Source organism: Diaporthe batatas, assembly GCF_019321695.1.
Source record: "Diaporthe batatas strain CRI 302-4 chromosome Unknown Contig00002, whole genome shotgun sequence".
Classification (NCBI taxonomy): domain Eukaryota; kingdom Fungi; phylum Ascomycota; class Sordariomycetes; order Diaporthales; family Diaporthaceae; genus Diaporthe; species Diaporthe batatas.
In genome coordinates, this window is record NW_025408549.1 from 3,473,159 (window position 1) to 3,545,247 (window position 72,089).

General features: G+C 39.9%; 5 protein-coding genes across 5 annotated transcripts; 3 read left to right on the forward strand and 2 right to left on the reverse strand.

Annotated features, from left to right (window-relative positions):
• Positions 1 to 12,811: 12,811 nt before the first annotated feature.
• KVR01_001363 (uncharacterized protein) lies at positions 12,812 to 13,932 on the forward strand (the record flags this gene model as incomplete). Its single annotated transcript, XM_044792364.1, has 2 exons — positions 12,812 to 13,825; positions 13,876 to 13,932. The coding sequence occupies 2 exons, from the start codon at positions 12,812 to 12,814 to the stop codon at positions 13,930 to 13,932; spliced, it is 1,071 nt and encodes a 356-aa protein (XP_044649318.1).
• A 3,723-nt stretch (positions 13,933 to 17,655) lies between these two features.
• On the forward strand, positions 17,656 to 18,348 carry KVR01_001247 (uncharacterized protein; the record flags this gene model as incomplete). Its single annotated transcript, XM_044793792.1, has 2 exons — positions 17,656 to 18,171; positions 18,310 to 18,348. The coding sequence occupies 2 exons, from the start codon at positions 17,656 to 17,658 to the stop codon at positions 18,346 to 18,348; spliced, it is 555 nt and encodes a 184-aa protein (XP_044649202.1).
• Positions 18,349 to 22,171: 3,823 nt separating this feature from the next.
• Positions 22,172 to 24,966, reverse strand: KVR01_001307 (uncharacterized protein). The gene is made up of 2 exons (XM_044784838.1): positions 23,164 to 24,966; positions 22,172 to 23,072 (listed from the first exon to the last, which is right to left on the reverse strand). The coding sequence occupies exons 1-2, from the start codon at positions 23,891 to 23,893 to the stop codon at positions 22,267 to 22,269; spliced, it is 1,536 nt and encodes a 511-aa protein (XP_044649262.1). The 5' UTR covers positions 23,894 to 24,966; the 3' UTR covers positions 22,172 to 22,266.
• A 16,618-nt stretch (positions 24,967 to 41,584) lies between these two features.
• KVR01_001446 (uncharacterized protein) lies at positions 41,585 to 43,624 on the reverse strand (the record flags this gene model as incomplete). The annotated part of the gene is made up of 1 exon (XM_044781869.1): positions 41,585 to 43,624. The coding sequence occupies one exon, from the start codon at positions 43,622 to 43,624 to the stop codon at positions 41,585 to 41,587; it is 2,040 nt and encodes a 679-aa protein (XP_044649401.1).
• Positions 43,625 to 48,182: 4,558 nt separating this feature from the next.
• On the forward strand, positions 48,183 to 48,860 carry KVR01_001128 (uncharacterized protein; the record flags this gene model as incomplete). The annotated part of the gene is given in 2 exon segments (XM_044785887.1): positions 48,183 to 48,356; positions 48,372 to 48,860. 2 exon segments carry the CDS (start codon positions 48,183 to 48,185, stop codon positions 48,858 to 48,860), a joined length of 663 nt encoding a protein of 220 aa, XP_044649083.1.
• Positions 48,861 to 72,089: the final 23,229 nt, after the last annotated feature.

Below are 72,089 nucleotides of genomic sequence, written 5' to 3' on the forward strand. Positions count from 1 at the left end.
TTTAATAATCATTTACTTTAATAATATAATCTTTAGTAAAGCGGGGTATAATTCCTATGATCTTTAGTAATATAAGGTGCTATATTTATAATGCCTAGTAATAAGGGTTCCTAGATCTACCTGCCTCCGGTGCTATACTATTTAATAACCCGGGATACAGTTGCTATAGTCTCCTGTAAGGCGAGGTGTATTCTTTATAGTTACTAGTAATGTAGGGTGCCATATTTATAATGTATAGTAAGGGTTCCAGATCTGGTCCGGTGTTTTTAGTAACCCGGTTTGTAATTTTTATAATCTCTAGTAACCCGGTGTGGCGGTGCCATAGTTTCTAGTAGGCGTTCGAGATTTGCTCCGGTGTCTTTAGTAACCCGGGTTGCAGTTTCTATAGTCTCTAGTAACCCGGTGCGGCGGTGTTATAGTTTCTAGTAAGGGTTCCAAATATGGTCTAGTGTCTTTAGTAACCCGGGTTGCGGTTCCTATAGTCTCCAGTAACCCGGTGTGGCGGTGCCATAGTTTCTAGTAGGCGTTCCAGATCTGCTCCGGTGTCTTTAGTAACCCGGGTTGCGGTTTCTATAGTCTTTAGTAACCCGGTGCGGCGGTGCTATAGTTTCTAGTAAGGGTTCCAAATATGGTCTGGTGTCTTTAGTAACCCGGGTTGCGGTTCCTATAATCTCCAGTAACCCGGTACAGCAGTGCCATGGTTTCTAATTAACGCAGGGTGCCGGTGCTATAGGTTCCAGTAATTCACGGGGCCGCCCATGCTTTATGAGAGGAATAGTTGAGATTGTAATAGTTAATTAGACCGCGCTCGTAGGAAAGAGGCATTAGTTCCTGGTTTTAGGATGTGCTAGTCAGAATTTATGGACACTTGTAGCGTCCCTAAATTAGGATCTTAGGATCCGATAGGTACTATATTTAAGTTGTAGTTATTAATTAAATAGTTAACCCGGTCCTGAGAATGTAATCCCAGCCGCATATTTTCTTTTAGATATTAAAGTAGCGTTTAATAGGCCAAGACTAGCTTAGGCAGTGCTTATATAAGGTTATGAATAACTGCGAGTATGTTATAATAGGCTTATGTTTTAGTAAAGGGCCGTTGTATATGTACATGTTTGTGTTGATATTTAGCTTTATTATGGAGACCCTTATAAATAATAAAGACTCCATGTTCGCCGCATAAATATAGACAGCTTAATTATTAAAAAAGTTAAAGGCTAAAAAATTTAAATTCTCTTTCCTTTAATATAATTTTAAGCTATTATTATTTATAAAGGTTTGCCAGCTTTGCTCCTTTTAAATATTTTTTAAGTTATATAGTTTTTTATTCCTAAATAAACTTTTTACTTATTATAAATTTCTTTTTGAGGATACTATTAAAATAATTAAACTAGTAGGTAAAGATATAGGACTATACAAGGCATTTTTAAAATTTTAAATAAGAAAACCTAATCTTTTTAAGAGTTGCTTATTACTATAAGCCAAATATTTATTTTTTTTCGTCCAAACTATAATTACTTAATTCTCCTTAATTATATTAAGTTTTTAAATTTTCCCTTAAAGGGTGCTTAGCCTATTATTGAATTTTCAACGGACTTTTTAAGCTTAGCTTTTAGAGCACTTTTAGTAAGTTATTTCTAAAAGAAATTCTAGTTTTAATAATATAGATATATATTAACATTCAAAGGCTTAAATTTTATAGAGCGTTAATTACTTTAATTAATAGATCTGGGCCGCGCAAGGGCTGGGATAAGGCGGGCTGATAATATTTAATCTAGCTTACTATAAGGCTAGCAAGGCCACGGGAAGAGACCCGGCAAGAACAAACCTAATGCTATTAAAAGATCGGCTAGGATCCGGATATTAGGAACGACCGCGCCCATGACCTTAATCGTCCAGCTTTCTAGTTGCAGTTCCGGGATTTGCGGAGCTCACCACAGTTACATATTTACCGTTTTCCGGTTTCATGCAAGCTTTACATATGTTTAAATTTAGCTTATAGTCGAGATTAAGTAATTAAAAAATTAATAGAAAGACGTTATTTAGGGGTTTAAACAGTCTCAAGTAAGTAGACAGCTTGTTTTTAAAAACTGCAAATTTTCTTCTAGAACAACCAGCCACCGGACTTAGTTTAGACGAGACCGCTTAGCGCAGTTCCGTCAAAGTAGACCTTACACACAGCACAGGACCTTGCATTTAAGTTATTAAATAAATATTATAGTTATATATAAAGATTATATTTTATAATTGGCTATAAACCCGTATAATATCGCTTAGAGCGTCTCTAACTATACTACTTTTCCTCCTATTGCCGTTAGGGCTATTTCTATAGTTACTTAACTATAATTGCGCCTTTTAAAAGTCTTGAATTGCAATAATAATGCTATTTGTAAACTTTATAATGTTATTTTTTTGGTCTAGCTCCTATTTATATTATATATTTTGCTATTTTAAAATAGTTATAGTTTAGTTTTTTCTTATATTAATTCTCTTTTAGGCAATAATTTTTTAATATAGGTTTTTATTATTTTGCTAAAGCTTATTAATTTAGTCTTTTAACTAGCTTAGCGCTTAAATTAAGGTCTTTTTTGGTGCTTATTTTGTTTTTAAGTAATAGCGCCTTTTTGCAATTAGTAATAAGGGTACTAGGTTTTTAGTAAGTAATGTAAAAAGGACTTTTAAGTGGGCTAGGGGATATATATCTTAGTAGGGTAGGGTAGAACTATAACAATTTCTTAGCTATGTTTTACTCTTTTATAATTCTCCCCACGCCCATAAACAAGTTGTAAAAAGATATCTTATTAGCGCTAAAAGGCACCCGCTATATGTTAGTATATTTTGGGCGCTAGAAATGGAGCTAAAATTAATAACTTCTTTGGTTATAAACGGCAGCCCCGGCATTAAAAGCGTAATATATAAATGGAAAGCAATATTTATAATAGGTTAAATGGTGAAGCTCAAATTAATAGTATTAGCAAGGACTATGGCTTATTATATAACATGCAATGGACCCCTTAATAACCTAAAATCCTGATTCCTCGGTATTACTGCCCTTTAATCCCGGTTCTGGTGATCGGATATCAAAAGATGATCAGTATTGGCACTAATGTTGAGCATCAATATCGGCCTGAGGGGCTTAATGGTTCGGTTTCTTTATAGTCTGTTCAATATAATTGCATAAGAACCTCCGAGTCTATGGTCATGGACGCCGTGGGACCACCAAAGCCGGGTTTCCAACTATAGTTGCAACTGCAACCCGTTTCTTAATCTCCTATCAGCTAAAATTAATTTGAATATTATATGTGCCCAAAATAGAATAGTACACCCTTATCCCCAATTTCTAAGCTCTTATTCTAATATTAAATATTAAACGTTTCTATTAAACTTATCCTATTATTTATATCCTTTTTTAAATATATTTCTATATAGAAGATCCTAATTGCACCTTAACTATTTATTTACTTCCATTGCCTAAAATATAGTATAACTTTATTTAATTTTACTATTAGTAGTAATATTAATAATATTCTTATATTTAGTAGATATTACTAAATAATCCTAGCTATAAAACTAGGAAGTATTAATAATATAAAGCCTTTAAGCCCTAAAAATATAGTATATATTAATAGGATTGTGGCTTATAATAACTTAATTGTAGTTATAATTTATAAGTAGAGGCTGGACTTTAAGGTGGATTATTACTATATAATTAAGTAATAAATAATGTTACTTTTTAGAATATAAGATGTTATTTTAAATAAGAAATACTATTATAATATAGTTAGGTAGTTGGATAAAAGTTGTATATTTATAAATTCCTTCTAACTTTATTTATACCTTATTTTATAGTAGGTTAATATTAGCTTTTTTAGGTTAAGTATAATTATTTTATAATTTAAATTAAATAATATTCTTTTAGAATTAAGCCCCTAGCTTTTATATTATTTTATAATATTAATAATTATTAATATATTTATAGATTAAGCTAAATATAAGAACTCTATATATAATTTTAGGTATGAAAAGTGAAGGTTTTCTAAGAATAATAAATATTTAGAGAATCTTGTACTTTTACTAATTGTTTTCTATAATACTTTTAAAAATGAGGACTTTTAAGATAAGGGGCTTAAAGCCTTTATAGTTTCTAGTAACAACAATGCTAATAATAGTAAATATAGCTACTATAATAGTAATAGTAATAATAGTAATTAAAGTAAGACCGCTCATTCTCCTCTTAGAATTAATAGTAAAAGTAAAATGAAGGCTAGTTTGAGAAAACGTGGTTTATATTAGTTGGATAAGTTAAAGGATTTAGTATGAAAAACGTTTTTAAGTAGTCTTACTAAAGGGAAGGGGCTATGCTAGGTAATAATCCAGTATAATTAGAATTTTAAGAAATGGCTACCTATTTTAAATAAGAAAAAGGCTCGTAGCCTAGATTTAAAAGAATTAAAATTAAAAAAGAAGTAGGTACTAGCAGGGCATGGTAGTAGCAGCTACAAATCTAGAAATGGAAACAATAATGACAGCAAGCGTCCACGAGCACGTCCTAGGCCTTGCACCATCTAAGATATGAGAGACAAAAGAGAATGCAAAATTTTGCCAAAATATTCATTATTTTATTTCTTTCTCTTCTCTCTATCTCTTATTTTACTTTACCGTGGAATGGTTCTTCTGCTACTTTTTGGTTTCCGTTTAGTTTTCCTACTTATATACTCATTCATTCCTTTTAGTATCCTTAAGAATAGCTTATGTAAACAAATTTCGGGCCTCTATTAATTTATAATTAAATTATATTAATTCTAGTTTAATTTAAAATCTGCCTTTTAAATTATATAAAGTAGCTTTTATATTTATAAAGTATTTTATTAATAAAAGAAATGTTAATTTATATTTATAATTATTAATTATTTAATTATAAAATAATTACTTTATTTAAAAGCTTTTATATATATATTAGTTTTTTATATATATTTATTAAATATTATTATATTATATATTATTTATATTAGTATATTACTTTTAATATTTTATATTAAACGTTTTTATTATTATTTTAAATTTTAAAATATTATGTTAATAGTATATTTATTTAATAGATTTGGTTTTCATATTTAAATATAATATTAAGTTTTATAAATTAATATAGTTTGTAAATTTATTATATAACTTTAAAATTTAAAACTTATTATAAAATTATAAATAAAAATAGTTTATATTAATTATTTTAAGTTTTATAAATTTTATTTTATATTATATTATATGTTTACAAGTTTTAATTATAAACGTTTTATATAATTATATTAATATATTAATATTTATAAGAAAAATGTTTTTAATTATTATATTAATAATTCTATATTTAGGAATTCTTAATATTACTTTTAATATAGAAATAACTAATAATATTTAAAAATGTTCGGTATATAAATATAGAATAGAATTTTATGTTCGCAATAAGCAGTAGAAAATAAAACCATTACTACTAATTACAATTCTTCCTTATCATTTATAAAATCCCCTAATAACAAATATTATGCTTTAAACTTAAAAAAGGACTAAAATTTTATCAGCCCCTCTAGATGGGTTTTCTAGGGCTCATTAGGGAACTCAGCCTTTTTAGAGTTTCCTATTCTAGGACTAGGATAACCGCTAGTACTTAATAAGAGTAGAAACTTAGGATGTTTAACTAAAGGTAACCTTTTATCCCTAAAGGTTTCTATAAATAATATTTTAGGAGCCATTAATTTGGTCCTAGTAGGCCGGATAGGAGATTATCTTTGGCTATAACGGCTTTTTATTAAGGATGTACTAGGTATATAAAATATTCTTTTCTTATAAATATTTTTCTAGGAAGATAAACTAGAAACCTTAAATCTAGTTATAGAAGGGCGGATTAAAAATCATCCTTGGCCATAAAGGCTATTTGTTAAGGACACACTAAATATATAAAATATTCTTTTTTTATAAATGCTTTCCTAGAAGGAGAGACTAGAAACCCTAAATCCAGTCACTAGAGGTTAAATTAGAGATCTTCCCCGGCCCTAAAGGCTTACTATCGAAGATGCACTAGGCACATGATATATGCTTTTCTCCTAAATAATTTCCTGGGAGACACTGGGAGCCCTAAACCCAGTTCCTGCAAGGCGGATTGGGGACTTGTTTGGCTGTTCTCGTGGGTATTAGGAGCTAAATGCTTTCTCATAAGTTAGACTAGCCAAGACTAGTCTTATAGGGACTTCTTGTTGCTTGATTTCTATTTCTATAAGCATTTATTCTACATTTCGCTTACGCTTTATATCTCTCATTTTATATAATAAGGTAAGTGGACGTGCCCCATTTAATGATTTATCCTTGGTGCTTACTAGCTGGTTATTCTCTTAAACTACCCCCATAACATGATTGTTTTTTGCATGGTGTTTTGGGCTTTGGGTTCTAGTAAGTGAAGGTTGGGGACGCCGTGCGACCACTTTTAGTTTACGGGATTGGCGCCTTGACTTTTTGAGCCTTATCCTTGCATTGTAGTTTATAGTTTCCTCTTGCAGAGGTTGCAAAATTAAAGGGGCTGGAGGAGGTAGACTAGAAGGCTCTTAGCTAAGCAGACAAATTTTCTTGCTGCGCCAAGGTATTTGATTATTTGGGGGTTCTATGTTCTACGAATTTTATGCTCTAAGTAGTCTAGTTTAAATTATTATCTTTCTTCTACCTTTTCTTTTGGCCACATTTTGGGAAGGTTTAGAAGTGGAGGGCGTTAGGCGAGATGGACTAGAAGGCTCTTAGCTAAATAGATGAATTTTCTTGCTGCGCCGAGATGTTTAATTATCTGGGGTATTTATGCAAGTTTGCCTAGAAGAATATCCAGCTCTGCAAGCTCTAGCTCCGCTTCGCCTGATAGAAGTGTTGTTTTATATGCTTTTCAAATTGCGTAAAATATAGGGAGGCAGGATTAGGGGTCTCTTTGATGATCCCGCTCTTGGCTGGCTATCCGTGTCGACATTTTCTATTTCTTCTGTTTGCCAGACGGGATCTTTATGAGTTTCGTGACGGACTGGGCGCTCCGCTGTCAGGTTGCCTGAGACTCCGGGCGGGGTGGACAAATATATTGGGGACTGTCTTAACGGCTTGTCAATGGTTGGTCTGCTGACGGGGGTGGTAGCCGAGCCAGTACCCTGAGGTGGTTAGATTGGGGATCGCTTCAATGGTCCTGTCTTTGACCGACCTGTCTGCGTGGAGGCCTCGAAGGCCTCGGCCGGTCCGGCGCGCAACATCCCTGCCGTCGCGGCTTTGGGAGGATTAATAGGGGTAGCAGACTTTAAAGGTTGGATTGGGGATCGTTTTAATAACTTTCCTTTGGTCCAACCTGGCCTGCTTGTAGGATCAAACTGGAACAGCCATGTGGCCTGCTGTTAAGCTGCCTTGCAACTGTTATACTTGTTTTGGGCCGGAGCTGCTCTCTGCTACTTCGTAGTGTAAGACGCGACCAGCTCTTGACTTGCTGGACCCTCGTATACGGACAGGTTTTAGTTCTCTAGCTCAAAGGGTGGAGATGCTTGTATGGAATTCTGTGAAGTTTAAACTAGATGTTGCCTTACTAGCTCTTTAATGGCTATCTTAGAATCAGCTAGTGGAGTGGTACAAGTAGGAGGCCGAATTGGGGAGCGCGACGGGCTTGGAGGAGATTGGTTTTGGTAATATTAGGAGGCGGGAATTTGGGACTTAGGGGATTTGCTATACTGGTTTGTATTATGCCGTTTTGGTGGTTTATAGTGACTTTTTTAAGTATTATTGCCTATATTGAGCGGGTTTTTAAATATTTTTGTTAAAACTAGTTGTAGTTAATTTATTTGTATGGCTGGATTAAGGATTTGCGCTTATATTTTAGGTGAATTAATATAATCTATAGCTTCTAGCACTTGGTATGGAAAAGCCTACTTTGAAGGCAATTTGTAAAAGATTTCTTATAATTTGTGCTATTTTAGCTTGTTCTATGTTTATTGGACGGACTAATGTTGGGGCTGTAAATGCGATGGGTCCCTGCTAACTAGTATTGCGCTCCAGTTTAGTGGCCGTGGACCACTATTATTATTAATCTCCATAGCTTCTCCTCTAGATGGGGGACCTAAATTGCTTGTAACCTATAGCCCATCAATTATATATGACCAGGGGCTAAAAAAAGCCTTTAAGAAGTCCTTTTATACCATAATTGCTATTATTTTTATTTAACTATTAGCCTATTTAAGGATGGGTAAAAAGGTATTGCGCTATAGGTTAAGGAAATTATAAATAATGGGCTTGTCGCCTTGCCAATTTTTTGCCTTTGCATTTTAATTAAGATTTTAGTCTAGTTAATGTGGTAAAGGAGGCTTTGCTGTAAGCCTATAGCTAATTTTAGCTATATAAAAGCCGTATTATTATGCTTGGGCTTATAGCTAACAAATATACTAAAAGTTTATAGCAGCTATTAGGGTGGGTTTATTATGCTTGTCCTGCAAAATTGGCTTTTTTAATAAATATAAATAGTCCTTTAGTCCATTAAGAAAGAGCAGCATATAGGCTAATTCCATATTTAATAATATTAAGGGCTGGAAATTCCTATTAGAAACCTTTATATAAGGTCTTTCTAGCTAGGTCTAGTATATTTAGAGGGATTGGAAAAGCTTGACATTTTTATTTTCCTTATTTCTCTTTTAAGACTTATCCAAGTCATTAATGATATAACTTTATAAGATTTTAGCCCTAATAAAAAAGTATATTATATTTTAATAAAATGTTTTAAAGCTTAGAAAAATGGCGTTAAGAGATAGTAGCTTTTATTTAATAGTTTGTTGAATAGACGCGCTTTTTACGCCTTTGAAGGCTTCTCGTATATTTATTATAAGTCGGATATAATCTTCATTAAAACTATTTAAAGGAAGATGGTATTAAAAATAGCTAATAGTCTTAAAGTTTATATGTGGCACTATAAAAGCATTGCCTGCCACCCTTTAATAAATGTGCAATATGTGCTAAAGGTATTATATGGGAAATTTAAGGCATTTTAATGGGGTATATTTATACATATTACTAAGCTTAAATCCTCTCCTTGTACCCGGGAATTTAAAGACCTTGTATAGGGTGCCCATGAAATCTTTATACTTTAATACTCTATTCTTTTGCTAAAGTAGGAGGTTAAGGATTTTCCTTTTGCTCTTTGTTAGCTTTAACGCCCAATTTTTGCCTAGGTCCGGCTTTCTAAGCATGAGATGGAATATATACTAGCAAATTTTACTATTTAAATATTTTATTTAATAAAAAAACCTAGATATGTGGAAGTTGTGAAATAGCTTTATAAGCTATTAAAAACCTTTACCAAACTTTTGCTAAGTTGTTGCAATTTTTTGCCGCCTATTAATATAAATAATATGTTTTTAAAGCCGCATTTAAGGGTAATTGCCTATTTATACTATATTTTAGAATTTGTTTTTAGAAAGCCCCAAAGCTATTAAAAGACTGCTATATGTTGTGGCATTTATTTTCCTCTTGATATGGTATTTTTAAAGATTTGGCTAACATCCCTTCTTGCTAAAGATATTGGAGAGGTGCTTAATAATTGCTAGGTTTTTGTTTTTCCCCTTTTTGGGCGGGAATATAAAGGCATTTAATGGAACTTGGATGATCCCAATTATATTTTTATCTGCTATTATAGATTTTGTGAAAGATAAAGGTAGAGGAACTTTATGTGCTGTACTTGTATTTGCAATACTCTTGATTAAGTCTCGTCCTGGGTTTAGCCGTCACTATTTCCACGCGAGTCGGGCGGTGTGCGACCGCAAGAAGTACTGGCGGGGGCGCATCGACCAAACACTCCCCCTTCTCATCTGCTTACATCCCGGTTCCCCAGTCCTCGGTTTTGCTAGAGAACATGACGCGTGGCGCCTGGCACTGCTCCCTCAATGAGTCCCTCTTCGAGGATCCATTGTTACGCTAATCTGTTTCCATACCGTGCCAAGGTCTAAGTACCAGAATAGCAACCGACGCCGCCACAAAACCGGCCTGAGCTTGCTATATATAGTATCTGAATCCTAGGGCTCCTAAGCGAGATTTATTGCGTGCTGTCAAGTGGGTTTGAGACGTAAGCACAAGAACTAATTAATGCAATAACGATAGAGATCCGGCTGGACGTGGGGAGGTTTCGTCACTCAGGTTTACACGTAGTGATACTTGTCTAACTTGCGAGTTGCGCCGTTCCACTCTAATTCAGTGTAAAACTATGGCTTTGCATTACTGTATACCTTAATAAGCTGCGTACTATAAATATACTTGCTAGTCTGTGATCCTAAATCACGTTACGCCTACCTAGGTATGTACAACCCGAAAGCAGTATTCTATGCAAATCGCAAATAATGACCATAGGACTGCGATTAAACCCTATGTCTTAACTATAGTAACCATCCTAATAGCAGCAATATCGTCCTTCATTCAATGTTCTCATACAGTCCCCCCTAAAAAGTGTCTGCTAGGGAATAGCAGGACTAGCTGTAACACTGTATTTCTTCTAGTGTGGCCTCTTCTTCCACGTCTTTCGCGGGCTTCCACTTATAGGCGTGCCTGCTTCAGAACAGAGTGTGATCTCATCCCAATCTTTGGCCTCCCCCGAGGACACCCCATCTAAGTTATTTTTTCCCTTGTCCAAAACATCATCAGTTATGTTAAATTTGTTCATTCCTTTCTCGGAATCCTTGTTATTGGCAGCATGCAATAGCCTAGCACTCGGTCGGTATTGCATTTCAACGAATTCCACAGGCCGGTCCACTCTACGGCTGATAACAGCGTTGCGGACATAGGTGGAGAACTCGGGTTCGCCGCAGGCTATGATGTTTGTCAGCCGGGGCCAGCTCCTAGGAGAGGGAGACCTGCCTACAACCATACTCTTCCCTGACGTCGCATCCATCATACACTCCAGCAATGGGTGGTGGTCATCCTCTTCAAAACATATCCAATGGCTTGTTTCCCTAAATACCGGCGTCGCCTTCTGTGTGGGCGGGTATACGCACCATACCACGAATAGTTCCTTATTGTATCAGCACGGCCACCGTGGGTAGAGGAATCATGGTACTCACATTACCGGAGTCAAGCTTTTGCAATCGTTTCAGGTACTCAGACGCCCACTCTCCTTGTGAATTTCTGTCCAGGCTCCAGAAGATGTTTACCCTGCAGAGTACACTATCGTGTCGACATTCCCAGAGGGTCCGGGCGATAGAGAGGACACCCACGATCCCAGACCCATGTGCTACGAGCATCACGCTTTCGAATAATTTCAGATCCATATCTCGCCCGTATAGGCCGTCCATAAGCAGCCTCTCACCCTTTCTGAACCGCAGCGATCTGAGAGGGCCGCTGTGTAGGACTAGAAAGGTGACAGTACTTTTCGTTTTCTCGCTTTCCTTTTTTTCACTTTGCGTTTTCTCGAGGTCAGGCTCATACCATAGCGCCGCCATCGGATAGCTTGCTAGTGGGCTGTAGTGGAAGATCGAACCTGGCAGGAAGATATAGAAGTAGCTCCCGGGGAAATGGCGGAAGGAACGATGGCAAGAGACAGTAATGCGCGAGATTTCGGAATCGCCAGTCTCGTCAATTATGGTTGCAGCAGTTGCACAAAATAAAAGCCTGAGATATACGTAGCCAGTGCTCAGAACCCATAGACCTCCAGAAACTAGAACAATAACCCTAGGCTGCCAGCCTCTCTGGTTGAGGACGTGCCAGATAGTCGCACCAAGCATGGCGAGCGCGAGAACGAGGTGTATCATCGCGAAGGTTCGGACTAGGTACCGGCGTATGCAGTAAAAAGAGGTAAATAAAAGGGCAATAAGCAGCCCAACAGCCTGTAGTGGTCAGCTTCATCTTGAAAAGACGGCTGTCGACTTACACTATAGCCGGATATAGTAGTCTGATCCGGCCGCGACCGTCTAAAAGCCAGGGTGGCGTGTATAATGCCTTCAATAATGACCACTCTGCCGATAAAATGGTGAAAGGTATAATATGTTGATAGCGGAACCCCAATTAAGTCCGCGAAAGGGTTGGTGCGGGCCCCAAGGAACAGCAGTGTCGCGTTTATAATAGCCAGCATTGCTGCCACGGATTCAACGTTGGCTCTTTTCAGAACGAGGACTGCCGCATTGGCTCCAAGATACAACAAGAGGAACACGAATTCTAACCGAGTGATGCTCATCCAGTACCTCCTCGGTAGGACAAGGGGATACTGTACATTGCGGGCGAAGCGGTCAGTCCCGGGAATCAGCGAGAGCACAAAAGACGACAGTTTGTTGAGTATAGTATGGAAAAAAGAGTTGAGAAGGTAGAAGGCATGACGCAAACGAAGGCAGCTATGAGTGAAGCGCCGCTTGAGGTACCGCAAGAAGTATAAAACTGGGTAGAACAGTACGAAAGCGACAAAGACTGTTATAGTGTATACTTTAATAATAAGGTCCATTTCAAACACGGAGTAGACTAACGCTGGAGCCTGGAAAGTAATAGCGGCTCTCATTCACTCTTATTTGATAACTGTGTTCCCGAATAAATCTTTGTTGCTCGTCCCGAAACACCGGCCACACCGTGGGACTCCTGGTTCCGAGCCCCAGTTGCCCGTCTTCAAAGAGCGGTGTCCAGAAACAGGCTCCCGGTTCAGGGCAGCCCTAGCTCAGGATCCCGGGATATATGAGATGGCACTTGCATCGTCCAAGGTATATAAAGAAGCCCCATTTCAGCAGATGCACAAGGCTCTCTGAGCATCTCCAACAAGCTTTAGTATCTATTTACTCAGTTCACCGGCAACAAAATGTCGAATGATAACGGCACCCTTCTAGCCCGCCAGGTGCGGCGATTTATCGAAAAAGATCCAGCGTCTAAGTCTCTAGAGAACGTAGAAGAAGATGCAAAAAAGATTATTCTTAAGCTAGGAAACCCGAAGTATTTTGCCGACGAATCAGAGGAGTTTGAACCGTATCCTCTACAGTGGGCAGTGAAGAGATCATTTGAGTCAAAATACAAGATGCTCCAAAAGGAATACCCAAACCTGCCAGATCTTAAAACGAAGAAAGCCGCGGCCGATGAGGAAGCCAGAAAGAACGCCGCGGCTGATGAGGAAGCCAGAAAGAACGCCGAGGCCGCTGAGGAAGCCAGAAAGAACGCGGCTGAGGAAGCTAGGAAGAAAGCCGCGGCCGACGAGGAAGCCAGAAAGAACGCCGAGGCCGCTGAGGAAGCCAGAAAGAACGCGGCTGAGGAAGCTAGGAAGAAAGCCGCGGCCGACGAGGAAGCCAGAAAGAACGCCGAGGCCGCTGAGGAAGCCAGAAAGAACGCGGCTGAGGAAGCTAGGAAGAAAGCCGCGGCCGACGAGGAAGCCAGAAAGAACGCCGAGGCCGCTGAGGAAGCCAGAAAGAACGCGGCCGCCGACGAGGAAGCCAAGACAAGAGCCGCCCTCCTGGATCAGCTTAAATCTCTGGATTCTAAGCAGCTCGAAGGTCTTCTCAAGGATTTGGGAGTCCCCAGTGGCAGAGGCTCTAGGGAGACAACGGTTGACACCACTAGCAGCTGGAACACAAGAGAGTCTAGCGTTGTTACTACAAGTTCTGGGCCCGAATATTGGCCGAAGGTCAGAGACAAGTTCGGCGAAGATACAGACTACTGGTTAAACAAACTATCAGAGACCTCTCAGGAGAACGACTGCGACTTCGTAATTGTCAAGTTTTACCTCGAATACCTTTTAAGGAAAGACGCCGACCGTAGCGTTGACGACTTGGGGGACGATGCCTTCCTATTTATCGACAGCGGCCCTGAAACGCTAACGGGATGGGTGAAAGACCTACGTGAAGAGGACCCACAACTCTATCAGGACTACAATAGATATCACGCATCTTCGCGGATCTCGGGCGAGAGAAAAGAGAGGCGGCCGTGGGCTAGGAATCCACAAGCATACCGAGACCGCGCCCTTGCACATTTACCGCCAGAAACCGACAAGAACTGGGACAAAATAACTATTGCAATTGATCCTGATACGAAAAAAAGGGATGTCAAGGGAAGAATCACGGCCTCTATTAAACAACAATATTTGGATGTCTGCCTCCCTAGTCTTCGTGACAACGATGAGGAACGACACATCCTGGTAAAAAGAAAGGAGTATCTAAAGGATGCTCAACGTTTTGAGGGGACTTTAAGCGGCCGAGTCTTGACAATATCGACATCAGACAGGAGTCTTCTCAAAGGGCGCCCCAAGTCTGACATCAAAATTCTGAACTACACTGTTGCCGAGCAACCCTACATGAGTTCATATCTTAGAGTGTTCTTTGTTGGGATAGACAAGAAGCAGAAAAGTGTTATCCGTGCATGGACCAAGACCGAGTTTTGTTGCTACGCGAAATTCCAATCAGGGATTTTCGACGTCAATGAACAAAGGAAAGCTTGCGGGCAAAAAGAGCTGTTCAGAGTACCTAAAGTAGATGTGCCATGGCCTCAAGAGGCCTCTGATTTAAATTCTGGGCCGGAATCCCCCTTTGCTTCCAACGTTGAATTATAAAGGCTGGGGTTGGAGTTAAAGTTGATACCCCTGTAGGTGCAGGGGCTGCTCGAGGCATCGGGGCACATAGGCAGGACCTGGTGGTCTGAACACAATTTTTACCTAAATAACGTCTATCCTTGCATGGCGGAAAACCCTTTATGCTAGAAAATATGGCAGGTACTTTAATTTTAGATATATTAAAAACTCTATACTTATTAATGTCTCCTAAATTTTTATATTAATTGTATTTTCTAGCTAATATTAAGCATTCTAAGCCCCTTCTACTAAAATCCTACCTTAATGCTACCATTTTTATGCCTAATTTATATAATGTCTTTATTTAAAGCAATAAAAAATTCTTTTAATATGCTTTTACTATTAAGCTTTTATTATTCCTAATACTTATAAAAGGATTATATTTAAGCTATAAAACCTTGCTATTATGCCAGTAATTAATATAAACCTTATAGCTATTATGGTGTTTAAATTTTTAAATTAATGCCATGTAGCTTAGTATTTTGGATTAAAGCGAGTACCAATTTTGGTTAATGTAAATTGAATTTATAAATGGCTTTTCGTAGCTGATTTGGAGTGTGGCTGGTGGCAAGATTTATGGTTATATGACTTTTGCTGCTGGCTGCTGCCTTAGGTATTAAGATGGCCCTGGCGGTTGGACTGGCGCTTGACCAGTGGCTTGTGCGCAGCTCGCGCCGGCTAGCGGGACGCCAGCAAACCCTCTAACCAGCGCTTCGCCGAAGGAGACCGATAAAATGCCTTGCAGCAAGCCTAGCCATCTGATAGGTCATGAACCAGAGCTGCAGGCCGTCTGCGTACCTCCTCATGGACGCTTTTGGGGCTGTGCGAGTCTGCCGCCCCGCCTTGCGGCCTCGTCAGACTCCAGATTCTTGACGGGCGTCTTGATCTCGCTATTCACCCTCATCGGCGACTGCTGACGTTAACCTTTCTCTTCGTATACAATACCGCCGCAATGGAGGTGTTGGGAGGAGTGGCGAGCGCTATCGCAGTAATCGAGCTCGCCGCAAAAGTGGGCGCCCTCTGCGTTCAGTACTCTCTCGCCGTCAAGGGGGCCAAGGACGACATCGAACGCTTGCGGCAGCAAATAGACGCCTTGAAGACGATCGCCGAAGATGCACAGCAGCTTCTGCAAGGCCCAGGTGGACGTGCCCGCCCGCAGGCTCAGCCACACCAGGCTAAAGGCAAGTATAATAACAGTGCCCCAGCGCGCCCGATTTTCTGCATTCTTTTCTTCCTCTTTAAATAACACAGTGCGACCAAGTTGCTGATTTACCTAGGCTGATTTGATAAGGTACATGTTCACAATTTCGGACCAATGCTAGTGTCTGGCCACTTTAATAACACCGTGCATAAAAGATTTGTGTAATAAATTTGTTAATGGGGCTCTAACAATTCAATTTATTAACAAAATCTTGCACGCGCTATTATTAAATTTTGTTGAAGGTCGGCCATTCGATTGACTGGGCCACTTGATTATAAACCACGTTATGTAGAATTTGGCGGATATGCTAACAATCCCCAGATTAGATTGTTCCCCTTACTATGATATATTTTTTTGTTTTTATGTCTTTGTCCTTTTACTGGTCCTAGTGGGTGCAGTAAATTTATGTTTTATGGATTGAGCTGGGTGAATGTTCTAGAATCTTTAAAGTTGGTACTGACATTGGTGTTGCGTATCTCCTCCGTTGGGATCTGTTAACCCGCCAGCGGAATTTTGGTGGTGGGGCTAACGAAATGAGGCTGGCCTGTTTTCGCTTCTTGGAGTATCACGGAACGGCTACGAATCAGCTGGCAAAATCGTCAGGCCCACCTCAAAGATCTTTGATCTCACAGAGCCGCACTGCAAGGCACATTCCAGGGGTAGCGTTCTATGACTCGGCCGCCGGAAGGAGCCGAGAGGGAAAGGCGCCCGTCAGCGATGGCGTACTTCCTTCAGGCGTGTAGACAGTGCCACTGTTCTGGAACAGAGTCGGCAGGATTCTATGCAGCTGTATTTAATATGCGCTTAAATAAACAATAGCTAAAATCCCAGCGACACCCATTTCGCCTCGTACGGTCTTCAATATTTGTGAACATCATCCAGCCATTCTTTGATCATGCTCATGAACGGGGAGGCAATGCCCTCGAAGAACCCATTTGCCACCAATATCTCAGCACCAGCTCTCTGCTCAGTGTAAGGCATTGGTCTATCTATCCCAGGGGTTAAGACAGAAATAAAGTTTAGGCTATATAAATAGGTAATTTATTGCTAGGCTAAGGGTCCTTTAACCTGCCTAAGGCGGTTATGTGAGCAGTATCGATGGTCTGTATGGGGCGTCTTTTTATATTAATAAAAATGAATGGCATCACTTTTAAGCCGATTACAGTAACATTTTTTTGTATTTTTATTACATTTTATATTTTCTTTTTTTTAAAAAAAAAAGGAGCTATAGACTGTTCCTTTACATAGTCCTGAACGCTTAAAGACCTTGTATTTGAAAATAAATACAATATTAATAGCAATAAAATTCAGAGTGTAATAAAGTTGATAAAATAGCGATAACCTTGTGATCAGGCTATTTGAGATCGGCTTAAGCTACGCATGGACAGAAACCGGCAAACAGTCAAAACGGCGAGAAGCAAGCTGGTCTCTCGTTTGTAAAGATACTATCAACGAAGCCCTCCCCGGGCTTCCATAGAAATTGCTAGAAGGATGTATAAGATGGGGATGTGTGGTTTAAACGTGACGGTACGAAGGAATTAAAGTTCGTGACCCCAGGGTAGCTGGAGTGAGTTGATTGGCAGTCTCTGTCCTTCCTTCTGGACACATGGCCTGCGACGACGCCCATGATGACGTCTTCAGTTACTCAGGTAAAGACATCCTTAGGTACCTAAGTTACCTTTCACAAACCAAATGGATCATAGACGACGAGTATATATATTCTGTGTCTTCCCCGCGAACCCCACACTGCGCGTCCTGCAACCCCCTCAACTCGTTTTCTTCTCAACAAGTATCTCCCATAACCTGGAAATTCATTTCTCAAATCTGTGTATTGACTCATCTCGTCCTCACGAGTCGACTAGAAAAGTCACCAACATTGGCTTTGGCAGCAATGGATAAGGCGGCCAAGCTTGAGTTTGCCCAGGAGATTCTGGGATATGAATTTAAGGATCCCAGCCTGCTATGGGAAGCTCTCCAGGCCCCTGGTTCTGGGGTTGTGTCCCATGCGGGCCATATGTATACAAACGAGGGCCACAAGCCTCTAGCCGGAATCGAGGATACCCTATTATCCCTATACATCAAGAACCAGGCCCGCATCCGGGGTCAAACTATCGGCAAGTATCACCTGGGCTTCGCACACATGCGCTTAATGTACGCGGCGGCTAAACACATTACAGGAGTCGCTACCAACAACCTCAAGGCTATGGCCAACAACCATCATCTGGCGGAAATCTGTGATGTTAATAAGCTCACAAGATGCATCAACGGCAACCCCGCACAACAGGGTACCATCTCCCCAAAAACCAAGAGCGACACGGTTAAAGCTGTTCTGGGTGCCATTTACAAGGACGCGAACAACGATATGGCGCCCATCAAGGCCGTCATGCTTAGATTGGGCATCACCATGGTAACTTTATACACCTCCCCTGTCCACCCCGGTGTCGAAATGAGTGTACACTGACTACCTGTGTGGATAACATACGATAGTTCTCGAGCAGCCGGCGTGGGGCATCCCAGGGACCCTCCCGCGAGGGCCCCCTCGTAGCCCCATGGGTCCCGCGTCTCTCCGAGCGTTGGCATATGATCTTGAAACAAACCGCAATCAGGGCCTGCGTCTGAAAGTGGCTGTTCACACCTTAGCCTGCTTTTTGAGAGGATTGCCCGCTGTCCGCAGGGTACGCGGGACGCATGGAAGCTGCGGAGGGGCCCTGGTGGGGGGGACCTTGGGATGCCTGAGGCCGGCTGTCATTCCCGAAGATGGCGGATCCATCACGCAGCCACTGGACGCCATCGTGTCGGGTCTGGTGAAAAGTCATGCGCTTTTGGTGGCGACGCTTCAGACTCGCAATCCTGAGCACACGATCTGATTCGTGTTGAATAGGACGCTGGCTGCCCGGCTGGTGGCATTTGAGCCGGCTTCGCGGGGGAGACGTGTAGACGGGCTGAAGGACGGCTGAGATTCCTTTGCGGGCAAACCTGTGAGGAGGAAATGGGTGGAAATTGGTTTTTGTCGTTGCATTTGAGTTTCAACCCTCGCCTTGTTCATATTCATCCATCCAACATGGGGTAAGGTTTTTGCAAAGAGATGGGAATCTGTTTTGGTTATTGCACTTGAGGCTCAACCCTCACGTTGTTCACATTCACCCATTCAACATGGATGCCGAGACGGGATGCCATGGAGGATTTAATACCAGAAGTGCGTCACGAGTCCCACCTTGTTCCGAGACCTGCCACACACGACCGGCAATACTCATCGTCTTGCATCACATGTTTGGCAGACTAAGAATGAATTTTGAGGTATCGAGTGCGTCCTACAAGGGTCTCTCTCATCTTCCAATAACACATTACATTAATCTTCTCAGCCCTGTTATTTCTTCAAAACCAATCAGACTCCCCGTTTGACACCCTTCCCCTTGGGAACCCTAAAGACCCAATACAACGCGCAGGCCAAGTCAATTTTGGCCGCGACATATACCCAGAGCAGGCCAAAGTTCCTCCAGCGGTCGGCATAGTAGATGCCAAAGCGCGCCAGGAAGTCGTCGGTGGTAGCCAGGGGGCAAAAGGTACAGCTGCCCGTGGCACCCGGGTCCAAGACGGTACCACCGTCGGCGGCTTTTTAGGTGCTTTTTATAAAAGAAGGCTTTAACTTACGTTAAAATTTAGCTAGCCACATAAGCTAGCAGATATATATAAAAGTTCTAGAACCTTCCATGGAGAATAAATATAATAAAAGAAATAATATAAATTACACTTCTCCCCGTCGACCCATTAAGAGAAAGCTAAAGAACTAATAAAAGAACTTCATAAAAGCTAGAATAAGGAAATAGGATATTTGGTTGATGAAAACTGGATACTCCAGACCCGACCCGATTGACACCCAATACAAACTGTTTCCTGAAAGATATTATAGGACTTTGCCCGGAATACTTAAGGTAGCCAGAGTACGTTTTCGCCTTTCCACGTAATCTATAGACCATTAGAACTAAGGCCGTAACCAAGTTCGTTGTAATGCAAGAGAGGAGCTGCGTTTACAGACGGGGTTATAGCTGCAATATCTAATAAGTCTTTGAACAAAATTACTCCCAGGTCTATATAAAGTTGTAAACTAAGAGGTTCAAAGTTCAATCTAAAGATTGTTCTGCTAACTTTAAGCGTAGTTATATAATTGCCGCCCTTAGCATTTTAAACCTTAATAGTTTTATTATATAAGCTGGAAGTAATATATTAGCTATTTGCTAAAAAGGCTATAAACTTAACCAAATAGCTATAGCCTTTAAGTATAACTAAATAATTACCGCCCTTAATATTTTAAACCTTAATAGTTTTATTATTTAAATTAAAGATAATATACTAGCCATTTATTAAAAAGGCCATAAAATTAATTTAGCTGTTATAACCTTTAAATATAATTAAATAATTACTACTTTTAGTATTTTAAATTTTACTAGTTTTATTATTTAAGCTAAAAGCAATATACTAGCTATTTATTAAAAAGGCTATAAATTTAATTAAATAGCTATAACCTTTAAATATAATTAAATAATTACTACCTTTAGTATTTTAAATTTTAATAGTTTTATTATTTAAGTTAAAGGTAATATATTAGCTATTTATTAAAAAGGTTATAAATCTAACTTAAATACTATAACCTTTAAGTATAACTAAATAGTTGCCCTTTTTAGCATTTTAAATTTTAATAGTTTTATTAATTAAATTAAAAGTAATATACTAGCTATTTATTAAAAAGGCTATAAAATTAATCTAGCTACTATAGCCTTTAAGTATAACCAAATAGTTATTGCCCTTAATATTTTAAACCTTGCTAGTCTTATTATTTAAGCTAAAAATAATATATTAGCTATTTATTAAAAAAACTATAAAATTAATTTAACTATTATAGCCTTTAAGTATAATTAAATAATTGCTGCCCTTAATATTCTAGATTTTAATTATTTTATTATTTAAGCTAAAAATAATATGCCAGCCATTTATTAAAAAGGCTATAAAATTAACCTAGCTATTATAGCCTTTAAGTATAATTAAATAATTACTGCCTTTAATATTTTAAACCTTAATAGTTTTATTATTTAAGTTAAAGGTAATATATTAGCTATTTATTAAAAAGGTTATAAACTTAACCTAGCTATTATAGCCTTTAAATATAATTAAATAATTGCCCCCCTTAGTATTTTAAACCTTAATTATTTTATTATTTAAACTAAAAATAATATACTAGCCATTTATTAAAAAGGCTATAAATTTAATTTAACTATTATAGCCTTTAAGCATAACTAAATAGTTACTATCTTTAATATTCTAAACCTTAATAGTTTTATTAATTAAGTTAGAAGTAATATGCTAGCTATTTACTAAAAAGGCTATGGAATTAACTAGCCTGCTATAGCCTTAACCTTTGAGTGTAACTAAATAATTGCCACCCTTAGCATTCCAAACCTTAATGGTCTTATTAACTAAACTAGAGGCAATATACTGGCCGTCTGCTAAGAAAGCTACGGAATTAACCCAATTGCTATGGCCTTTAAGTATTGTTAGGCAGGCATTCCAATCCTCTTCTACCTGAGGCTTGCAAACAATCCAGCCTAGGTCTTCGCCTTAAAAAATATTTCTAGTTAAGCTGTTACTCGGGCTAAATATAAGTGCTAATAAATATATCTAAAAAGGAGCCTTTTTAATTATAGCTTTATAAGAGCAAGCAAATCAATATATATTATAAGCTATAATAATAAGTTTAAACTATAGTACTAATTTCTTAATTAATTAATATATAGCTTTTCTTTTATAAAATATATAAATTTACTTATAGCAAAAATAAGATCCTAAATAGCGCAAATATACATTAAAAAGTATTTTCAAAAATACTCAAAGCTTTAAACTAGTAAAGAAAATACTTCCTTAAAAAGATTTCAATTATAGCATTTACAGGCACTATTTAGGTTTTATAAAAATATTAATACCAGTAAATACAAGCATATTAAATTAATACAAATAAATCAAGAATTAGGCATTAGCATTTAACTTTTTTAATTAAAATACTAAAATATTACAAGCCATATATATCTTTATAAAAAATTTTTAATATAGCTATAATAAACCTTATTAAAATAGTCTAATATTCAACTTCTTACCCATTAAGAAAGATAGCCTATAGTTCTTCCTTAATAAGGAAATCCTTTACAAATTAATACATAAAAAAAACTATTTAATCCCATAATAATAAAAAGAAGCTACAAATCCCTATAATTTTTAATAGTACTTTATTCTTACTAATAGCCCTAAAAGGAATTTCAACTAAAGAAGGCAACTTATTAAAAATAATAAATTAATATATAACTAAAAGAGTTACTAGGATTAACTTACAAAGCTAATAATACCTTAAAATATTAATTTGGCCCATCATTTTCCTATAAAGACTATCCAATCTAGGGGGAAATATGGCCAGAGTCTCCTTATTTACCTCCCAAGCTGACATTATTGCAAGTTCCTAGCAGACCAAAGCCACCCACAGGAACGTACCACCCGCGTTACTTATCAAGTAGCTTTGAATAATGTCCTGCATATCGAAGTCGAAAGCATTATCCTTCGCCAAGGTCTCCATTTTGAATTGAATATAGGTAGCCACAGCCGTAGAAACAAACTCTCCATTTAATTCAAGGGAGAGACCAAAGTTTTGCGTTTTGCTGAAGGCTTTTTCGATATCCGGCCAGTTGCGACTAGACACAACCCATTTGACTTGGAAATCAGTAGTTGATGTCTGGATGATAAAACGAACAAGATCATCCAGGCCCGTAATACATTCATCTAGCGCATCAACGACCAAGTATGTCGTCCTGAGACCTGGATCCTGGAGAATGTCTTTAAAGATGGCTGACAAAGCAAACCAGGCATTTGCATCCTCAAAGAGCGGCCTGCCAGCTTGGTCGTATTTGTCCCGGATGTAGCGTATAAGCGATGGCTGCTGGTCGATAAGTAGAAAGACCAGACCACGCAGTACCGCTATCGCATTGTTGATGCGTGTATCCGTAGCTTGGCAAAAGAAGTAGGTGATGTTTGTGGCCGGCGGTTTCTCCAGTTCGTTGATAACCCCACATAGCAACATTGTCTTCCCTTTTCCGGGATCGCCTCTCACCCAAAGCAGCTGATCCTGGCCATTTTGCCAATGCTGGAAGTCGTTATTCTCCAGGATCCACTTGTAACAATCTTGTAGCAGACCTCCCTTTGTCTGCTCGATGCGCTGCTTATCGTCGCGGGGATCAGTTGCTCGCAAGTCTCCAAGGCATTGCTGGTTTCCTAGCAGGATTATATTTTTATTAGTCTTTTCCTCCCTCCTTTTTTTCCCAAAAAGGGAAAATTATAACTAAGAAAGAAATACTTAACATACTTCTGATTTCTTCCTTGAGCCGGAAAATTGCCTGTGCCTTGCCCTCGCCGTAGGTAACTGGCATCGAAACGCCAAATATACCTTGGAGACAGTATGCCCAGTCTTCTTCGCGCTTGGTCTCCCGTGTGTTTGCCCATTCAAAGCGGTCCTTGATACTAAAATGAGCAAGGCTGCTTCCCTGAAGGGCGGGAACGGCGATCCCCGTGATCCTGTGTATTTGTTTCTCGAGGGATCTTTTATCACCGAGTCGCTGGCCCTCCTCTGAGAAGAACTCCACAGATGCAGGTGCTAACAGCTCTTGGAGTGTCCACCCTCGAGTGAACCATCGGCTTGCCCGGAAATTCGCCTCTAATATGTGCTCACGCTGTTGGTTGTACTCTTCGCAGCCAGACATTGGGACATCTGACAGGTATACGTAGCATCGAGTCGAATTTTGGTACCAGCGGAACATAGAGTTGATGGCCTTAGATAGCTCGGCGTTGTCTGACTTATCGATGCAGCAAGTATCCACCCAGAAGTATTGCAGGCCATCACGCTTTGATTGGGTTGCACAGAACTCGATCTTGCCGAAGCCAGGTTTGTCCCTCCCAGTACCATCAAGTAAGTCTTGAAAAGTGACCTCCTCATTATCAGAGCCCCATGTATGTGATAGTATGGCATATCTGGGTATATCCGGGCCCGGGTATTCCTTCAGCTTAAATTCCTCTCTATATTTGTATAAGAGTCGCATTGTTTCAGGCAGGGTCTGTGGTCGTATCAGGTGCGTTGTTAGGTCGGTTCGGGTGTGTAGACAGACCTGGTGGGGTTAGGATCAGAAGCAGGAATCTATACTGATGGAACTCGTCAGCAGTACTATACTAACACGAGGACATCAATGTAAGTATTGATAGATTCAGCGATGCGATGAAGAAGTTGAAAGAATAATTTGGAGGCTGGAAACGTTGCAACGTGATAATGACGTATAGCCAAGGAGCGGGGGCTTATGTAACACGCAGTATGCAGTCAGTAGCACAGCCCGCAGCCCTCTGGTCGTAGTAGGCGGCCCTCGCATCAACACCATAGGCAAGACGGCCTAGGTTGAGATTGATCAGCTCGCGTCGGCGTCAAGCGACAACACCGTCAAGCTCTGGGACACGGCCATGGGGCAGTGCGTGGCGACGGCCGCCAGCTTGCGTCGGCGTCCGATGACAATACCGTTAAGCTCTGGGACGCGGCCACGGGGCAGTGCGTGGCGACGCTCGAGGGGCATAGCGGCCCTGTCAACTCGGTCGCGTTCTCGGGCGACGGCCGCCAGCTTGCGTCAGCATTCGACGATAATACTGTCAAGCTCTGGGACGCGGCTACGGGGCAGTGCCTACAGACCTTTGACGTCGGTAGAGCACTCGCTACTATCTCATTCGATGCGACGGGCTCATACCTCTACACAGATGCTGGCAGGATCTTGCTTGGCAAACCATCAGCTACGAGTCCCACGTCGATCCAGGCCTCTTCACAGCAGCCTCCTGTGCAAGGCTACGGCGTCAGTGCTGATAATGCATGGATCACCTGGAGCGGGCAGAATCTGCTGTGGCTACCGTCGGAGTACCGACCATATGCGTCGGCAGTAGCCGGGTCTACAGTTGCTCTCGGCTGTGCTTCAGGCCGAGTGCTAATACTTCGGTTCTTGGGAGAGGACAATGTCTTCGGGGATAGAGGAGGGATTTAGACAGATTTTTTTGCATTTCTTTCCATATCTCCGCCCTTATACGGGCCATAGGGGACTGTAGATATTTATACCGTAGAATGCACTTAATAAAAGTTCCAGAACTGTCTTGCTTATTACTGTAGTATCCCTTTTACCGACGCTAACTTCGCGGGCGGTAAGTACGGCGGCCGCTGCAGCGGCGTGCTGCAGTAACAGCTCGATATGGAGAATCCACCAGTCCGCGTCGCTCATATGCCGCTTACTAAGGCTTCTCGCCTCATCGCAAACCCTGCCTTCAGGGGCTAAGCCTCGGCACCATCGCAACCGCCGTCCTCCAAGGAAATACGTGGACGTGGATTAGATCGCTTTTTATCAGTCTCAAAACGCGCAGAAGCATTTTGGTATCGGATTTAGCTTTCAGTATTCTCTATTTCAATTCAAGCTTCGTTCCTCAGAGTTCCCTTAGGCGGGCCGCTTGCGGTTCACGTCTCCTCTTGATGCCTGAGGCCATCAAGCGGTGGAGGTCACATGACTGTAGACCTTGGCACTAGCCACACTCCAAATCAGCCATAGAGAGAGCCATTAGTAAATTTAGTTTACACTAACCAAAATCATTACTTACTTTAATCTAAAGTATTAATTTACATAGCAGTTTTATAAATACCTAAACACCACAATAGCCATAAGGCTTAAAATAAACTCCTAATATTATATTAAAGTTTTAAAGCTTAAATATAACCCTTATATAAATATTTAAAATAATATAAACTTAATAATAAAAGCTTATTAAAAGAACTTTCTTTTACTATTAATAAAGACATTTTATAAATTAAATATAAAAATAATAATATTAAGGTAATTTTTAAGTAAAAGGGGCTTAAAATACTTAATAATAACTAAAAAATACAAATTACATAAAATTTTAGAATATATAAATATATATGGAGTTTATAACCAGTCTAAAGTTAAAGTACCTATCACTTTTTCCGGCATAGAGGGTTTTCCGCCACGCAAGGATAGACGTTAGCACATTCGTTCTTAATAACATTAAAGGCAGGAAATCGAATTTCAAACAAAATTCAGTAGTATTTTCCCTTATAGTCTGCAATGGTTCTAAATTATTCAAGTAAATTCCAGAAAATAATGGTATCTGGTCGCCTAATACGGAGCAACGATCGCCTCCCAAGCCCTGGCGTACTTCTCTAAGGTCTTCGTAGAAACTTAACCGGCTTTCTTCAGCGTGGGAGACATTTGTTGAGCATCAGAGGTATCCAGTACCACTCCGCCAGTCGCCATATTTTGGAACTGGTTTTGGAAAAAGTCCATTAGCAAATCTCCGCATAGTTTGGGACTCTCAGATAAGTGGCGCCCCGCGAGCTCAAGCCATTCGTCAAAGTCGACGAGGAAAGACGATGGACCCAGCTCCGTAGCGATCCACCCCATAACCGTCTTCCAATTCTGACGAACAGGATTCTCAACGTGATAAATCAACTGGGTCGGCCTTGGTGATAAGAGTATCTCGGATAGTACGGTACCGGCCGTGTTAACTGGCAACCAGGACAGAGTATGTTTTTATATTAGCATAATCACACCACAGCCCGAAAGCAGGGACCTTACCCCGTGCAGCCGTGGGAAGGCTTGTATTTTCTGTGATAATTTGATCATCAGGGGAAAGTGCTCTTTCTCGTTCCAATATCCGTTCGTTTCAGCGCCCGAGAGCTGACCGATTCGGACGCAGCTGACTTCCATCTCCGAAGGCCAGGTATCCGCTGCGTTGGCGAGGATATGCTCACATACTAGCTTGGCCCTGCTGTACCCGAGGTTGATGGAACATCGATTGTCTGTGACCCTACGCTCTGGGACCGTCTTGGTTTGGTGAAACTTTTCGTAGTTGCCCACGACTGCGATAGATGATGTGAATAGTACTCGAGGTCTGGTTGATGGCCTGGTCCTGTGGATATGTCTAGCTAGCTGGAGGAGCCCTTGAAGTAGCGCAAACTGGCCTTCGAACGACTCCAGAGGCATTTGAAAATTCATAGGCCAGGCGGCGTGCAAGACGTGGGTGACGCTGCTGCAAAGAGTCTTGTAGTCTTCATCGGATAGGCCAAGCGTTTCTCCCACTGGGTCAACCTCCTGGTTAATCTCTACTAGTGCGATCTTGGACCAGAGATGGGGTGCGATAGTCGCTCCACTGCGTTCTATTGCCTCGATCTGCCCGCAGAACAAGTGTTCGCTCTGTTTGGGTTTCGAGCGGACAATGCATATAACCCGAGCAACTTCGGGTCGGGCTACCAGGTAGGACAGGATCCATGAGCCAAGGCTGCCTGTGCTCCCGGTGAGCAAAATGACATGATCGCCATTATCCCTCAACGGACCAAATCGCTGAACGTATGCTTTTATCTTGAGATCCTCGTCGTCGAAATTGTCTGAGGCTTGCTGCTGTGTCCGCAGAGCGCGAGCTAGACCCTTGATAGTCGTATTTCTATAGACTAGGTCCGTTGTGATCTGGCTACTGGGTAGTAGATCCGGACTTGTCCCTAGTCTTCTGATGAGAGAGTTCCGTATGAGCGTTGCTTGCATTGAATTGATGCCCCATGGCGCGAAATCATCGTCGAGGTTCAATTCGGACCCGTTCCCCAGTTCTGACCGAATAATCTCGCGCACCGTATTCTCGAGTGAGTCTTCCACGAGCTTAAAGATAGGCTGGATCTCGGTGTCAAGTTGTGTGCCGGCATACGCTTTCTGGATTTGTTTTTCAAAGCAGCGATACGCCTCTCTCCTCAAAACCGACCCTTTGTCAGATCTTGGTAGGCTCTGGCCCGATCCTAGGATCACAACTCTCTCCAACGAGGATAATCGAGAATGGTCGTCCATCTGGTGACACGCCCTTTGTATCGCAGGCCACAGCGCCGTCCTCAAGTTCTGAATATCCTCTGCAGGCCGAGCTGGTTCGATAAGCACACCAATCTCAGATTTACCTTCTCCAAAAACCAGTGCGGCGTTAACGAGATCGATTCGGCACATGATAGATTCAAGGATCGTCGGTTGGACTTTGTACCCATTGGCGAGGACAATAAGGTCGTCTTGTCGGGTCACAGCCTCATATACCGCCGAGCATCCGTCCTTTGCGAACAAGTCCTTAAGAGTGACTGGCTCGTCCCAGCCAAACGGCTTCACCGAGAACTGGTAGTACTGTCTCTCACCAGGAGGCCCTACAGCCGCAGAGTCAACCGCCTTCACCTCAATGTCGAGGTCACTTCTCAGGGGCCAGTAGCGCCAGCTGAAACCACTAAGTGGAACCATGAAAGGACTCAAGGGGCCAGTCTCAGTCGACCCAAAGTGACTGAGCAGCTTTATGCCTTGCTTGCTCAACTGGTCTCCCACTCCATGGTCTAGAGGGCCTCCGCCGTGTGCAACATATTGCAAGGACAGAAGTGGCGCAACCCCTTCGTTCGTAGGTAATTTCAAAATCCCTTCCAGAATAACTGGGACAGTTGTTAACGACTTTGGTTTGTGTCTCTGAATCAGTTCCACTGTCAAAAGGGCTGTCGGTATTCTGTTAGATGGAGGCAACAGTATTGGTTTGCCGATACCGAGCGCCAAGCAGGCAACGGCTAACCCGAAGCCCTATCACCACACATTTAGCATACGCTAGATAAAAAGACACCTGAAAAAAAAAAAGGAACGTACGTGGTACAGCGGGAGCATTTCCAGGTTCAGGCCCTGGACATCCTCTCCCTCTGTTCGGCGGTGGCAAGAAGCATATCCGAGCAACATCTTGTGCGATTGGTAAACTAGACTCGGCAGACCTGTCGTTCCAGAAGTGTGTAGAATGAGGACGTTGCGGTGGTCAAAATAACGACTCAGCTCGCAAATGTTGATATTGGCCGGGATAACATCGTCATTTCCTTGACTTGTCAGGAAGGTCTCAAAGTCGGCAGCAGCCAGTATCTTAGAAGCGCCCATTCCATATACCAAGCTTGTCGTTTCAAAAGCATGCTCGACTTTACTGGTCAGCATTGGTGACGTTACCACCGCCTGTGCCTTAATGACTGTGAGAATGTGTTGGATTGAGACTGGGCTGAGGCGGATCGATACCAATGCAACAGGGACGCCTAGGGCTAGAAGAGAGAATAGGTAGACTAGGAGGCTCATGTCGCTATGCATGAACAGGGCAACAGGATACGGTCTCGCAGGAGTTATCTCGGAGGCTTCTTCGTCGTCACTCGCGTTGTTCTCTGTAGCGTCTATGCCGATTAAGCTGGCTCTTAGTTCTCTGGTGCATCGCCATATTGCAGTGCGCAATTCTCGCATATTGACGTGCGTAGCGTCTCGAGATTGACTTGATATAGGATCATGAGCCTGGACGCAGAAACAAGCATCAGGATTGACTCTTGCGTTGTGGTCGATAAGCTCCAGGATTGTGCGTATGGAGCCAGAAGCGCCGGGCTGTTTCAGGTTGATGGTGGCTGCCTGGAACGGAGGCTTCTGCGGCGAAGATCTCTCATCCTCGCCAGTGGCAGTACGGTCCATTTTATGAGCTGGCCCGCAAGCCGACGCTGAAGGTGACGAAAAGTGATCTGTGCCATCAGGTTTCAGAATCAACACGCTCAAATGGCAGTCTAACAAGCACGGCATACCTTTAACCTTGCGTGTGTCTTTAACCATGTTTGCACCGCAGGGCGGGGTGGGTTAACTTGTGCATTCAACCTATAAGTTAAAAGCGGGGATAAAGGGCGAAGGATATTTGTTTGGCTTCTTGTTTATGCTGCGGGAAATTGGGTGTACATAAAGGAGTGAGATTCGCTCGCCCAAAGACGGCAGCTTCCACACTTTATATATTATTTAAACTTAGCTGCTGATACAATTAGCTGAAGCAGTTACAGTAAGGTCTTATAATTGGATAGTGAACGAACTGTATATATCCTGGGCTGCATTATTAATTCTTAGAAATCCAATCACTGGTTCATCCAATCGCCTGTATTGATAAGCTAGTCGCCTTGGCGGTTTACGCGCGGCTTGAAGGCGGTCTCGACTACTCTCGACGAGACTATTAAGAACGAACAAGCTAGTCCACCTAAATATGGAGCTCCAACCTGGTGCCCAGCAGTGCTAGGACAAGTAGTAGCTGAGAACGGAAATCCAATTTTTACCATCAGTCTTACGTGGACTGCAGTGCAATCCATCATCCGTGAGCTGGGCGGTAGGACTACAGACTCCGTGGCTCGAGATCTCCTGGAACCAAGATTGTTGGACACCAGAACTGTATAAATGTACAAGAGACCCCACTGAACAGCTTTCCCTAGTTCTCTAGAAACTGGTGTTAGGACCTTTTCGCCTAAGATGACCTTTTATTCTCCGATTATCACCGTTGCCGTCGTTGCCAGTCTTGTCTCAGGGGCTAAGGCAATCTGGGAGCTCTCCCAACTGGCCATGCCGAAATTGCGCCCGAAGGCTGTGGACAATAATTCAAGCAGACGCCGCTCGAGGAAACGTCGCAGACGAAATCGAAAGACCCCAGATTACCCAGATCGCGGAGCAAACGACGTTAAACGGCGCAGCCGTTGGAGTAGGGATTCGTCTCTCTCTCCGGCGGCTTAAACCTTTCTCACAGCTCCCTTCCCTCTCAACGACAGCTATTGGATATTCAATAAGTGGCAGGACACCGACACCCCGGTATCTCGCTATATAAAACCCGATATAAGCTTGATTCAAACACGTATTCCCTTTTCGGATAGCCTTATAATGGCCGGGTAAATGCGTGTATTCTCTCTAAATTTCTTAAAGGTATGATATAAATATAGGGTTGATATTATAGTGTTAGATATGCGGCCCTAACTTAGCAATAGGCATTAAACAGTTAATTAAAAAAACACTTATTAAGATAGATCCAGCAAGATGATAGATACTAAGAAAAGACCTCTGGTGCACATAGTTGAAGAGTAATTATATTGATTAAATCTATCTAATTATCTCCCAATGCTAGTTGACTAGCTTCCTAAGTAGCTGCCTAGCGTTATGTCTGACTAAACTTGTCCAACCGGTGCTGTTATGCGTATGCTTTAACAAAGTCTTTAAGAGCTTAATATTCTACTATGTAATCAAAAGTATTAAAAGCTTGCTAGTAAGGTATATATAATTTACACACTTACTTTAATATAAATCTTTTTAAAACATTTTTAGCATTTGAATATTTAATATTTTTAATAAAAAACTATTGTTAAAATTATTAAAAAAGCGCTTTATTATATTATATGTTTTATTTAAATTAATATTATTTTTTAAAAACTTACTTTTTAAAAAATATATAAATTAATTTTATATTCTTTATTAGCGCTTTTTTATATTTAAAATTATATATTAAAATAATATTTATAAACCTTTAAAAACTAATATAAATTAATTTAAAAAGCGTTTTAAAAGCAATAATTTAGAAATGTATAATAACATTTTAAAATTAGTTGTTTAAACAGTTTCAAGTAAAAGCTTAATCTTTTAATTTATATTTCCTAAAGCTTATATCCTATTTAGTTTAAATAAATTAGGATGCTTTGGAAGAAAAGTCGGACTTTGACGTCCTGAACAGAAAAGTAAACAACGGAACTACCAGCCGCTGATGTAGCCACCTTAAAGAAAGTTTCATGTTTAGAGGACCGAATTAGATTCCCTATCGTTCCCCTCGGGCCTAGTGGGAACAGAGAGAAAGATTCGTGGGCCTAGTTCCTTTCTCGCCGGGCCATATGGGAGGGCAGGGCTGTCCCCATTGCTTGTAGCGGCTTCATCAAGACTTGTAGGGTATACGTGGGCTTGTACTCCGTTTTCGAGCCTGATAAGGTCTAGATCTTGGTCGCGCTGAGAATCTTCTATATATTCGCATTAGCTCTCGATTTCCCTGTCGTTGTACCAAAGATGTCTCACCGTCGAGAAGTAGAAGCTGGCGTGCAAGGATATTGTCCTTAAATACAGGGACCTCTGCGCCATCCTGACCGGTGCCAATAGGCTTGGACAGTACAAGAGCTCGGGTAAGAAGAAGAGTTTGAATCAGAGCGGCAGTAAACATTTTGAGACGGAAGTGAGGACTTAGTACAAATAGCATGAGAAAAAAAGTCTTGTAAGTTGGGCAGATCGATCGCTTTATACCTGGGTAGTCCCGCCACTGTCGCCCTACGCTTCCTAACAGACGCTATTTCTAAATGAAGAGAAATATAATATTCCAGGTATAAACAAATACTAAATAAACTAAGACTGCTATATAATAAAACTATAGCCAGTAGGATGCCTTGCATTATACTGCGCGGTGTGGCCCGGCAAAGGTGTGGGTACTGTTTGGGGGGGGGGGGTTGCCTAGCACCTGTTAGTTACTAACGGGTCTCTTTTAGAGAACACCTTGACAGTCAGTTTCTGGCGCAGCCAAGCTAAAATATATTTAAGTTTAAGCAGTCTGAAGATATCGTAGCATAATAATATTATACTAAAAACAATATAAGTAGATGTTTATTAATTTAAGCTAAAGTAGTCTTCTTATACAGCTTATATTAACAAAACAGAATTATATTAGCGAGCCTTATTTTTTTAGCCGGACTCGTTCTTACTCCGAACCCCCCCCCTTTTTCTTTCTCTTTTTCAAAAAAATAGAGAGCTTGCATACCAAATACGAGCAGCATGAAGCAGACGACACAAATGTTTCACGTCTTGCGGCTCAGATATGGCTAATCAAATTGCGCTTCTCGCCTAATTTTCAACGCCAAAATATCACCAATTCTCCTTGCATTGCGATTTGAAAAGGCCTCGCCTGCGGTCTCATTCAGCCTTTACTACCTTCGGCGTAAATATAGCCACATTCCAGAACCATAACGGTCTGTTTAATGAAAACCTTGTTAGAATTAATCAAATCAGGCACCAAACCATTAGTCAATAAGATCCGCATTTGCCAGTCTTGTACAATACTGCGGGTCTTGTCTCAGATAACTCCGTTAATTACAGCTAAGGATATATAGTCTTAAAGTTGGAGCAAACTATCTGTTTTAAATGCTGCCTTTTTTTACGTTAACTAAACATAATAAAGGTTATTCAATGCTTCACCTAAAGACAGGCTAGCTGTTCTGATTGCTAATGTCGCCTAGGCTTCCCTTAAAATGTTTAACTAGTTAGGTCTCTAATAAGAAATTATAATATCCTAGTTTCTCAAACACATCTAACATCCATGCATCGTGGCACAAATCACATTGATGTTGTAATAATCGCCCTAATCTAAATGTCTCTCCTGCCTCCATACTAAAGCTGCTCAGCACTACTCAATTAGTTTTCTAAGCACTAGTTATGCGAGACGTTACTCGCATCATAGGGCAAAGTTTAAAGCCTACTAGAAGTCACCTCTTAAAAGCAACAAGAATCATTTTCTAAGCATATTCTACAAATATACCACAAACTCATTTAGCCCCCAACATAAATATCACGTATTATCAATCTTTTCGCAAATTACGCGCAATAAAGGATAACTAACTTCAAATATCTTATCTTAAATAAGGCGTATAAAGATAGGAAGAAGAAAGATAACCAAGCCTAATAAAATAATTCTTGTCATAACTATTAGTTAATATATAGACTGCTCGAGGTAAAATATAATCTAGTAGAGGATTCGGATTCTTTATAGACTTCAGAGCGCACTCCCACGCGGTTTCAATTAATCGGCAAGCATAAAGAACGGCTTATTTAATTCCACATTCTTATGTCTGTTCCATACTTACTAATTCTAGTATAAGGTCCTTTTACTTGTTATTAAGATGGCAGGCGGGGGCGGCGGCGGGATGCCGATAGGGAAGGAGTGAGGGCGTGCCACGGAATTCATTGCCACAATGCCGTCGGTATAATCCAGCTGAGACTCGCCCAATTTGGACGAGTCCCAATCGGATAGGGTTTGAAAAGGCAGTTTTCTCCTACGTCACTTGGACTGTCCTACAAAGGTTAACCGAGACTCGTCCAATTTGGACGAGTCTCAGCGAATGGCGCTTGTAAAGGCAGTTTTCTCCTATCACTAAAACTGTTCTAAAAAGGTTAGATAAAACTTAATTAATTTAAACAAGTTATATTTATATTACAAAAAGCTAAATATAACTTAGAAAAATAAATTTTACTTATATAATAAGCACCTTCTTATAAATATTTAAAAAGTTTATAATATATAATAAATTATTTAAATTATAAAATTTAAAATTAAACTGGATTTTAAATAATAATAATATATTAAATTATATATAATAATAATCTTTATATTAATATATTTTATTAAAGATTTAATATTAAATATAATATTATTTTATATAAATTCTTTTTAAAATAATATATAATTAAACTTTTATAATAAAATCTAATAAATATATATTTTATATTAATAATTTAATTATTATTTAATATAAAATCAAAGTTTAAAAACCTTAGAATAGTTAATTAAGTATAGATAAAAGAAGGCCTGAATTTTATAAGTGGCACTAGTAGACAATATAAGACTTATGGAGGTCCCTGCTACTCTAGAAATATAAAAACCCTTCCGGAGTTTGTAAAAGAATATATACCTGCTGTCTTGTTATTTAACCTTGTTTCTTTTTTTCTCCTTTAAAATAATTATCATCCAAACCACAAGCTGCCTCTCTAAAGTTCCTTGACCTTTTTTATTTGCAAGTGTTCGTCTTTTACCTATTACACTTAAAAGAAAGATGCCTACCCGAGACCAATACATAGTCAAGAGGAAGGAAGTCGACAATAATAAAAGAGCGACCGTCTGGCTTTTTTAGTATGGGGCTAGACTTTACCTTCGATATATTGACGCTAAAAGCACTACAATTCCTCCGTATATCAACGATCCAATCAAATTCAACTCAATAATAATAAATAAAAGCAAACCACCTTGCCCTCACTTAATAACCTTCAATTAAAGTATTCCATAGTGGTTACTAAACTAGTACTTATAAAATGAATGGGAATTACAAGTTATTACGTGGATAATTATACACGCTAATATGGATAGGGAGAAGTTTGGGGGTGAGAGTCTTCGCTGGGCGAGAAGAGTCCTCCCACCAACCTAGGGAAGCCTTCTACGTGCGAAGGACCGGAATGCCATACAGGAAGTACAGCTTAACAACGAAGCGCACTGGCAATCGCAGCATCAGACTCTGCCGGAGACAGGCATTAGCTTTCCCTTCCAACATAGTACTCAGAGCATCAGCACTTTTATTATCAGTGGGGTCAGGCCATCCCCTTATACAGATATAGTCCCCACCTCGACAACACTTAAGTTGCCAGAAACTGAGGCTATTATGTATGCTTCTTAGATGGGTTATAATGAGTATACGCAGGACCTATCTTACCACCATGACAGAGTCCAGGACTACAAGAAAATAGGGCAGGGTGCTTTAATCAATCCTTTCTTGCCTTTTATTCCCAAGAACATAGCGATATAAACAAGCTTAGAAGTCGGGAATCAACATACCCTTAAAATACCCACAAGCAAAAAATTAGTTCCTAATGCATGGGCTGAGGCAGCAACTTCTCGTACTGTGGCCCGTCACTATGCCCTAAGGCGAGTCCGAAAATACTCCAAAAAGCGATAACCTTATCCGATGTGACATCAATGGGATCATTAATCGGCCTTATTATTAAACCATTATCTGAACTCCAAATAGTTAAGCATATACATTATGGGAAATGAGCTTCTAAAAGCGGTGGCTGTCTACAATTAAGGATAACTAGGTTAGATCTATGATGTGGAATTGGATTTAATAAAGCAGCGAGATCCATTTTAGTAGTCCGCGGCACCTTTAGGTGCTTAAAGTTTCTTAATTTGCAATCTCTTAGAATGAATCCCTATTACGCCTTTGTTAAAAGATATAATTAACATAAACCTATAAGCAGTTTTAGGTTTAAAAGAGTTATTCTAGGATTTAATTATAATAATGTTTAATAACTAGTTAGGTTACTAATAAGTTTTAAAAATAGCGGTAACACATGTTTTTTATTAGCAGGAGAGCAATTTTAGCCGGTTACAAACTATATTTACTACTTTGTGGATGCCCAATTAGGAGAAAAGAGCTGGGAGAAACAGCTATTCTAAAGACAAAGCACTATCTTTAAACAATCAAACTAAAAGCCTTCCTACAATACAAAATTAGATAAAAAGTGCTATATAAGGTGGGATTAAATAGATGTAAGCATTATAGTTAATAATAATATAACCATATATATTATAATAAGTATTGTTTATAATATTATAAACTAAGTTATTAATTGGGTAGATAAGCTAATCTAGGTTCTATTAGTAATAAGAGGTAGGGAAAAGTTAGTTGTAATATAGTTTGGCTTGTTATTAAAAAATGGCTTAATAGAAACCATTAAAGTTAATAATAAGGGTTCCCATTTTAATATAATACTTGTTTTTATTAATGGACTTTTAGAAAGGCAACTTGTATTTCCGTCTTGCTAATATAATAAAAATATATCCCCTATTTTATTTAAAATAAAGATAAAAGTATATATTGATAATCCTATATATTACCTATAGTAATATTAGTATATATATTATACCTATTAATATTTTATAGTATATTATATTACTTACGCCATTTTATTAGGCATACCTAACGGGATTAAAAATATAATAATTAAGGGGCTTAGGTAAGGGAAAATGGGCTTAAACCTATAGGAGATTAGTAAAAAGTTTTTATTCGCAAATTATAAAAGGGCATAGCATTTATCCCTAAATAAAAATTTATACCTATTAAGGCTATAATTAGAAAATAATTAACCAGCCTTTAAAGGGTTTTATTATATAATTAAGATATTAGATATACTAGCAATAAGCTAGAGGGGAGAGTTAAATATATATATAAATAAATGGTCCTTAAAGGCTATTGCTATTATTATAAGTAAGGCCTTTAATATAAATATGGTTTTTATAGCGAAATAAAGTTCTTTGCTATAATATTCTTTTTTAAGATTTAAAATAGCGTAATAAATATAATATAGGCTAGTATAACCTTGTATAATAAGATAGCAAACTTTAATAGTATTTATTTTAGTGCGAATTAAATATTAATATCTTTTTTGTACTAGCTATAGATAGGGCAACTATAAAAATCTATAAACTCGGATTACGGATATCGTCTTTTAGCGCTACTTATAATATGCTGCAAGGAAACAGTATTGACGATTGGCCTTAGTGGAATCTAATAGCCGAACCCTGCGAACATGGAATTATTATACCCTTTCCCACCCACGACTCTACCCGCGCCGCAACCTTAAAGAAGTTGCTAGTAGAATCCCAATCAACCGGTTCCCGGCTATAATACTAGGAAAGTAGGTGCTATGAAGCCCAATCCTCTATATAAAGGCGACCTAGATCCTGCCTTTTGGGCGTCTTTTATATATAATATATAAAGATAGAATAATAGCTTTAATGCGCTAAACTTTCTGCCAAATATGCTAGAACTATAAGTTTTAAAGCTAAAGCCTAAAAGTATAGTAAATAATAATATAAGGAGGTTAGTAAAAAAAAAATTTAATCAGCATAATATTAATATTTAATAGTCTATAAATTATAATCTATATAAAATAGAATAGAATTAAGGCTAGCATTATAGTAATACAAGCTAATTTAAGAGATATAAAGAACTTTGTAAGCAAGACTTATAAATTCTTATTAAAATTAGAGTCTAGTACAAATATTTTAAAAAGTATATTAAAAAAGCTATATAAAAATATAGATGTGTTTGCTAAAACTCTATACCGCCTACTCAATGGTAATGCTAGGTAGAGTAATGAATTTGCTAGACATACTAACTTTGCAACAAGGTGTGGGAAGTTAAATTAGTATATATTGTACCTACCTAGGTATGGAAGGGACTTAGGCCACATTGAGTGTTTATGACTGTGTAAGGGACCGACTGCAACTTTTATAATTAGATTTGAAAACGAAACCTATTAGGCTAACATCCATCCCAGCAAGGCGGAAAACCCTCCATGCCAGAAAAAATAATAGGTATTTTAACTTCATATAAGCTAAAAACTCTACACATATTAATATATTTTAAACTTTTATATAGTTTATATTCTCTAGCTATTATTAAGCATTCTAAGCCCCTTTTATTAAAAATTTACCTTAATGCTACTACTTTTATACTAGATCTATATAACATTTTTATTTAAAGTAATAGAGAATTTCTCTAATATACTTCTACTATTAAGCTTTAATTGCATTTAATACTTATAAAATGGTTATATCCAAGCTATATAATCTTGCTAATATACTAGCAATCTTTATAAGCCTTGTAGTTATTATAATATTTAGATTTTTATAAAATTGCTATGCAATTTAATACCTTAAATTAAGGTGAGTAACCATTTTAGTTTAGTGCAAACCGAATTTATAAATAGCTTTTTCTAGGTATAGCTAATTTAGGAGTGTGGCTAGTAGTAAGAGTTATAGTTTGGTGACCTTTACTACTAGATATAGCTAAATTCTACTTTAAGTATTAAATTACTAAGTATTAATTAGGATTTTATAAATATAGAAATTGCTTTTTAGCCTTATATTATTATTTTTATATTTAAAAGTTATAGGGGTTAATGTTGGTAAAAGGGCCTAGGCTTTAATAATATTTAAAAATTAAATTAGTTTATAGTATAATTAAATACCCTATTAATTTTAAAATATTTATAAAATATATATTAAAAATATAAAATTACTATTATCCTTATAACTTATATAAGAGTAGAAATATAAAAAAAAAATAAAAATAAATATTAAATAATAAGCTTTATTTATAATAAAATTTTCTAGCTTTTTTTAAATTATTTATATATAATATATATATAAGCTATTATTATAATGTAAACTAGTTGGGGTAGTTTTTAGTAATAGTTTTTTCCTAAATAGTAATAATTTATTTAAATAGCGTAATAGCATTTTATAGCTATTTATTAGCCTAGTAAGTGCTAATAAATAAGTATTGTAATATAAGCCGCGAGGCTTTAACTAATAGCTTTATGGTTTTTTACTAATATTATATATAGCATATTCCCTTATATTATTTGTTTTATAAATTATTTTCAAATTAGCAATTATTTATATAACTTTTAGTATTAGTATTGGCGCTATTTACGAGGAGCCACTTAATAATAGCTTTGTAGCCTTTTACTAATGCCGCATATAGCGTATGCGATTCTTCGTGGTGTTGGGTAATCTTTTTTTAAAGAGCTTCCACTTCTCTAATAGTTCTCTTGATTTAACTAACGAATTAACTATTAGAACAGTGCTTAACTTTCGCTGTGAAACTCAAAGTAGACTATCTCCCGTACAAATTATAGCGCGGGCTACGATAATTTTAATGCAAATAAGGTATAATTTCGGACTAAACTTATCTATTTTTATCTTTAAGTAAGGCTGTATACTTTTTTTGTATCGGCTTTTTACTATAATAACCCATTTCCAGAGAATAAGCATAGTATAAATTTGTATTTTAATTTCTTTAAACTTCTTAAGGTTTATACCTAGTATATTTTTATTGTTTTTTAAGATTTCATCTTAGCTTAACTTATTAAATTTTTTAATAATGTTGTTTTTATAAGGAGAAAGAGGATTTGGATTCTAATGCGGTGGTCGGTTTGCTTACTCTTTGTAAGCTTTACTAATTAAAGTCTTCCAGTTCAAACCAGCAAAGTTTTATGTTAGATATATAGGGATATAGACGGTGAATTTAGATATGGTAGATGTGGTAAGATTTGGTTAAAGAGAGGTAATTTGTGTTTTAAGCAAATAGCTTACAATAATGGCTGGCTTTAAATATTTTTAATAAGGAAGAGATGGAAGAATATAATATTATGCTATATTTAGCGGAGCTAATTTTAGATGGAATTTTGAAATCTTAAATTAAATATTTAAATTTAACTTAAACAAGTCACTCTTTTTCTAAAAGCACTCTAACAATTACTTAATATTAAAATTACAATCTAGCTGAACCAACTGCCTTACTACTAACCCCCATTCGCCATCACAAATACTTATATTTAAAAAGTTAAAATCCATTTACTGCAAATGTCTCTAAAGGAAATTGAATAGCGATATCTCTAACACCGTCATATTATTAACACAAAAAAACGTGAGATGAGACAAGTGAAGTGAATCGAGCGGTACAGAGATGAAGGTCGATGTATCGTGAGGATGGGAGAGATGCGAATGGCTGATAGCTGTGGAAGGCGGCCAAGGATAGACAAAAAGCAAAAGAAGTCTGAACAGAAATTTCGTTGCATTTCTGCAGAGACAAATCTTTGGTAATTCAAGAAAGCGCTGTCATTGGCAGCGGAAGGCATAGTTTCCAGCCATTGTTCTCTGCCGCCATGAAGCAACGGGTGCGTTGCCCATTCTGCCTTTGAACAAATAGGCCATTCAGCATTGCGGACCGTAAGTAGCAAGAACTATCCTAATTCCCTAGCAAACCAGAAGTTCTTTAGAGGAGTTAAATAAGTAAATGCTTCATCCCTGTTCATCCCCGCAGCGAAACCTTTATACCTGATATATATGCCTTGTTTAATGCCTGATTTATATAAAGTGGCATGTGACTTATAGTATTCCGCATCTCCAGTCCAATCAACCCGGGTCACCAAAGAAGATAGGCCCGCCCGATGCGGTAGTGCCGGGGCTGTGGGTCGTCACGAAGCCTGGTCAAGGTAGACGCGGTCGGGGGGTTTCCTGTGTTCATCGCCGTGCCCCGCGGTAGTGTCTTGAATGAGAGGTCCGGATGCAGGAGCCGCGGATTATGGAGAAGGTGGACGGAACGACGGGTTCGTGGGTCGTGATATAGTCGAGGTAGTGGGTGTGTCCACTCGGGATCGAAGTGGAGCTCGCGTTCGATTGGGACGTGACGGAGGTGACGGTCCCTGTGCGGTCGTTGGGTCTCTGGGGCGGCAGCTCTTCGTCATCGGAGACTGTGGAGGTGGAATTCGGGGGCGAGGCGTCATCAGGCACGCCGCTGCCGTAACACGGGCGTAGGGTGCGCGAGTGCGCAGCGTTGGCCCTGCATCTCCGTCCCGATCCCCGTCCCCGTCCCTTGACCTGCTCTCTTGGCGCTTCGGCAGGGTCAGGGCGCAGTTGTCGCATGGACCGGCCCCATATGTCCTCCTGTAGCTCGACTTACGGCGCGCATGAGATGTTCCCATTTGTGGGGAATCAGACGTGCACCTGGGGCTGACGGGCGGCGTATTCACAGCGAAGGCGGAAGCGATCTGGGTGGCGCGGCGTAGAGCGGAGCGGTTGGTGAATGGGTCTTGCTCGGATGCGGGCGCCGAGGAACTGCGTTTCCTGTCGAGGTCGAGGTGGCGAAGATGCAGAAGCAGGACCGGTGAAGATTTTCAACCCCCTCCAGCCTGACGTCGTCTAGGTCCCCGAGACGGTAGCAAAGCTAGGTGTTCCGCTAGCAGTGAAGGATTGGGTATGGAAGCAGAGAGCCAAGCAGCTGGCAAAGTCGACCAGAAAGAAGGCGTCAAACATGCCATCAGGAGGTCTTAATCAATATGTCAAGAATACAAAGGCCATGAGCTGGAAATTTATTTTTCTATCACAGAGGCTGTTCTCTCATGTCTTAAACTTCGCAAAACAGAAATAGGTTAAATTTATATTGCATGGATATGCATTGTGGACAACATTACTCCACTCGGTAACACGCCCAAAACTTTATATAAAACAAGCACTTATGCGAAACCATTAACAGCGATAAAGCTGACATCATTGTTGAATGACTGCTTAACATCGAAGGCGTCAACACCACCGTTGGATGCGATATACGCAAGGTTGTTGAAGGGGCGCACATAGCGTGTGGGATAGCTCCAGGAGCGAAGCGAGATGCCTTGGCCATTAAGACCAGCCTGTGTGCAGAAGGTGACGTCCTCGTAATACTGTTTGGTACCTTCATTTGGAGCAACATACAACTGAAAGGCATAGTGTCGAAGAAATTGGCCAGGAGAATCATTGCTCTCGAACGAGAAGCAGTTGCTGTTGCCAAGCCCCGTCCGTACCGTCCAGCTTGCCGCCTTCTTCAGAGCGGCAGTACTGCTGGTGCTGACAGCTTGGATGTCGACAAGATTTGTTGTATGGGAAAGATACTGTGTTGGATTTCCAGTGGTTTGTAGCGAGATGGATGTGCCCACGGTGAGTGGTGGCCCGCTTATCAGCGGGGCTGCGGCGTACTGGGCAGCAACAACATTGGCTTGGACCAAGTTTTCAGTAGCATCCGTGGGAAACCCAGTGGTTATACAACCCTCATAGAAGGTACCCTGGGCACTGTTGCTGTTATCACCCCCAACACCCAAGGTAATCGCCCCCTCCTTGCTCATTGGGTTATAACCTGAAGGCCGTGGGCCGTTAAAGTATGTCGTTAACGCGCCAAGTGTTGCATCACCGCCCCGGAGTGCCCAGTTATTTGGCCGCCCCTTTAAAGTCGCAGTGAAGAATTGTTGGCTGACAGCTGGGAGTGCTGGATTCTGAGCAACAGCTTGGGTAGAGTAAAGGCCATTCTCAAGATCTGCCAGAGGCCAGGGTCCAGTTCCAGCGCCAGTACCCCAAACCGTATTAGAACCAAAGTAGATAGATTCCATATGACCGTTGCCGTTGTTATCGCTGTTTCTCTCCGCATTACCGTAGTCAAAGCAGCAGCCACCATTGTGGTGGGTACCATCAACAACAGCATAAAGACCCTCGGGAGCATCTCCAGTAGCTAGACCAGTTGCAGCATTGTTTCGGTAGCCAGTCCCAGGAGAGATAAAGACACCATATGCCTTCTGGCCATTAAGAAACACCGGTGCACCAATAGCACTGGCTAGGTTATCAGCGCCATTAACGTCTGGGCCCAGGAAATGACCAGGTGGGCCCTGGGTCAGATGGTTTCCTCTGCCAGACTGGTCGTAAATAATAGTAATCAGACACGTTGTGCCGGCACAAAAGGTATCCTGGGCAGCAGAGTTGGCGACCCCGCCGGCGGATAGCGGAGAGATATTCAGCGTGGTGCCATCGGAGCCACGTTGTATCTGGTAGAGGACACCGGAGTAGGTTCTGTACAGGGCACGAGTTGTGCTGTGAGCAGCGACGCAGGGAGTACCGCCGGATGCGTAGATATCACAGGGCAAGGCACTGGGTGAGCTGGATGAAGCAGGGGCTGAACTTGAAGAAGCTGAACTCCGCGACGGAGATGTGCTTGGCGGAGACGAGGACGAGCGCGACGGAGATGTGCTTGGCGGAGACGAAGACGAGCGCGACGGAGATGTGCTTGGCGGCGACGAGGACGAGCGCGACGGAGATGTGCTTGGCGGAGACGAAGACGAGCGCGACGGAGATGTGCTTGGCGGCGACGAGGACGAGCGCGACGGAGATGTGCTTGGAGGCGACGATGGCAGGCTCACGGGGAGCGACGAAGGGAGAGGAGACGGGAGGGTAGAGGGTAGGGAAGAAGGTAAGCTTGAGACGAGTGTAGTGAGGAGTGTAGTGGGGACTGTAGTGGGAAGTAAAGAGGGGAGCAAAGAAGGGAGTGAAGAAGGTAAGCTTGAGGGAAGGGAAGAGGGGAGGAAAGAGGGGAGGAAAGAGGGGAGCAATGAAGAGGGGAGCAATGAAGAGGGGAGCAATGAAGAGGGGAGCAATGAAGAGGGGAGCAATGAAGAGGGGAGGGAAGAGGGGAGTAGTAAGAATGGCAGCACTAAGGTAGGCAATATTGAGGTAGGCAGTATTAAAGATGGCAGCATTAAAGTAGGCAGTATTAAGGATGGTAGCATTAAGGATGGCAGCATTAAGGTAAACAGTATTAAAGATAGTAGCATTAAGATGGGCAGTATTAAAAATGGTAATATTAAGGTGGGCAATATTAAGAATAGTAGCATTAAGGTAAATAGTATTAAAGATAGCAGTATTAAAATGGGTAATAGTAAAAAGGGCAATATTAAGGAGGGTAATATTAATAATAGTAGTATTAATAATGGCAATATTAAAGTGGGTAGCATTAAGGTGGGCAATATTAAAAATAGTAGCATTAAGGTGGGTAGTATTAAGGATAATAATATTAAGAATAGTAGCATTAAGGTGGGCAATATTAAAATAAGCAATATTAAAGTAGGCAGTATTAAAAATGGTAGTATTAAGGTGGGTAGTATTAAGGATAGCAGTATTAATAATAGTAGTATTAAAAATGGCAGTATTAAGGATGGCAGCATTAAAATAGGTAGCATTAAGGTTAGCAATATTAAGAATGGCAATATTAAAATGGGTAGCATTAAAGATAGTAGTATTAATAATAATAGTATTAAAGATAGTAGTATTAAGGTGGGCAGTATTAAGAATAATAGCATTAATAATAGTAATATTAAAAATGGTAATATTAAAGTGGGCAATATTAAAAATAGTAATATTAAGGTAGGTAGTATTAAGAATAGCAGCATTAAAGTGGGTAGTATTAAAAATAGTAGTATTAAGGTGGGTAATATTAAAAATAGTAGTATTAAAATAGATAGTAGTAAGGAGGGTAGCATTAAGGAGGGTAGTATTAATAATAGCAGTATTAATAATGGCAGCATTAAGGTGGGTAGTAGTAAGGAGGGCAGTATTAAAGAAGGTAGTAGTGAAAAAGGGAGTGATGTAGGTAAGCTTAACGGGAGCAATGATCCTAAGCTTAATGGGAGCAGCAAAGCTGTGCTTAACATTAGGAGCAGCGACTTTAAGGTCAATGGGAGCAATATAGGTAAGCTTAATAATGGAAGCAATAATAGTTTTAAGCTTAGTAATAGGAGTAGCAATATGGGCAAGCTTAATAAGAGGAGTAGCAACTCTAAGCTTAGTAATAGGAGTAAAAATATAGGCAAGCTTAATAAGAGGAGTAGCAATATAGGTAAGCTTAATAGAAGCAATAATAATTTTAAGCTTAGTAATAAAAGCAGCAATATAGGCAAGCTTAATAAGGGGAGCAATAATATAAGTAAGCTTAATAGGAATAGCAATATAGGTAAGCTTAACGGGAACAATATCTTTAAGCTTAAAGATGGAAGCAGCAATATAGGCAAGCTTAATAAGAAAAGCAGTAATATAAATAAGCTTAATAGGAGCAGCAATATGGGCAAGCTTAATGGGAGCAATATTTCTAAGCTTAAAGATGGGAGCAATAATATAGGCAAGCTTAATGAGAGGAGCAACAATTTTGAGCTTAGTAATGGGAGCAGCAACTTTAAGGTTAATAAGGGAAGCAGCAATATAGGTAAGCTCAATAAGGGGAGCAGCAATGTGGGTAAGCTTAATAGGAGCAGTAATATAGGTAAGCTTAAAGGAAGCAGCAATAGTTTTAAGCTTAATAATAAAAGCAGCAATATAGGCAAGCTTAATAAGGGGAGCAGCAATATAGGTAAGCTTAATAGGAGCAGCAATATAGGCAAGCTTAAGGGGAGTAGTGATGGTTTTAAGCTTAATAATAGAAGTAGAAATGTAAATAAGCTTAATAAAAGGAGCAGCAACTTTAAGCTTAATAATAGAAGCAATAATTTTAAGCTTAATAATAGAAGTAATAATTTTAAGCTTAATAATAGGAGCAGCAATTTTAAGCTTAATAATGGGAGTAGTAATGTAAGTAAGGTTAATAATAGGAGTAGCAATATAGGCAAGGTCAACAAGGGGAGCAGCAATGTAGGCAAGCTTAATGAGAGCGACGTAGGTAAGCTTAGTGGGAGCGACGACGTAATGGCTGGGGTTGATGAGATAAGAGTCATAAAGCCGCTGCCCGGCAGGACAAGAATTGGCACGATCAACGTGTACGTGGCACCCGCGCTTGTCCGTGCAAATATGATGGCGACGACGAGCCCGGGGGCCGTGTCGGCCGCAACGAACCCTTGCAAGAACCCTGCAGCCCCCAACGTGACAAAAGTCGACGGGGGCTGAGTGTCGACAACCACAAGGATGTCACTCGGACTCAGAAGGTAGACACGGAGATCAATCAGATACGAGGAGCCCGTCGTAACGATCTGTGTGGGGACGGGTATGCTGGTTCCCAGTGTAGAGGATGCGGAGGATGTACCAGAAGTTGTCGTGCCCGGTGGACTTGAACTTGTCGTGCTCGGTGTACCAGAAGTTGAAGACTCAATGGCTGTAGTCGATCCGATAAGAGACGTGGAGCCGCTGCCTGGAAGAACAAGAATCGGCACGATCAACGTGTACGTGGCACCCGCGCTTGTTTGCACAGATATAACTGCAGTAATAAGCCCGATGGGCGTGCCAGGCGGAACAGAACCTTCTAAGGACGCCCCAGCCCCAGGCACAATAAATGGTGACAGGGGAGTAGTTGAGATAACCCCAAGAAGGATATCATTTGGATTTCGAAGGAAGGATAGAAGAGGAATTGAATATAAGGAGCCCACTGTAACATCCTGTGTGGGGACGGGTATGCTGGTGGGTCCCAGTGTAGAGGATGTAGCGGGGGTACCAGAAGTTACTGTGCCTGGTGTACCAGAAGTTGCCATACTTAGTATATCAGAAGTTGTCGTTTGTGGTGTACCAGAACTTGTCGTGCCTGGTGTACCAGAAGTTGTTGTACCCTGTGTGCCAGAAGGTATCGTGCTGGGACTTGTGTTATCCAGTGTGGCAGATGGTAACGTGCTCAGTGTACCAGAAGATAACGTGCTCAGTGTGCCCGAGGTTATGGTGCTTAGTGTACCAGAAGTTGTACCCAGCGTACCAGAAGTGGTCGTGCTCGGTGCGCCCTGAGCCGCAATAACGACCACGAGTATGGTCACGGTGTAAGTGCTGTCATCCTGCCTTACAACGGACACAGTGACTGTAAATGTTCCGTTTGGCTGAGTTAATGGGACGGAACCGTCAATAATACCTTGGGAAAGATCATAACCAACCCATGGGTAGCTAGGGATAGATACTATGGGTAGTGTGATCCTATCGGTAGGACTGTTTAGGAACGGGCCTATATTAATGGTAAAAGGGAACCCAGCTGTGATTGTAACAGTGGGTATTGATACACTAGCCGTGGGGCTTGGATTGTTGAACGTCGTTGTAACCCCGCTACTGGTGCTAATACCCGTGCTCGCATTTGCTGGCCCAATAACCACATTAAATGTCACATTAACAGTAGTATCGGAGCCTGCAGGTCTGACACCAAGGGTCACGCTGAATGTACCTGGGGGTGTTCCCAGTGGGGCGGTTCCGGTTAGGGCCTGGAGTGAAAAGTCAAATGTGACAAATGGCTCGGAGGGGCTGAACGTCGCCGATATTACTTCATATCCAAGCCCTCCGCTGAACGTCACGAGTGGGATATTAAACGGGACTCCCGGTGTGATGGTCGGCGTGGGCAGGACAGTACTGCTAGATCCAGGCCCTGCTGATGTGGTTGTGGAGAGCAACAGCGGCGTTGATGTACCAGCAGTCGAAATAGAAGCGGCTGACGTTGGCAAGACAGTACTGCTAGGTCCTGGCTCTGACATTGACAGGGCAGGACTGCTAGTCTCTAACCCTGATATTGACAGGCTAGTACTGCTAGATTCTGACTCTGAAGTTGGCACGACAGTACTGCCAGTGCTGCTAGACTCTGGCTCTGACGTGGTTGCAAATGGCGGCGTTGACAGGCCAGTGCTGCTAGATTCTAACTCTGACGCGGTTGCGGATAGCGGTGTTGATGTAACCGAAGATGGAGCGGCAGACGTTGGCAGAACAGTACTGCTAGGTTCTGACATTGATGTTGTGGATAGCACCAGCGGCGTTGACGTAGCCGAAGTAGGAGCCGCTGGAGACACAATGAAAGGCAATGTGACGGTGTAAGGCAGGCCATCACTCCCAAGAACACTCAGCACGACCTGATATCGTCCAGGGGCTGTGCCTAAAGGCGCTGTGCCGATTAAATTCTGCAGAGGCCCGATACTAAGCCCACTAATTGTCGGGGACGTTGCTTGAATTCCCTGGACGATATCACCGGCACTGCGCAAATATGCTGCATAGGAAACATCGGCAGGGACCCCGGGGGTGATGGTTGGTGTCGGGAGACTGGTGCTTGTAGATCCTGTCCCAGCCGACGTAGTTGTAGCCGTGGCAGGAAGAACGGTAAAAGGCACGGTCAGAGTGTAGGACAGGCCATTCCTTGCAACAAAAGTTAATGTTGCATTATACTTCCCAGGCGGGGTATCCAAGGGCGCCGTGCCAGTGATGTCATGCGGCAGCACGAGGTTGAAAAAGGTGAACGGGGCCGCCGAGAGTCCCGTGGCCGTATCGTCGGGGCTGCATAGGTATGGCAAAGTCGAGAAGTCGAAAGGAACCCCAGGAACGATGGTCAACTCCGGGGTTATAACCGCAGTCGGGCTCGAGGACGGGGCTGGGAAGGTAGGGGTGCTGCTGCTGCCGAGTGATGGTGAAACGGAGGAGGAAGCAGTCGCCACGGCCGTGCTGCTGCTCACGGCGGAGGTGCTAAGGCCGCTCAAGGTGCTGGGACTGCTGATTACAGTACTTGATGAATAGCTACCTGCAGTGCTGCTGCTTATGGCGGAGGCGCTGGGGCTGCCTGTAGCACTGCTTATGGTGGAGGCGCTGGGGCTGCCTGAGGTGCTAAGGCCGCCTGGGGAGCTAAGGCTGCTCAAGGTGCCCGAGGAGCCGGGGCTGCCCGTAGCACTGCTTATGGTGGAGGCGCTGAGGCTGCTTGAGATACTAAGGCCGCTCAATGTGCTGGCACCACTGGTCACGGTAGTCGATGAGGAGCCACCCGTAGCGCCGCTGCTGCTGCTACCAGCGTTGGCGAGAAGGGTGACTTGGATCGTCACGGTGTACGAAGGATCAAATGGTCCTCCAGCGGAGAATGTGATCTGGAAGACGGTGGGAGCAGAGTCGATTGGAGCTGTTCCGGTAATAAATGGCCTTGTTGGGTCTGCCAAATTCGGACTCAGCACAATCCATGGGAAGGGCGGCATGGAAGAGAAGCCAGTTGGGATGTCGCCAACGTTGTGCAAGTAGGGATCCAAGAAGATGACGAAGGGGACACCCGCAGTGATGGTGATGCTGGGACCTGGGATGGCAGTGCCGGTCGGACCCGCGACCGACGTGGTGCTGCCAGCAATGGGGCTGCCACCGGTGGTGCTGCCAGCAATGGGGCTGCCACCGGTGGTGCTGCTCTGGTTGATTGCCGCAACTAGGATCTGCGCGGTGATAGAGTACGGGTTGCCATTACCGTCTACTGCATTGAGTATAATAGTGAAAATACCGGGAGGCGTGCCCAAGGGTGCGAGGCCTGAGAGGGAAGTGGCCGTGCCGTCTGAGGGGTCCAACTCGATCCACGGATAAGGCGACAAGATGGATTGGAGCCTATCAGTAGGCGCTCTTAGGGAATTTAGCACGCGGATAGTAAAGGGAACTCCCGGAGTAATAGTGGCTATCGGCCCGGCAGTTTGACTGGACTGCAAGGGCTGGCTTGTTGTCGATGTCTCGCTGGGCTGCAAGGACTGGCTTGGTGCCGAGGTTTGGCTGGGCTGTAAAGACTGGCTTGCTGCCAAGCTCTCACTGGGCTGCAAGGACTAGCTTGGTGCCGAGGTTTGGCTGGGCTGTAAAGACTGGCTTGGTGCCGAAGTTTGGCTGGGTTATAAAGACTGGCTTGCTGCCAAGCTCTCGCTGGGCTGTAAAGACTGACTTGCTGCCAAGCTCTTGCTGGGCTGCAAGGGCTGGCTTGCTGCTGAGGTTTGGCTGGGCTGCAAGGGCTGGCTTGCTGCTAAGGTTTGGCTGGGCTGTAAAGATTAACTTGTTAATGTCTTGCTGGGCTGCAAGGACCGGCTCGCTGCCAATATCTTAGACTAGCTTGCTGTTAATATCTCGCTGGGCTGCAAGGACCGGCTCGCTGCTAATATCTCAGACTGGCTTGCTGTTGATGTCTTGCTGGGCTGCAAGGACTAGCTCAAGCTTGCTGCCAACGTCTGGCTGGGCTGTAAGGGCTGGCTTGCCGTCAAGGTCTCGCTGGGCTGTAAGGACTAGCTCGAGCTTGCTGCCAAGCTCTGGCTGGGCTGCAGGGGCTGGCTTGTTGTCAACATCTGGCTGGGCTGCAAGGGCTAGCTTGGTGCTAATATCTTGCTGGACTGCAAGGATTGGCTCGCTGCCAATATCTTAGACTAGCTTGCCGTTAATGTCTTGCTGGGCTGCAAAGACTAGCTCAAGCTTGCTGCCAAGCTTTGGCTGGGCTGCAAGGGTTGGCTTGTTGTCAAGATCTGGCTGGTTTGCAAGGACAAGCTTACTATCAACGTCTTACTGGGCTGCAAAGACGGGCTCGCTGCCAATATCTCAGACTGGCTTGCCATTAAGATCTCGCTGGGCTGCAGGGTCTGGCTTGCTGAGGATGTCCCACTGGGCTGTATTTGGCTCACCGCTGATGTGGACTGCAAGATAGACGTTGGGGGTGCTGCAATACTCGTGCTGCTTCTTTCAACAGGAGCAATAATGATAAGGAATGGGATATCGACAAGGTCGCCGCCAAGCCGTGTGCCCCTTAGTGTTGCTATAAGCTGTCCTGCAGCCTGGTTGTCTGGCACAGTACCCTGTAGGCTAGGGCCATTCGGACCATTTGGAATCAAGTTAATCCAGTTAACCTGAGGCTAAGTTGATAGAAGAGAAATTGTACTCAGGTCCGGGAAGTATAGCCCGAGAGCGATATTAAATGACAGCCCGGGCGTGACAGTCGGGGCTGGCAGGCTTGTGCTGCTTGGCCCGCTGCCAGATGTCGTAGTTGGGGTTAGCAGGCTTATGCTGCTTGGAGTACCGCTGGGTATGCCGCTGGGTGTGATGCTGGGCGTAACAGTCGGAGTGAGCAGGCCGGTGCTGCTTAGAGCGCTGCTGGATATGCCGCTGGGTGCGATGCTGAATGCTGAAGAGGAAAGGGGCTTTGGGACAACTCTGACAGTAAATAAAAGTGTAATCGATACAGTAGAGCCAACTGGTACACCAAGCAGTGTTATAATAATTAGTCCTGGATCCTCGTTGATGGGCACAATACCCTGTAGGCTAGGATCATTAGGACTATTTGTAAACAAATTAATAAAGCTGGATATAGGCTGAGTCGAAACCAGAGCTATAATAGTAAAGCCTGGGTAGTATGGCCTGATAAGGATATCAAAGGGCTCTCCTTGCGTGATTTCTGGAGTTGGAAGCCCGGTGCCAGTCGGCTGTACAGACGCTGATGTTGAGCTTGGACTCGGGACCACAGCCAAAGTAAACGTGACTGTAAAGGGTGTGCCATCTGCAAGCCTGCCACTGATGGTTACTGAAATAAGGCCAGGCAGCACGTTGATAGGTGGGACCCCTTGAATGTTTGGGAAGGGTTCCAGAGTGCCAATCGTTATCCAGCCGGAAAGAGGTGTCGATGTGATGGACAGGCCACTGACCACAGTGCTGGGCAAGAATGGTGCCAATGATATGATAAAAGCGACGCCGGGGGTGACTGAGGGCGTTGGGAAGCTTGTCCCAGTCGGGCTCGTCGGAGACACTGTTGATGGTACCAAGGTTGTTGAAGTCCCCGGAGGACCAGAAGTGATGGTGTTTGACCCCGACGCTGACGGCCCAGATGAACCTGTACTACTGGAAGTTCCCAGGCCGGCTGAAGTCCCTGGAGCACCCGAAGTATTTGGGATGGCTGAAGTCACTTGGGTACTGGAAATCGGCGGTCCACCTGAAGTACTTCGAGTACCCGAAGTGCTAGGGCCAGTCGAGGTCGCTAGGGGACCGGAAGTAACTAGGTTTCCCGAGATACTAATTGCATTTGTCGAGGAAGGAAGCGCTGGTGAAGTGAATATTGACGTTGGCGTCAGGGAATCAAGTCCAGAAGAGCAGCTAATGGTGTCGGTCTCGGTCACTGTCACTGGGGGAAGTATGGATGTTTGGTTGCAGATGACGTTGATGATTATGGTGAACTGAACTGGAATACTAATCGTCTGCCGCTTCATGCGAGAGGGTCCGTTGGCCAGTTGACCAGTCACGGTCGCTTCTAGCGACATGTTGGTGGATAAACCAGAGGGAACATTGCCTACGATGGACATATTCGCCTTATCGAGCTGCACCCAAGGTACCTGTGGGTTTAGGACGAATTTCTCAACGCTCAAAAGAGGCATATCCGATATGTCGGTGAGGCTCTGAGAGAAATTCTGCCCGTTAAAGACGGTATACTTAGCAGACGTGGTAACAGCGCGAGCACCAGCCGAGTCAGGGGCGAGAGCTAGGCCTGCAGGACCTGGCGGACCCGGAGGATCAACAGGTCCTGTGGGATCCGGCTTCGGAGGACCGGGATTTGCCGTCGGTCTTGCGCACGGGAGCTCCAGCCATGTGGTATCGTAGGTATAACAGATAGAAGCAGGCTCGGCGAGGCCATGCTCTCCGTACGTTACTGGCAGGAGCAGCGCCAGCGGCGCGGCTAATGTGAGCCATCGCCAAATCTTCCCGCAAGCCATAGTGTTCTTGCCCTAATTAAGATTGGGGAATTCAAAAAAGATTGAGGAAGTTAATAAGGACTGTAAAGAGCGTGGAGATGATGGCGAGAAAAGACGGGATGCTCCAAGTTCATAACCAGCCCTGAAGTTAAAAGGAAGTCTCGATCATTTATAATCAAGTTACCCACCACGTCTTGGAGATAGTCTACAGAATCTCAGTATGCTCATGTACAACAAATCTTCATTCATTGCATGCCAGATCTCCTATCTCTGGAATTTAAAGCCTTTTTGTTTTCGGTGTTCTGAATTAGAATTTAATATCACGACTATCTATACTACAAGACAGCTCTCCCTGGTATTACCCTAAACTTAGTGTTAGTATGCATAATAAACTCAGGTTGCAGTGAACTAACATCGATGGCGTATTATTTACATTGGCCGTGACTTAAGCTGGCTTGTATTTACGTTCCCACAAGACACGCCTTGGGCATCAGGAGAGTTGTACAGCGGATAATCGCGTTGGTTGGTTTGAAAATGGTGTCGTCATGTATATACTATACGTAAGTACTTAAATATAATGAATCATCATCTTTACAGCCTCGGGCGGCACATGGGTTTAGAACTTACTATGTTAAGCCCTTATAATAATTCTTTATGTAAGATATTATGTTTAGCAATTGATCGTCGCTACTCCCTTGCCTTTTAAATGGACATACCCAGCGGCTATTGGACTTTTTAGTAAAAGACTGGGTCGTGGAGTGTTTACGACTGTATGAAGGGACTAATTGCAGCTCTTTTCTTTTTTGAAGGGGTATTGTGATCGGCTCGAGAATGAAACCTTGTATAACGTGAAGCCCCTGGGAGCAGTGCAAATGTTTGCAAACGTGTTTTAGGCCTTGATCCACCTTCGCCACACCCTGTCCATTCTTCCGTTCTTCCCCTGCTTATCCCATACTAATCCCTTGTTATGTGTTAATAAAAGAATAAGAGAATGGGGGCTAGCGCTGGGAGGTATGTGTTATGTTTAGGAAGTAAAGTTCCCAATACGGCTACAGTACTACTGTTCTCTCTAAATACACCCTGGGCACTGGGTGCCCCTTTCCCCACCTACGGTGTCTTGGGATACGATTCTGTGGCCGCAGCTATTAGTACAGAGGAGCAATGCAAACCACAGCCGCATTTACACAATGAGCACCAACACGTTTGCTTGCAACGGATACCCGAGACGTCTGCTATCCTCCAATAACCTCTACCACCATCACTGAGTTTGTGGCTAGTGCAATAGCACACAAGGACGGCCTACAGCCTAATGCTATCTTATAAATTTATAGTGCGGGGCCCATTTGCCAATCATTCTTTATAGAAATGGTCTCATCTCGCTAAGTACCAAGCTTATTATAAAGCATATTATGGATATTAGGCTTTTTACAACTTGTAACCAAGGAGTAAAGGCTAGAAGCTTTAACCATACTTGCATTTTAACTAGGGCTTATAGTATGTCTCCCTAATATATATTTAAAGGGCTTTTATTTAGTATATCTAGAATTATATATATGTTATTAAATGCCTATATAAGCTTTTACAAATAGCCTTTAAAGGTTATATTAAGCGGCATGGCATTATAATAGCTATTATATAATTATAAAAAGAGCCCATAATTATTGCTAAGCTGGCCTAATAGCTATAAAATTAGTATATAAAATATAATAAAGGTATTTTATTTGATATTATTATTAAAGGTAAAATAAAAAAATATAATACTAATATATAAATTGGACTACTAGTACTAAAAAGCATATTATATAGTTATATAATATAGAACTAATTGGCCGCATCTAATAAAGCTATTAAGCTATAAGAAGAAGTTGGATTTTATAAGCTAAGCATAAAAGATAAAATTATTAATAAATTATAGCCTAATGCTAGAATGCCTTTTTTTGCAAGCTTTATTATAGTTAATAATAGCATTAAAAGGCCTTAATTAATTGTAAATAGCAAATAAAATTTAGCTAGCTTTAATAATATTTAGTAATACTTTAATATTTTTAATATTATTTTAAATATTACTAATATTTTTTTATTATAATATTTATAAGGCTAAAAAAAAATATAATAAAATATTATTTATATTTTTATTAAATTTTTATAATATACTTTACCAGAAAGGTTATACTAGTTTATAGGTATTAATGCATATAATAGCACAAATACTAGTAGTAATATGCTTAAACTTATTATATTTGCTTTAAAGTTTATAAATGTAATTTTTACCATTTTTAAATAAGATTTTAATAGCTTTAAGCAAGTTTTATTTATTAGCACCAAATTTATAGTTTACTAATTAGCTATATAGAGTTTCTAATATAAGAAGATGCTTTAACCTTTTAAAAGTGTAAATAATATTACATTTTTTAGCTTTTATAGGCCAAATAAAAGTTAATAATAGATTTTATAATTTAAATATTAAATAATATAATACTAGCTATACTTATAATAATAAAAAAAGGATTTATAGTAGAATATTAAGTGGAAAATAGTAGTTTAAAATTAGTAAAATAATAACTTTATTTATAAGAAAAAGGAATTTTTTAGTAAAAAATAATAATATCTAGTAAATAAGGGAAAGCTATAATTATATATTTTAGCTTTAATTAACTAGTAAAGCGGTAAGGTAATAAAAAGAGTAGAAATTTATTAGTACAGGTATTTATGTTAAGGTGGGCGGTCTAGATGGGAGGAGCCTCTTGCTGCTTTAGCCCTTTAAAAGCCTTAGCCGCAAGCTATACATAAGCCACTAGTTAAGTACTAATCTAACTACCAGGGCCATTTTAATATTTAAAGTAGCAGCTAGCAATAAAAGTTATATAATTATAGATTTTACTATTAATTATATTTTAAATTAGCTATAAAAAGCTATTTATAAATTTAGTTTGCATTAATTAAAATTAGTATTTACTTTAATTTAAAATATTAAACTATATAGCAATAATTTAAAAATTTAAATATTATAATAGCTATAAGGTTTATATTAATTATTAGTATAATAGTAAGGTTTTATAGCTTAAATATAATCCTTTTATAAGTATTAAAAATAATAAAAGCTTAATAGTAAAAGTATATTAAAGGAATTTTTTATTACTTTAAATGGAAATATTATATAAATTAGGTATAAGGATAGTAGTATTAAAATAAAATTTTAGTAGGAGGGATTTAAAATGCTTAATATTAGCTAGAGAATATAATTAATATAAAAATTTAAGAGATGTTAATAAGTATAAAGTTTTTAATATATTTAAAATTAAAGTATTTGCTATATTTTTTGGCATAAAGGGTTTTTTGCCATGTAGGGATAGATGTTATATTAAATTGCTTTAACTAATATTATTATTAAAATCCCCTTTTAGCTTTTTATAGTATAAACCTAGTATATAAAATGTATTAAGATTTTAAAAAGATTTTTATTATATTTAATATTTATTTTATAAGTAATTAATTTTATTATTTTTAAATTAAATATAATAAAGGTATTAAAAATATATAATTTATTTAATTTAAATAAAAGTTTTAAAATAAGTTTTATTTTAATATTAAAAGAATTTATATTTTAAAATTAATAATTAATCTTATAAAAATAATAATATTTATATATATTAAACTTAATTAAATATTTAATTAATTTAAAATATAATATTTTAATAATTTTCAATTATATTAAAATAATAACAAGGTTTTCAAATTTATTTTATTAAATATTATATATTAATTTTTAAAAATACTATATTTTATTTATATTTCTATTAAGTTTTATATAAAAATAATAAATAAATTAAAATATTATTATATAAATTATTAACTTAAAAATTAAAATTTACTTTTAATATATTTTAATATTTAAATAATTTATTAAATAACAAAACTATTTAAAATATTTAATATAAAAATAAAATAAATAATATTAAGATTTATAAATAAATATTAAATTTTAAAAGAAATAAAAATAAATTTGAAAATATTATTAAAATGTTAATTTTATAAAGAGTTTAATATAATTTATTTTAAATATAATAAAAGGATTAGTTTTATAATATAATTAATAAAAATAGAAATATAATTATTAATTTATTTTATTATATATATATATATATATATATACACATTATTAATTTTAATATATTAATTAAAACTTGAAACTTTATAATTTAATTTATATAATAAAGAATATTTTAAAAATAATAAAATAATATATTAATTTATTATATTAATATATTTTATAAATATTAATATATATAAATAATAAAGAAAATTTAATTATATATTATAAATAATTTAAAATTTAAACTAATTATTTTTAATTTTATTAAAGTATTTATTATTTATTTCTACTAAGAAAGGAAATTGAAAAATATAAATAATCTATATTAATATATATAATTATATTTATTATAAAGTTAATTTTATTAAAATTATAAAACTTATTATTTATAATTTTACATTTAATTTTATATTATTAAGGGTTAAATTATATTTTATAATTTTTAAATCTTTATAAACAAATTTAATTTTTAAATTAAATTATATATTTATATAATAAAAATGTATTATTTTTAATATAATATTATTTAAAGAATATTTAAATTATTAATATTTTAAATATTAAATATTTATATAAACATATAATTAATATTAAAAATAATTATTATACAAATTATTTATATTTATTTAATTTATTTTAATAAAAATAAAAATAATTAATTTAAGATTTTAATAATTTATAATATATATTTAAAATAATCATTATTTAATTATTTTTATTAACTAATATTAAATTAAAAATTATTATTTTATATTATAAGTTTTAAAATTAACTTATAATTATTAAATTATTAAATTTAAAATTATTTTAATTTAATTTAATATTATTAGAAATTATTTATAAATAAATTTATTATATAATTTAAAGCTTTTATAAATTTAAAATTATTTAATTCTAAGTTATTAAATTTTAAAAATAATTTATCTAATAAATTTATATAAATCCTTTATTAAATATATAAAGTAAAAATATTAAAATATAAAAATTATATTTTTTATTTTAAATATATAAATAAAATTAAAAGATTTTAATAAAAGTTATTTAAAAGAATTAAATTTTTAAAATAATAAAAATAATAATTTATAGAAATAAGAAATTAAATAGTAATTTAATATATTTTTATAAAATATCTTTTAATTAATAAATAATATAGCTAATAAAATAATTATAGTTTATTATAAATAATTTAAAAAATATTAAAAGTTTTTATATTTTTATATTTAAAAACTAAAATAATTATTATATATTTATATTAATTTAAATTATTTTAAATTAATAAACTTAATTAAATTTAATAAAAATAATAAATATTAATTAATTTTTATTAAATTATATTATAATATTTTAATTTCTAAATTATATAAGAATAACTAATATATTTTTAAAATTTATTTAATTTAAATATTTTTTAATATTATTATTTTAAATTAATTTAATATAATTTATAATAAAGAATATAATTTAAAAGATATTCTATTTAATTTATAGAGAAATAATTAATTTTATTATTTTTATTAATTTTAATTAATTCAAAAATGAATAATTATTAAGACTTTAAAAAAGATTTTTAATATTAATTATATTTTGAATTTTTATATTAATCTTTTTTAAATATTTAATTTATTAGAATTTTCAACATTTTATATTTATTTAATCTATTATTTATTAATATATCTTTTTAAAAAACATAATATATATATTATTAATATTTTATAAATATATAATTATTAAAGAATATATTATTAATAATAATTTTTATAATTATAATAAAATTATTATACTAATAATTATTATATATATTAAAAGACGGAGATAGACACAGACAAATTAACAAGTTATAAGAATGTATATTTTAGATATTGTTTTGGAACTCCTTAAGATTATTTATCCACTAATCATTCCAGCAACAAAACTTAACCCTCTAATGTAAACATTTCTCATTCTAATTATTTTCTTCTTTAATATTATCAGTTAATGTAGATCCCCAATGCAAGGTACTAAAGTCTACGTAGTGTTAGGATCTTATCACGTTGGTAGGGAGACAACTCACCAACACCTTGGGCGGCTCTTCGAATAGGGCCTCCATGTTCGGGCCTGGAAGCGGCGGTAGATGCTCTTATGGAAGACTGCCCACTGAGAACCAGGGATGCTCGCTGTATTTGCGAGTTAAGTGGAATATAAGCTAGTAGTGGCCCTCGAGGATAAGCATAACGGCTATCAATCCCTAAAGGTTAAAATAAATGTATTGGCACCACCTTAATACTATAACTTATAAATGCCAGCCAAAGTTAAATGTATCCTAAAATATATCATTCAAAAAAAAACTCTAATATAATTTGGGACCATATTATTGGTATGCCTAGGTGTAAAAAGAATATGAGGGAAAATCGGGGAAATCACACAACATCAAGTTCCTCTACATTATTATATTAAAGGCCTGAGGAGAACCAACAAGATATGCAGCCATCAAGAGAAGTATTATTCTCAAAGCAGTACATAATAGAATCATAATATATTATTAAACGGACAATCATATTTAAGACAGGCTGCCCACAGACATTCAAGACTTTACAACTAATGGGGGCCATTGTTTATAAACGAAACTGATGTTGGCAGGGAGAAAGAATAGCATAGATGCGGTTTGCTTTTTATATGTTTAAGCTAATGTATTTAAAAATAGCTCATCGAGTCCGTGCCAGAAGGTCCTCGGGCAGAACATCGGGTCAAGCCTAGTTCCCTGTTTCGCTCTTATTATTATATACCTAGGTAGTGTTGCATCAGGGTTATAATAATTTCACCGGTATATCAGGCTTTTATAGAGGAATTACTGTAAATTATGCAGGCAACCACACTCTAAAGACATCTCACTTAAGCCACATAAGTGAATACACTCAACACCTGAACTACCAGCTAAGGGCTTCTGGTTTTCCACGCGAACTCAACCCATCTACTATTAAACAGGGTGCAAGTGAATAAAATGCTATGGCCACGTCGATTCAACTCTAGCTTTGTCTTAACACCGTTATAGTATCGAAATATAACTCTCTCTGCCTTACTAAGCGCCTTCTCACAATTGTACCTTAATGTTCGTACTATTACATCAAGGATCGGAAGTCACATAGAAATCCTGTTCCATGGCTGCAAATCCCACTACAGAGCCCGGTAGTGGAATCACTCGGCCCTGCCAAAATCACAGCCGGTCTTGTTTAGAATGTAGCCAAGGTTTTTAGTGTCGCAGTTCCTTGACCACATCATGAGACCAATTGTTTGCGATCCGAGAATAAGGTGCTATGAGGCCAAAATACCGGTTTCTTGGTCCGAATTGAGAGCAGTTTTGGGTCTCGCTCTGCCAACCCGCCATGCGCTCTCATGGAGCCTTCCGTATATAATGATAGTAGCCTCAAGGCACCTCTCTCAAATTACCAAGTTAGCTACAGGACTCTAGTACCTTTAATATAACGCTAACTATCCAATATCCCAACACCCACAATGTCCATCCAGATGAACGGAATTGATTAGCACATCGCTAGGTTCGGTCACGAGCTGAAGTGGCTATATGCCGCAGAAACCCGAGGTCAAGCTGGGCTACTCCATCAGCACGAGCTGAAACTAATACAAAACAATATATTAGATAATACTCGTAAGGTCAGAATAAAGCTAAAAATAAAGTTTAAACTAGGAATAAACCATTTTTTTAACGTGAAGAACATACTTCTACTATAGCTGGCAACATAAAACAAGCTACTAGAGCGAAAACGCCATTACAACCTTAAGGGCATATTACCAATAAGCCGGGAAATGCTAAATGCCTCATTCTTATCGCTGGTTATATTAACCCGCAAAGTTAACATTAGCTTTGCAAATTCTTCTCTAGTAAGCTTCAAGCCATCGTTAGTTATATCTCATTTACCAAGGCTGCCTAAAACTGGTGGGGCACTGGGTGCTATGGTGTTGACAAGTACGAAGACAGAAGAGACAAAGCTTAACGCGTTACCCGCATTGGGTTCAAGCCACAGCGAGACGCCTTTCGATTCCGAATTAGATGACTCCGAGCACGACTCTGATACCTCAGAAGAAAATAAAAATCTCATCAAGAAGGGGCAAAGTAGGTTCGAGACTATTTTCGTCTTAGATGGCGTGGATGCTAATGGTAACATTGGATCCGCCTATATCGGATCGCGGGCCAGAAGGCTCTTTGGTGCAGACGTGGCGTCTCCATTCTTATAACCCTAAGGGTTAGGCACCTGCTGTGCCAAAGTAAAGGGGGGGCGCCGAAGAGCACCGGTACATTGTTAGTTCATGCTGCGTATATTGTACTCAGTCTGGCCACATGGATGTTTCCTTATTGATTTCTGTTAGGAGTTGTGTATTTATTGCATGCAGGTCGACACCTCCAGCCTGAGACATTGGGTCCTTGGTAGCTTTAGAGCTTCAATCACATGGGCTTGTCCCATTTCTCATCTGCCAGTTTCATGCCGCTATTGACAAAACTGCCGAGTATATAATTTTTTATCCCTGCTCCTATGCTGCAGCTACATTTGCAATTGAGAAGCCTTGCTCTTTACATATCACGAATAAAAATTTATATGCGAATTTGAATTAAGCACATTTTGATGATCACGATGGCTTCTTGGCTGTGTACCCTAACCTACAGATCAAGTGGTCTGTACCCTGCTTTCCGAACTCCGAGGCCTTATGTTGGCACAGGCACAGGTGCGCAACCATGTGGCGGCCTATGAGCCCAAACGGGCCTAGCTTTCGGAGAGACTGCTACGTCGGCCAATCATACCACCGGCTCAGACTCGTCCATTTTGAACGAGTCTTGTCCGGGGCGTGCAAGTGCAAGAGCAGGGTAGCATCATATAAGTCGTACCATCCGCCCTTTCGTTCGAGGAGCGGTCACGCAACACCCCCGTCTGGTCACCGCAGCTTTCCTCATGATCAGAAGCTCGGTAACCACTCAAAGGATCAGCGCAGGCTACGACCGCATAAAGCAGAACAGCAAAGCAGAGAACCGGTTCTCAAGCGAACAAACACATGCTCACAACCCAACGGAGAAACAACTCCACGTCTCATTCCGCCAATTGCAAGCCATACCGCCTCAATAGAGGAAAAAAAGATGGACCAATTCTACCTCCTCTTAACGAAATCACAAGTAAATACCCTCAAAAAGTTTAACAAAAATATTCGCCACTACAAGACCAAAGCGAAGAAATTCCAATTATGCAGCCAAATGCGCAGCCAACTACTAGAACAGCATAATTTAATGGAGACATTCATTACTGTCACCAAGCATATAATACTTACTATCTATCCAAAATATCAAAGATATAAGACAGGAAAGCAAAGATAGGAAAGGGTCAACGACAACAACAACAAATGGCAACATTTTATCAATATCGCAGCTAGCAAATCCAATATTATCAACAAGTATCTACCACACCTAATATCGGCAAGCTTTATTTGGGGTCGCAATAAACTCCAGCATTACCGCTAGTATAATAAAGGCCCTAATTTCTGCAAAAAACTCGCCCCTATTGCCAAAAATATACCATAAAAGAAGTTTGTTATTAAGGCAAACAAACTCTTATAGCAACAAGCTACCACAGCGCGCAGACACAGGAGACGCTATATAAGGGATTCGCTAGATCCGCTCAATAAAAACAAGTTACACTATCTACAAGCCTGGTCAGGCAAGCGCTCATATATTAAACCAAAAGATCCTAATCAAATTAAACTCAAACCCAAGGTTCTGGCCCCTAAAGAGTTGCCTAACAGGTTCGAATTCAACAAATTTGGCCTCCTAGTCCGCAGCAAATATACACTACCAGTTTCACCACATGGGACCGATACACCCAAGATCGGTTGGAAGACAGCCTCGCTGGATTCCAAGTCTCTCGATAGCAGCCCTCGATCTGTCGATCAAAATATGAGATTGATCTCACCAGAATTAGAAATAACCAGCGAGTCACCATCCACCATATTTAACTCCCTTTCTGGCCATAGTACAGATCCAAAGGGCCCCAATACTCCCAACACTAGGTCCTCACCTTGCTCAGATCCTGGGGTCCACAACATCCCTGACTCCAGTCCTGGCCAGTGTGAATCCGCCTCTAGGAGGGAGAATTCGGATTCAAGGGGGCTCGATACTCCCGGGAATGTATCCTCACCTTGCTCAGATTCTGAAGTCCATAGTGAAGATTCTAATGCTCAAGCCGCGGGCGATACTCACGACGCCAATGGTGATAGGATCACTGTCATTGGTGAGCCTAGCCGTAAGGTGCGAGCACTTCGCCGAAGAAAAGGACGTACATTCAATTCAACGTTGAAAGCTAGCGGTGGGAACTCAACAGAAATAACCCATAGGCCGCTCGAAACAGCGAAATTTGGGCTGTGCTATTCAGCCACTATTTCCCCTAAGCTCTTGCAAATTCTCGACCTTGGATCCTTGAATCGCACCGCTAAAATAAGCGTTCTATCCAGCCACATTCAGTATAGCGGTGGTACCATCCCGCAAGGACTATGTGTGAAACATTTGAGGAGGTTTGCAAAGGCACTCGTCCCTTTTGAACAGGGTAGTCGAAATATCCCACCTCCAGCCACTGGTCTCCAACAACGCCGGGCCTCACTTACTAACGCCAATAGACATCCCGCATACAGGAAAGTCCGCCTTAATGAGCAAGCACATAATCAAGGGCCTTCAGCAATTTCTATAACTTAAAAAAGCCAACCAACGCACAACCTAGTTAGTAACAAAGACTTTCAAAGGCAAACTCTCCATTAGCTTAAAACAAGGCTACAACAAGCAATCCCGGGCTCTCACAAGGAAATAAGGGATAACCTAATCTATAAACTATTAATAAAAAGCACACCACCAATAATAAGCGAGTCGAGCACCTCTAAGGCGCATCTTTGGTCCGGAGACAAAATAGCAATTAGTATCAAGGTCCATCCTCCTAGGGTTCCCATCTTTACAAAAGGACAGCAGCAATTTCGCTAACATAAAGGCCGTCCTATTAGACAGCTTTTTTATCAAATAGTAGATTTTAATCGCCTAGTCCCTATCCAAATACTATTACTTGGTATAAATAGGCCCTCATTCCAACAAAAAACTCTGGGAAAGGTAGGCGAGCGCTTTCTCGACACTTAGCCTACCACTAATCCTTGAAGCCTCCTCAACATCCAGAGCCCGCTTCCTCCCTTAATCCTGCCATCCTTCTTAAATGGTAAGAACTATTAGTTGCTATCGCAAATACGTAACGCAATCCAGGCGGCTACTAAGGCAAAGGAAAGCACAGAACCAATCCAACCCTAGCATAAATAACATGAAAGTTCAAAATGGGTTCTCCTCTCCAAGGGTGGACACAACACGGAACCCCGCATCAGCAGCCATAAACTTTCAACCTGGATCACGGCTCAAAAGAGCTGCATCGACTTTAAATGGATATTACACCCTACACGCAAGGAACATCATAATTAGGCACTTCAACCAAACACAATCCCCAAAGGCAGCCATTAGAGGTATTTTATTCTCCGCCCAGGCTGGACAATCTTCTTTGCCTCAGGCACAATCCATTTTCTTTTTAGAGTCGAAGACGGCCAAACACTTACACTAGGCGGTCATATCCTACAATAAACGGAAATTCGGCTATGGCTAGATGTTATAGGCAACAAATTAAAATATGCAGGCTCAGGCAAAGATATAAAGGAGTATTCAAGGAGTATATCCATTATTATAAACCTTGTCGTTAAGAAAGTAAAAAGCAGTAGTTCAGACCACCTTGGTGGCAAGAAAGGACTAGAAATAATCCGCAAGCAAATAACTATAAGTGCTCCCCAAAGCGTAATCATCGGACTTCCTAATAACAACTACAAGGCTATTCAAAACTTTACCACGGGTCTCAATATTCCCAGACAAATTAAGAAAGAGTTTATAAGATTGGCATCAGGCTCTACGCACCTCGACCAAGACGACCTAATATAGGGTCTTCCCACATGTTTTCCTCTTTGGGCAATTATTATAGAGACGAGAATTGTAATAGGACATATTTAAAGACGTTGGCCTATTCTTTGGAGACGCATTTGTTGGCATACAGCAGGCGCCCTCAGTAAAAGCAACCAACAGTCATGATGTTGTCTTACTGCCGGCGCTCGTACCTACGTACTTGGGGCCTTGCCGCAATTGAAATTTGAATTTTCCAAGAAACGTACATATCGTAGTAGCCTTAAATACATCAGGGACCAGTGGGCGGGACTTTGGAAGTACAAGGATCATATAGCGACTGAATTTCTACCCTTCTCCTCTTTGCCAGAGGGCGCAGAGGTGGGCTAATCACACCGCTCCCGCAAGTCCTTATCTTCACATTATAGAATAGCTTGTTTCCGACCATTGTTTAACAATGGGGAGTCACAAGACAGGGAGATGCAATAGTGTACAACTGCACTGCTGGCAGCAATAGACCGTCCGGCCAAAAGACCATAATAACAATCTCATATTGGTTATTCGCAGCAGTCTATAGAGTCGTCCCGTCACAGTAGACTAAAATTACAACGAGAAAAAAGCATAGGCTATAATTGTAAATCAGCTGAAGGCTGCAATATTCCCTAATGGCAGAAGTGATTCCCAAAATAGGACTTTAAATAATTAAAGCCTTTCTCTAGCCAATTTTATTATAGGTTGCTTGTAGCCTCTAGAATCATGTAATACCGAGTATGGGCCGCTGGGGAGAGTACCTAGGTATATATAGGTGAGGAACAACATATAAAACATATCCATTTAAACAAGAGATATTATAAATCTCTTTCTTACCAACTTTCCATTAATCTAAACTTTTAAGAATTGACTTAGTTACAACTTTAAATAGCTTCATAGTCAAGGCTATATCTAACCTTGCTAACAAAGAAGGTGCAGGCAAAAAACGGCCTGCCGACTCCCAAGACCATGATATGAGATATATGGCATCCCTAAGCCAAAAGTTAGAAAATGTCTGCCTAACACCAACTAAAGCTGCAAAGCTCTACCTTTCAATCTGGGCGCCTAGTCTAATATTTGCAATAACGCTCGCATTGTTTTTACTTTATGTAATATAAACTCCCTCCTTTTTATAAGATACAATACATGTTATAGAAAAAATATAATTAACATGCATAAGATTATTATAATTGAGTCACAAGGTTTTTAGAAGAACACACCGGTTGTTAATCATAGGCTAAAGGAACGCCTTAGTGTCTGGAAGGGCCAGCATTATTGCTATTATAAGTTTCTAGTCTTATTTAGGGACCGTTATTTATCTCCTTCGTGGACATATAAATGCCCAAGGGGCCTTTATGTTCGAGTGACAATGTTCGCCTTCTAATGTATGGGTAAAGCGGGACGCACCAGTGATGTACCCGTGACAGACGACCTTATAACAGGTATATATAACCAACACCCCGTCCGAGCAAGAGATACCATTATGGCAGACGGTTGCTCCCATTTCCCACCGCTTCGCCATACCTAAGCATCATGACTTTCTCCGAGTTTAAGGACTTTTCACTGGCCATTCTCACAATTAGAATGCGCTATTTCTTATATACACTCTTCGTATTCTACTCTTTAATCCTCGTAGCCTACCTTTACATCCTTATATGGCAACCTTGCACTCTTACTATACCTAGCTCCCTTCTTCCTCAAGCGCAACCTGCCATAAACCACTTATTAAATCTTAATATATTCCTTCATCAATTGCAGTAAATCAATTTAAGCTTCACATCTTAAAAGCATAACTAATTAAACGTTTTAGCCTACGCCTATACCAAGCTTGTGTCTTTATAATACTATCCTATCACAATATCCATCTAGTAAAGCCGGGAAAGCAGGTTCAAGGCCTTTAAAGGAGGCGTAACCTAGTCCCATTTCCTAGCCTAATAGGTGCCCTAACAAAATTCTTCAAAATGCCCCAAAGCGATCTTTTGGTATTTAAGCACGATAACATCTCGAAATTTAAGATATCAACAACCCTAAACACATCTCATCCCGATCCTTCCCAACAAATTATTAACCATCAGCGCATAAACTTTAGGACATTCTTTCACAAATCTCATCTACGCTCTATAATTAAAAGGTTCTTAAAAAACTTTTACTACAAGACTAGTCGCCAAATTAGGCCTATAAAGTCTCTATCCCCAGACCTCTATTATCTGCTATTCCCTATAATCTTCCACGCCAAAGTCAAAGCTCTATACAGCAATTACATCTTCAAGATTTGCCCTACACTCTATAATGACTTTATTGCGTTTTATCGGGCATTCCCGGCTCTCTCAATGGGCACACCAGCCTTACTCTCCCCATCACGACATAAAGCGCGGGCCAAAATAGTTCATAACTTCAAGATCTAGAGGGCGATTTATAAGTCGTTAACTAATTGGAGATCCTTCAAGGATCTTAAATACAAGCCAATCTAGGGGTCCAAATACATCAAAAGGATGGTCCAACGCCACGAAGACCTGGGCTTCTCTAACAATAGTATCACTAGCATAATGTTAGAATATCTCTTCATATATATGCCTAATATAAACCTTACTCCTAGGCAAAAGCTAACTTCAATTAGAACTATAGCAAACAGTATCCCAGCTACTATCTAAATAATATTGTACATCCTCCTCAATCAAAACCTTACAGGTCGGGTTGAATCTAAGATAGCTACTACATACTTAGGGGCCGGGAAGCCTAATACTAATAAACTCATAAGAGCGCCACTATTAAACTCCATCTACTATAAGACTCTAAAACTTCATATTGCAGGAACCGTGGGCAAAAGGTGCCCTAATTCCAAGTTCTACCTTGTAAAGGGTCAGCAAATTAAGCGGGACAAGCAGATTATACTTACTAACTAGGACGGTGGCCTCAATCAATCATTTTAAAACACTGGTCCATTACTATCAAAAATGAGGCCCGCATACCCAGTTGACACCTTTTGGGCAAAGCAATTCCTAAGGTATCCTAACAAGCCTCAGGGTGGGCCTCTTCATGAGTCAAATGTTCCCACGCTACCAAATAGACCAAGAACAGCAAAGGACGACCACAATGCACAACTTGTTACTAGTGGTATCCAGGGACACTAATTCCCCTTCGAGGGCGGGCCTTTAAGGTGCCCAGGCAAGACCTTGGCAAAAATGACAATATTATGTTCAGTGGCAATAGTAATAAGGAACGTAAAAATCCAGCTCCTTAATACTATTGCTGCGGCCAAAGTTAATTCACATCACCAAGTCCTACCTTTTGGCTTACACAATTTCAACAAAGCTGTGCCCGTTATTGTCGGTCATCGGGGTCTGGGTGAAGGGGATACCAAAGGGATTTAGCAACAGAACCTAATAAATCCTACCGCTTCTAAGCACATGCCCCTCCACAGCCGACTCCTCACTGCAAAATAATTTCTCAAGGGTGCATAAGCAACCTTAATAGCTTACAAAATTATGTCCTTCCCCATTCCGTTATCAGCATCGCTACTAGCAAGGTAAAAGGAGCTAGACTTTAAAAATATGGTTTCTAAAGATAGATAAGGTGTCATACAAAAACGACTACTATACTATTAGAACAAAAGTGTGCCGACACACCCGGTAAAGTAAGGACCCCTAGCCTTATCTCGTAACATAAGCGCGCCAGACAACTTTAGCTTCTTTCCTGATCATCGCGAACTCACTAATGTAATTAATTCTCTCACTCTTGGTTGTCGAGATTTATCAGACGTAGCTACACGTCTTCCCTAACTAGCTGTACTCACATACTTATAAAAGGCCGCATCTTCGGCCTTCTTTGCGATAAACACTCAATTTCTCATCATTCTGCTAAGAGCACTTCCATTGGCGTCATTGCAAGTCATACACAGAGCACACTATGTCTTATTTAAAGCAGCCACCACACACTTACAAAAGTCCAACCGTTTTAAAAGACGAGGAGTTCCGAAATAAGGGGCTTATATTAACGACATAGGCACCAGCTATACATCACGTTCCCGTCGCTGCCCTTTATAGTCCAACCCCTCCTAATACGCCGACTATAATAACTTCAAACCACTTCTCGCTTCCAAGCAATCTTTCCAGCAATCATCTTCTCCCGTCAGGTGAGCACGTCGCTCATCAGACTTGGGCACCGAGTAATCGCCAGATTCTAATTATAATAACGCTCTCCATTCTATCTTTCATGGTGGCTCTCAACTCCTACATCATTGTTACATCTCTAAATGTTAGCTCCCCAATCACGTATAATGAAATCCAGTATTAACAATCACTAGGCTATCGCCATTAATCTGGATTTAACTACAACTTAGGGCATTTGGGTTGGTACCACATACCTCTTGTTCAATACAGTCACAATGCCATTTCTTGCCAAAGCCAGCCATATATTCGGGCATGCTGCCATCCTTCGCGCTTATATCGAGTCTTTCACGGTTAGGACCGCATTCTATTATCTTACAACAAACATTACACCGCTTCTGGTCGGCAGAACGTTCCAAGGGGTCGGCGGCACTAAAATCATAGTCCTAAGCCTGGTCATTTTCACAAATATTATCCCACTCCAATTCAAACCCAAATAGTACAGTTTTATATATATAAAACTACCCTCCTAGATAATACCAGCTAAATAAATATAATCTAGGCGCCTAGGCCCTAGAAAATTGCTTAAGTCCTATATTAGGAGGCGTTATTACCCAAAATTCAACCTGGCATTGGGTCTTCTACATTATAGTTCCCCTTCTACGTAGCAGGCATATTGCTTTCACCAAGCATATCCAATCTCAAAGCACCTCCTACTACGCTTTCAAAAAAGCTTAAAAGAATAGATTAGATCAGTAGTACCCTCTTTATCATATCCGGGACTCTATTCCTCATCGCTATTTCGTAGGGCAGTATACAATACAGCTAGTCAAGCCCCGGCACAATTATTCCGCTATGCCTTAGAGCAATTGGTCTAACATGGACGTTCATACACAAGGCCAAATCTACAAGGCCCTTCCTCCATCAAAGCCTTTTCTGGAATATCAGCTCAATCGTCACCTATACCTGCAATACAATCCAAAAACTCATTATTTGTAAAGACCCCGCTATCTCAACTAACGGCTTAACAGGCTAACAATGAACCAAATCTATGGCCAGCTCTACTACATTTCGCTTTACTTTCTTGCTATTAAGGCTTATAACCCTATACGAACTGGCCTCTCCACACTGCCAATTATGGTCACACTCATACCAAGCTTAATAGTTATCGGCGCATTAATTACACGTACAGCAAACTTTCGCTGGCCTATCTAGCTCGGCTAGGTACTTACAATACTTGGCTTTTCCCTTACAGCCTTATTTAATACAAACACACCAACCATAATATAGGCGACTATTCTTATTATACTTGGCCTAGGCCACGGCGCGGTTCTTAACGCCTAGAATTTTGCCGCGCAGGCCACATATAGGCGGGGAGAGGAGGGGCCAGCAACAGCCATGTATGCATTTATGCAACAATCCAAAATGGCTTTAGGTATAAGCGTCAATAGTACCATGTTCCAAAATGTGATGCGTATAAAACTTAGGTGGGAAGGGCTTAATCCCAAGATCGCGCAAAAAAGCGAAATCTTTATTAAGGAACTTTAAAAAATGCCTAGTAGAAGCTTAAAAAGGTTGCAGATTCTGGGTGCATATATCTATGGCCTGAGAGGGGTTTATCTATTATATAGCGGCATCTCAAGAATGGCCTGCTTACTAAGCATACTCTTACGTCACTTCAACATAATAAGGGAGGTTACAAACAAGCATCAGCTTGAAAATCAAGCTTCAGCTCGGACTCGCGACCCTGGTTATTGATTTCAAGGTATGTCGGCAACACGTTAGCTTGCAGAGCTACATATGCGTAACCCACATGCATGCTATAGAATAAGGCTTGAATGGATGGAAAGTGGGCCCAATTCAACATTGCACTGCTAGTCAAAAGCCTCTTCAAGTTTGACAGAATTTTAATATCCAATTTGAACACACCTTATTGGGGTTTTATTAACGCGAAACCCCAGTCTTGTAAATTAATTTTATAACGATGGCGGTCTTCAATGAGGCAGGCAAAGTCTTCTGCTACACTAAGAATGCTTAAAAGCCATAGAGGACTATGGTTTGAAGAATTTAAGCTCTTAGAGGGTCTCTGCAAACTACCGGATACACCGGACCTGTTCCCAATTAGTAAATTTTCAAGTCTCTATGAACATCCCTCAGCCGTGCCCAGGCCTTAACCCAAAAGATATCCGGAAGGTTCGCTAAAGTGGGCGAGGGAAACAGCGAACGAGGGCCAACTCCCTCCGGACCTAATACCATCGCTGCTGCCTTGCGGCCTACCTCCCCACGTCCGCCCACCCAGGTTTAATAGATAATCCAAGTATTTAAAGCTATAAGAACAAGCCCGGATGAAATCCATGCCCTGTAATCTCCACCATCCATTTCACAACACAGCTCAAACTGCACACAATGTCGCAAGTATCCTCAGAAGACAGTCAGATCATTAAGCAACAGGCCTTCTATATTCAGAGGGAATATGTAAGACTATTCGAAATATGCCCAGATGGAAACATCTACTTCATTTTTCAGATAGAGGGCAAATTCTATTCCTTCCAGACTCCCAATGCCTGGCCCATTAGAGTTATCAATATCGCCGGTACGGCCCTAGGCGAAGCAAGGCCACCCGTCAACATCAATACAGTCAATAAGCCAATGTATACCCAACGACAAGCTGAGCCACCCGTTAGCTATTCACGAGCTCTAAGATCCAATAACCCTGCACTTGGGGACACGCCCCCGGCCAAGCATGTATATGGTCCTGGGGGGGTTGATATCCTCAGTTCTAACTCCAATTCCCCAGATTTAGTAAGCCAATTGAATAATCCTACATTGCTTCTAGCACGTCTCGAGTTATTCTACTAACTGTCTTGCAGAGCCCATCCTTGCGGATTGACGGTGCGGAGCTTCTCCCCTCTTCTAAACCAGCTCGAGGGCTGACATCCAGTCCAAATCCAGACAATATGCAGACTATGGAAGGCCGCAGCCCTCGTAATATCGATGTCCCCTTGGCAAACAGCGATTATTCCCCCCTACCCAGCGGGCAGACAGAGCAACGCATGCCGCTTTCTGAAAGCGGCCGATATAGTGCTCAAGTGATTAGTGGAAATGAGCGACATCATTATAGCCTTGGATCACAGCCGTGGTAGAAAGGGATCTATAGTTCATTAAAGCGGTCCTATACAATATCTATCATCTGCTTTCTAGCCTTGATTTGGCTTACGAAAAATGGGCTACAAAATACTTACTGTTACTATTAATAAAAATATTATTTTAAATCAGAGAAACATGTTGAGGGCTTCAGAGCATTATGTGTATGTCTAATTATTTTGCAGAATTAAGCTATAAATAGAAGTATGTGAGTCTCCCTAGAGTGTGCTGAGGTGATTTCCAGAACCTGGCATTGTTGCCCCAATTCAAGGCTTGAATCCAGTCTCTATATAATATGTGCCATCCAGGCCCCTAAACCCGAGCCCAAAAAAGGCATTATGGTATCTGACAGTACGTGATAATAAACAACGCTGACTACACCTGATTATTAAATACACTATGACTATCTTTCTTTTCTTTCTACGATTATTCCAAGCAGCTATGGCTTGCTCTGTTACTCTTCCCAAT

Bases quoted from the DNA above. Each gene is read 5' to 3' on its own strand.
- KVR01_001307 (XM_044784838.1), bottom strand. From the start codon at position 23,893: ATGCGACTCTTATACAAATATAGAGAGGAATTTAAGCTGAAGGAATAC. The intron at 23,073-23,163 runs GTATGTTAAGTA...TAATCCTGCTAG, and splicing joins GCTCAAGGAAGAAATCAGAA to GAAACCAGCAATGCCTTGGA.